General features: G+C 35.9%; 8 protein-coding genes, 2 long non-coding RNA genes, 1 other non-coding gene and 1 pseudogene across 15 annotated transcripts; 7 read left to right on the forward strand and 5 right to left on the reverse strand.

Annotated features, from left to right (window-relative positions):
* Nucleotides 1-3: 3 nt before the first annotated feature.
* LOC113731663 (chaperone protein dnaJ A6, chloroplastic-like) lies at nt 4-6,375 on the reverse strand (the record flags this gene model as incomplete). The annotated part of the gene is made up of 8 exons (XM_027257042.2): nt 6,029-6,375; nt 5,310-5,424; nt 3,971-4,112; nt 3,789-3,846; nt 3,042-3,084; nt 896-944; nt 706-783; nt 4-600 (listed from the first exon to the last, which is right to left on the reverse strand). Coding segments are annotated over exons 2-8 (1,074 nt in total), but the record flags the coding sequence as incomplete, so codon positions are not given.
* Nucleotides 6,376-7,867: 1,492 nt separating this feature from the next.
* On the forward strand, nt 7,868-7,951 carry TRNAY-GUA (transfer RNA tyrosine (anticodon GUA)). The gene is given in 2 exon segments: nt 7,868-7,904; nt 7,916-7,951. It is a non-coding gene; the product is annotated as a tRNA-Tyr (tRNA).
* A 4,262-nt stretch (nt 7,952-12,213) lies between these two features.
* On the forward strand, nt 12,214-19,739 carry LOC140032805 (uncharacterized). Its single transcript, XM_072073572.1, has 5 exons — nt 12,214-13,377; nt 16,271-16,409; nt 16,486-17,445; nt 18,405-18,844; nt 19,448-19,739. Exons 1-4 carry the CDS (start codon nt 12,509-12,511, stop codon nt 18,777-18,779), a joined length of 2,343 nt encoding a protein of 780 aa, XP_071929673.1. The 5' UTR covers nt 12,214-12,508; the 3' UTR covers nt 18,780-18,844; nt 19,448-19,739.
* A 1,301-nt stretch (nt 19,740-21,040) lies between these two features.
* On the forward strand, nt 21,041-23,706 carry LOC140004313 (metacaspase-1-like). The gene is made up of 4 exons (XM_072073573.1): nt 21,041-21,688; nt 22,019-22,343; nt 22,784-23,246; nt 23,431-23,706. The coding sequence occupies exons 1-3, from the start codon at nt 21,262-21,264 to the stop codon at nt 22,977-22,979; spliced, it is 948 nt and encodes a 315-aa protein (XP_071929674.1). The 5' UTR covers nt 21,041-21,261; the 3' UTR covers nt 22,980-23,246; nt 23,431-23,706.
* Nucleotides 23,707-24,470: 764 nt separating this feature from the next.
* LOC140004212 (metacaspase-3-like) lies at nt 24,471-27,259 on the forward strand. Of its 2 annotated transcripts, none has more exons than XM_072073569.1 (5): nt 24,471-24,964; nt 25,334-25,664; nt 25,738-25,861; nt 26,300-26,455; nt 26,910-27,259. In XM_072073569.1, exons 1-5 carry the CDS (start codon nt 24,511-24,513, stop codon nt 26,967-26,969), a joined length of 1,125 nt encoding a protein of 374 aa, XP_071929670.1. In that variant the 5' UTR covers nt 24,471-24,510; the 3' UTR covers nt 26,970-27,259. The 2 variants fall into 2 exon arrangements, with proteins under 2 accessions (XP_071929670.1, XP_071929671.1); XM_072073570.1 differs by having other exon boundaries at nt 24,472-24,964; nt 25,741-25,861.
* A 1,186-nt stretch (nt 27,260-28,445) lies between these two features.
* Nucleotides 28,446-30,930, forward strand: LOC140032802 (metacaspase-1-like). Of its 3 annotated transcripts, XM_072073566.1 has the most exons (5): nt 28,446-28,925; nt 29,025-29,355; nt 29,451-29,571; nt 29,846-30,040; nt 30,635-30,930. In XM_072073566.1, exons 1-5 carry the CDS (start codon nt 28,472-28,474, stop codon nt 30,692-30,694), a joined length of 1,161 nt encoding a protein of 386 aa, XP_071929667.1. In that variant the 5' UTR covers nt 28,446-28,471; the 3' UTR covers nt 30,695-30,930. The 3 variants fall into 3 exon arrangements, with proteins under 3 accessions (XP_071929667.1, XP_071929666.1, XP_071929668.1); XM_072073565.1 differs by lacking the exon at nt 30,635-30,930 and having other exon boundaries at nt 29,846-30,193; XM_072073567.1 differs by lacking the exon at nt 30,635-30,930 and having other exon boundaries at nt 29,856-30,016.
* Nucleotides 30,931-33,420: 2,490 nt separating this feature from the next.
* Nucleotides 33,421-35,996, forward strand: LOC140004214 (metacaspase-1-like). The gene is made up of 5 exons (XM_072073568.1): nt 33,421-33,911; nt 34,243-34,567; nt 35,003-35,114; nt 35,286-35,465; nt 35,657-35,996. The coding sequence occupies exons 1-5, from the start codon at nt 33,485-33,487 to the stop codon at nt 35,711-35,713; spliced, it is 1,101 nt and encodes a 366-aa protein (XP_071929669.1). The 5' UTR covers nt 33,421-33,484; the 3' UTR covers nt 35,714-35,996.
* A 1,601-nt stretch (nt 35,997-37,597) lies between these two features.
* On the forward strand, nt 37,598-39,178 carry LOC140032803 (uncharacterized). 2 transcript variants are annotated; one of them, XR_011836687.1, is made up of 2 exons: nt 37,598-38,002; nt 38,903-39,178. It is a non-coding gene; the product is annotated as an uncharacterized lncRNA (long non-coding RNA). The 2 variants fall into 2 exon arrangements; XR_011836686.1 differs by having other exon boundaries at nt 37,598-37,833.
* A 927-nt stretch (nt 39,179-40,105) lies between these two features.
* On the reverse strand, nt 40,106-43,393 carry LOC113726640 (uncharacterized). Its single transcript, XM_027250465.2, has 2 exons — nt 42,411-43,393; nt 40,106-40,722 (listed from the first exon to the last, which is right to left on the reverse strand). Exons 1-2 carry the CDS (start codon nt 43,246-43,248, stop codon nt 40,355-40,357), a joined length of 1,206 nt encoding a protein of 401 aa, XP_027106266.2. The 5' UTR covers nt 43,249-43,393; the 3' UTR covers nt 40,106-40,354.
* Nucleotides 43,394-51,860: 8,467 nt separating this feature from the next.
* On the reverse strand, nt 51,861-54,888 carry LOC140032804 (uncharacterized). Its single transcript, XM_072073571.1, has 4 exons — nt 54,181-54,888; nt 53,187-53,279; nt 52,976-53,043; nt 51,861-52,844 (listed from the first exon to the last, which is right to left on the reverse strand). The coding sequence occupies exons 1-4, from the start codon at nt 54,802-54,804 to the stop codon at nt 52,649-52,651; spliced, it is 981 nt and encodes a 326-aa protein (XP_071929672.1). The 5' UTR covers nt 54,805-54,888; the 3' UTR covers nt 51,861-52,648.
* A 6,736-nt stretch (nt 54,889-61,624) lies between these two features.
* Nucleotides 61,625-63,681, reverse strand: LOC140032807 (uncharacterized; annotated as a pseudogene).
* Nucleotides 63,682-66,921: 3,240 nt separating this feature from the next.
* LOC140032806 (uncharacterized) lies at nt 66,922-68,768 on the reverse strand. The gene is made up of 3 exons (XR_011836688.1): nt 68,709-68,768; nt 67,877-67,946; nt 66,922-67,248 (listed from the first exon to the last, which is right to left on the reverse strand). It is a non-coding gene; the product is annotated as an uncharacterized lncRNA (long non-coding RNA).
* Nucleotides 68,769-68,777: the final 9 nt, after the last annotated feature.

Here is a 68,777-nt window from a genome sequence, read left to right on the forward strand (position 1 = left end):
CGTCCCCAGAATAGCATCAATGTAGGTCACCTTGCAAGTGTAGAGAATATTTGTATCATCGCGCTTCAGTACAGGATCTGGACGAACTTCTATAATAACAAAAAGATCCCCAGGGGGTCCCCCTCTCCTTCCAGCGTTACCTTCTGATCGAACCCGTAACCGGCTACCAGAATCAACCCCAGCAGGGACTTTCAAGCTAATCCGCTTCGACTTCCTCACGCGACCATCACCGCCGCATGTGTTGCATGGCGTGGTGGTCTCTCCAGCACCACCACAAGCAGAGCATGGCATTATTTGCTGGAACACACCAAGTGGGGTCCTTGCAGATGAGATAACCTGTCCTTGGCCCCCGCATGCACTACATTTAGCAGTTCTGGTCCCTGGTTTTGCACCTGACCCATCGCAGGTGCCACAGTTCTCAAGCCGCATTATTTCAATCTCCTTTTCAACCCCAAAGATGGCTTCTTTGAAATCTAAAACTAGATTGTACACCTGGTCTTCGCCTTCAGTGGCCCGGTTCCTAGAGCCTCTGGCACCCATACCCATACCACCGAGGCCATCAAACAAGGACTCGAATAGATCAAAGGGGTTGCTGAAATCCTACCATAGTGAACCAACAAGATGTCAAGATATGAGTAGTCAATACACAGGAGCCTCTCAAAGAAAGAGGATGGTTACTGTTTCCTCAGAGTAAAAGAAACTCACCCCCATGCCCATGGAACCTTTAAGCCCTGCCTCCCCATACCTGTCGTAAATGGAACGTTTCTCATCATCTGACAAAACCTGTCGCACAGAGGTTACTTTTCAACTTGGCAATTGCAAACAAATTTTCCCTTGACTACATTATTGATGGGCTATCAACTCAACCTTAACAGTTACGATGATCATGACATACCTCATAAGCATTGCTGATCTCTTTGAATTTCTGTTCTGCTCCAGGTTCTCTGCAAGCAAGTAATTAGGCTTCATTGAACATTTAAAAAAACGTATAATATACATCCTTAAATAAGTGCACAACTTATATGGAACAGAGTTCAAGGCTCGAAAATTTGGTGGCATAAAGAAAAAGTTCTAAGAACAGAACCAATCTAACGACTCTGGGTCACGTGCTATCAAATACCCATTTCAACGACATTAAGGCTACCAAAGTAAATTCATTTTCTTAAAAAAAAAAAAAAAAACTATAGCAAAACAAAGTTTAGGCCACCTTAAAGAACATTGAGCTATATTTCATATCAAACTGGGTTCAAAGCGTGAAGAAGTTCTCCACCCAGTGAAACTATATCTATAACTTGCCAATGTGATCTAAAGGTTTGGCTGTAACTCACAGTTGAAACCATTTTGCTAGAACACCAAATATCCTGTCTAACTCTGACTTAAAGGAGAGATGTACTTACAAAGTTTATCTGAAAATTAGAAACTGTAGGTTTGTCTAGCTAATGGTAACCATCTTACACATGTGGCAAAGCAGAAAATGGCAATGCTACAAAAAGGAATATAAGAAAAAGAAAGGGCACATAGAATTAGGTATTTAGCTTCAATTGTGTGGAATCATCTACCTAATACGACAGCCAGCTTCAAGCTTTCTGATAGATTATTTTGATAGACCAAATGGAAAGAAATCAAACCCTCAACCCTGATATGAGAAATGCACTGTAGCAAATAGCTGGAACTAAGTACTGCCTCAGTCTTTCATATGTGGCTATGTATCCTCAAATCAGTGTTACATACTAATCGATTTCAAGTTTCAATAACACTCCCCTCCAGAAGACTAAAGAGAATCAGAATAAGGGAAAAAAGAACTAACAATTAAAGAAGAAAAATTTTAGCATGGTCACTTTGGTCACCAAGTCGGTGTAAGCAACTATCAGAACTTCTTATTGGACATCACTGTCAGTCCCTTCTTTCTAAATCTAGGACTTTTGACGTAAATGCCTTGCATTATATGCTGTCAATAGCTGCTCACCACTTATTCATCGACACAAATAAAAATTTGTCAGATCATATCCCTTTAAGAACAACTAACATATGGCTCATCTGCGGTAGGTCAGATGGAGAGAGAATATAACATGTGGTCACTTTGTCATTGAGTTTGCGTGAGCAACTAACCACACCATCTTATTGGACATCATTGCAAGACCATTCTTTCTGAAGTAGGACCTGTGATGCAAATGCCTTGCACTAGATGTTGTCAACAGCTGCTCCCATTTGCTCATTGACACGCATATATTTATCGGATCAAATCCCTCTTAAGAATGAGTAAAATATGGCTAGTTTGAGGTAGGTCTGATATGGAGAAAAAATATTATATTGTTGAGTTGGATGCCCACTAGAAGATTCAAATGTTTCAGGTCCTAGTGAATCTTATACCAAAGATGGCTTCCAAAAAGGCTCATTACCAATAAGATTTAAAATATAGCATATGGTTGAGCAAAAAACGGTGAGTCATAATTCATGACCATGAATAGAACGTTCAGAACTAGAAAGTAGCTTTAGAAATTAGTCAAACCAACCTTGACAACTCTTATTTCCCATGCAAACTTAAAACACTTCCCAAGAAATTGGTCAAGAAGGTGGTGTGTCCCATGAGAAAGCAATCTGGACTATATGCTTGAGAAACTTGAATAAAATTCAAGAAATATGCGAGGAAGGTCCAGCTTTCATGAGCAGAAACATTTTCAGCTGTAACTATGAGATACAGCCCAGCTATTCCTTAACAAAGTAACTCCTAGTTATGATTTAAGGACATAAAACTAGAGCAGCCAAAATTGGAGAAGCAGACAGTTCCTTGATAAGATTTAGTGCAAGCACATTCAATTGAATTACATCGTCTACTTATATGTTTTAAATGACCCCTCTCATTATACATGTTCACCTATTAACTTCTTCCAGTTCAAGGTTTATCATACGGTAATCAATTTGTACCATGGAAAGACCAAGCAGATCGTCAAACAAAAAGCATTGATTAATACAGAAGACTAGGGATGCATATTAACAAAAGGACATCAAGCAAATTATTGAAGTTTGAAGGTGAAACTTACTTGTTCACATCCGGATGGTAACTTCTGGCAAGCTTCCTATATGCTGAACATGAAAGTATTAACAATCAACATCATAACAACTCAAAAAGATCAGACTGAAGGTGCACTTTCATGCAGAATGATGATATAAAGTATGTTTATGCTTCAGGCAAAGAACAGATACACCAATACAAACAGAAGGAAGAGAAAACAATAGATAATACAAGTATAAAATTATGGAAAAGCTTTTATAAAATGTACCAACATTTTTCCCACAGCAAAATTCATCAGGTAATTAACAAGTAGCTGAAGATAAAAAAAATGAAATTCAAGGAGACAATGACAACAGTCAAGACTACATAATATCTGAGCTTTCAAATAATAGAAAAACAGTTGTCAATTATCTGCAGGGTATTGCAAAGAAACTATCCCAGAATTAAGCTACAAACATTCTCCCAAAGACTAAATCTTCAGAATACTTTTTGCAATGGTGTCCAAATGTGTAATTAGAAGCTCTTAAGTACGTTAAACAGATACCATAACCATTTTCCTCTACTCTCGATGCAGAAAATAGAAATGTAATTGCTGCACTCCGAATTATGAAATAGTAAGGTTTGCCAGACATGCAATGATATAAGTTCCTAAACCCAGAAAGTTCAGGCAAAAGCTAACAAAGTAAGGTGCTCAGTTCAAGTGACATAAAAAATGCCAACTACTAGAACATTTTAAAGCAGCATGATATGGTGAGAAGAGTGAAGTTATACTAACCACTTTTGATTTCTGATTTGCTGGCATTTTTTGACACACCGAGGACAGAATAATAATCCTGTCCACAAGAGATAATGGTATGTTCATCACATGCCACCCAAAATAAGATACTGAAATCAAGAAACTTAAAATTTGTTACAGGTGAATCAATTAGGACAAGGCAATCAATTTAATTGTCTTACTTGTTGAGCTCTAACTGCAAATCGAGCTCCCCTTTTCTGACGTGAATCCTTGCACGACCCTGAGTTGAAAAGTACATGCAATGGACGTTGAGAAAAAAAGGTTGAACTTGGTGATGCCAATACTTTACTCCGGCTTGCAACACTGCAGCACAGAATTGAAAACATAAAAAGTATGTATAAGATCTGCATGTGCAATATCTGTTTGGTGAGAAGACAGCCAATGTCATACTGTAATTGGCATCCCACAAGTCACCAGCAATATAATATAAGTGCAAAGTTTGCTCTAGCCAGTTAAAAGGACTCATATGCAGACTTTACAAAAAAGTACATTGGTGGTGTGAACATCTGTTCGATTACAGCACTTTCAAAGATACTTTTTGGTTGAGTAACATTCTGTTACTTGGTGACCAAGAATTGGTAGTCAGTACCCCTACGACAGATCCTTCTTAACCAATCTTCGAAGTGAACAAACTACAACTGTCACAATCCACTTGGGTACTAGTATTCCTGTAACCAATGTATGAGCCCTGATATTCATCTGACCCACATGTCCATTCTAGCTCTTTGTACACTGTACACTGACCTGACAATGTATATTCTCCGCAAGATGAGGATAATTCAAAAAGTGGAGTGAACTTAACCAGATTTTGTGCTAGCAAAGAATAGGGTTTGCATGGGGTCGAAACATGTATGATATTAACACTCCCTCTGAAAATTTCCCAGAGGCAGCCATGTTTTTCAGCTATTATCCTATCTTATTTTAAGCACTGTGTAAGTGAGTGAGACTCTAAACATGTTGGAAGATGGTTTTCTTTTGTTAATCAATCAGGGGTTGGAGAGGTAGACACGGACCAAGGCTTGTTATGCAGAGTTCCACCAAGTCAGGTCACAGTCTTTTCATCTTTCAAGATCCAAAACCTCACATAGATCCCAGCATAAACATTAGATGATTAAGCTAATTTTTCAGATGATAAACAGTTCTGTTGTCAAGAATTCAGACAAATCATTATCGTCAACTTGCAACTAGGAAGTAGAATCAGATTAGCAATGATATAGAGTTTTATATCTTCCTATTAAAGTTGTAAAGTTGTACAATTAAAAAACAAGGAACAACCATTATATGTTTCAAGATTGTGGCTAAAAGAATTATATCTTGATATTCGTACAAAAAGAAAGTAAATATATGATCAGAAGATTGATTGAAAGTGCATTATATAGTTCCAGGAATTCAAGTGTGGCGTAGGTTTCTGGAGTTATAGGTGCACTTAAAAGAAAAATGGACTAGCCCCTCCAACTTAGATTGCTAGCACATTGCACAAAACACAGAAAAATGGCTCACCAATCTGGAGGCAAAGATAATTTGTTTGTAACAGTGAATCGAGCAACTATTTGAGGCTGAACTCCACACCGAGCCATCCATGTACTTCCACAAGGTACGATAGCCATTTATTCTCCTGCTACCAAGGCCAAAAACAATCGTCAACATAAGCATTTACAATGCGGTGCAAGATTTTTAAAAAAAAAAAAAAAAAAAACCGCAAGACAGCACAAGAAATTACTGTCCATCAAAACCTTTTCGAAGCACAACACAACTGCAAGACAACATAAGAAACTACTCTTCAGTAAAGCCTTATTGAATACCCACTATGACAAAGGCAATTGGACACTCCGGCTACAAAAGGAGGTAGGTAATCTACATTAGCTCAAGAAAAATCCTAATTTGAAATCCAAAAATGGCATTTTCGAGTGGATAAAGGGTGGGGAGGGGGGAGTCTTTCAATATAACATTCATATCGTACTGTATTGTGTTTTTCTTTCCTCTTGCTCCTTTTTTTTTTTGGCATCCTGCTAACACAGAAACAGCAATAGAGACCATAAATGTATCAGTCAAACTCCTAAACCTAGGGTTTTGCACCCAGTAATGATAAAAAATAAGCACAAAGGCATAAATTCCATAGAAACTAAGCAAATATACACATACAATTGAACAAACGAAAGAGAAGAAGGGATTTATTGAGGAACCGAAATGAGTAAAAACAGTTAAGATTGCGTGCAAACCTGAACTCTATTAGCGACTATTGAGTAGGGAATGATTTGCAGGATAGAGGAAGGGAGTTTGTTTTGGAGGGCGAGTGTTTTTTGTGGGGGGAGGGGGGCGGGGGGTTGGAGCGGTGGAGCTCCGGAGCAGAGAAGAAGTTTTTGGGAGGGCGGGCGCTTGGTGTCCGGCTCCAAAAGATGATGAGGCTCTCTCCAATAAGGTTATTGGAGAAAGAAAGCGAACAAAAAGGAAAACACCCAAAAAAAAAAGGGAGGGCTTTCCAGAACGCTGATAAAAAAACTCCTTCTTGTGGCCTGCCCACCGCCCAGTGTGCCCCTTCTGTGTTTTCAAACCATACACCTCAAGAAGAGAAAAATGTGTTAGTTGTAGTGCTCCATGGTCAGCACCAATCTAGTTTTAATGCTTAAAGTTTGGGCAAAATTAATTGTGGTCATCAATATTTGACATATGTGCAGTTTTGTTCTCGAAATTTTGGCAAGAGCAGAACTGCACATAATTTGAAGAATTATATGCAATTACTCACGGAATTTAGTCACGTTAAGTCATGTGAACATTAAATTAAATTCTGAATTAAAAAAGCAAAATAGTAACTAATTTTGAACAACAAAATCCGTGATAACTACTTAACTAGTAAAAAGAAGAAAATTTGTTAAACTAAAAAAATTAAAACTAGTCAGAGTACTTGGTCCATTGGTCCAAAATCCATGTTCACTCTTCATCTCCACCGCCCCTAGCAAAAATAATACTAATAATTAATTTTTTTGGTATTGATTAACAAATTATTGGTTAATTAGCTACCGACATACCATTATGTAAGTTATTCATATTGTTTAAGATTACTTTGCATTTTTATTTCTTTTTAAAATGTTTAATTCAACAAACAAGTGATTGCATGTGACTAATTCCATAAATATTTGAAGAAAAAAAAAAATCTGTCAAGTCTTAAATCTGCTTCAAATTGGTAACACAGGGGATCAAATTTGTTTTCGTGGAAGATTTAAAGACTAAAATTGCATCAAATACCAACCATTAGGGATTAGATTTGTTTTTGCTAAAATTTTAGGGACCAAAATTGCATAACTACCAAACATTGAGGATCAAAACTGCATTTCCCGTATTAATAATGTGTCGAAAATAATGATGGATTATGCTAAAAGGCTTCCGCATGAACTTAATGTCCAATAACGTATTATCGTGAACATTATTCCTTGGCAAATAATTTTTTACTTACATCATAAATATATGAATTAATATTCTATATACTAACAGTGTATATACTTTCACCACCAAATGCAAGACACATAATCTGAATTTGAATTTCAAATCCAAATTTTATATATATATATATCATACATTCAACCGTGATAGTATATACACCATCAGTGCATATAAGATTTATTCTAAATATATTTTCAAACATCTTTTTTAAATATTTTTAATCAATTTTTATTTCACATACAACGAGTCGCAAAAAATGCTATAGTATTATTTCAAATAATTTCCTATCAAAACACACTATCACTATGATAGTATATAAATTCCGCATGTTAAATTAAACCGTAGTTATCTCATGCAAACCTTTTGTTTTTTTAACGTAAGTTATCTCATGCAAACTTATTTAGACATAGTGATTGTCTTCTCACATGATTAAGTGATAGACATAATAGTTAACTTGTAGTAATTAGGCAGCAGATAGGTTCAACTTGTACGCGTATCCCCGGGTTCAAGGACATTAAAATCCCAATGTTTCATTATTATATAGCTTCAATTAGTTTTTATTACTCAACCAAACTATAAATGTAGTTATTAATGGTTGTAACAGAGACTATCGCGTCAAGCCGACCTTAGCTCAGTTGGCAGAGCGGAGGACTGTAGTGTTGACTGTCATCCTTAGGTCGCTGGTTCGAATCCGGCAGGTCGGATACTTTTTTCATTATTTTCCCCTGCTCACTTTCCTTTCGATTCCTTTCATTGGTGGTATTTCGGGTGCATGACGAAAATAACCTTTACCTTCTGTATCCTTTTCACTTTCCTCCCAATGGACATATACTCCCAAATGCATAATTGCTAAATAGTTTATATTTACTTCCATTTTTATCTAGATTTTTTATATGAACACCAACCAATTGGTTGGGATGCTTGAGGAAAAATTGGAAATAAAAAGGAAGGTAGGAAGGATAAATTAAGATCAGTTACATGCTTTTCTTCAGGGTAAAAATAAACTATTTGATTAGGAAAAAAAAAAAAAAAAAACCTTACTGTTGTTGTAAAAAATTCCCCTGCACTTCTTTCCTAAGCTCCCAAAACAAATTGCATCTTTTCTCCTCTACCCCTTGTAGCTTTAAAGTCTCTTTCTCTTTTTTTTCTCACCTCAACTCGCAAGCAATATTGGGTAGCAAAGCAACCTATTCGTCAAAATCTATATACATATGTATTACAAGGGAGGTTTTAGTTGATGCCTTCTGAATGGCTTCCAAATCTCCCATACTTTTTTTTTCTAGATTTTTATTTATTTTAATGCATAAATTCAATTGAAAAGTTTGAAATAGTGATTTACAACTAATCTTATGACAATTCAAATTTAAAATTTTAAAAATTTCCACTTCAAATGAAGCCTCAATAAATAGTTTATTGTTTATTTTTAGACTTTAATCCCTTTTTCCTTCCATGATTAAAGAAAATAAATTTGGATAATTTGATTAGTCCTATAGTAAAATTATTCAACCCATTACAACTTTATCACTTTAGCCTGTTTTACTCCTTGATTAATAAAGATTGATTTGTCAAATCAGAGGAATAATATGATTAGTCCCATTTTTTAATCATTTATATAATAATATTTTTAGCACACTCCTTTCAAGTATACATATAAATTTGTCAAACATTCAGATGACATATACAATTAACTTATTGCAACTAAATCAATTTTTTTAGCCTTAAACTTATCCTATTAGACGTTTATTCCAACCAATGAAATAAACACTTTGACATACAATGTCATTTAGATAATTTTTGACATGTGCAAAACTCCATCTGAATAATTTTTCATATAACATGTATATCAAAAAGTCCACATAAAAAAAAATTTTATATGAATTTTAAATTAATAAAAGGGGCATTTAGATGGTTGTTTTTTGGAGTGTTTATCAAAAATTTTAAACAAATATTTGTTTTAGCCAATTATCTTGGCTAGTTGTCACAAAAAATAGTAGTATTTCACCAAAGTTATACCCAATTACTTTTTCTTGCTGATTATAATTATAAATTTTTATTTGGAAAAAAAATTTGAAAAGTGAAGTAACAAATCCTAAATAATAAAAGGAGTAGAAGAATAGGAGTACAAGGTTGGGAAGAGCAAAAGTGAGGTAACAAATCATAAATGGTAAAATGAGTATAAAGATAAGAGTATGGGGTTGGGGAGGTTAAAGTTAAGAGAATTGTAGTTGTGGGTTGAGATGAAAGTATCAAAATGGGTGATTTATGTGAGTTAAATGTATATAGTTTTATATGATTTTGGTTATGTTACACATTTACGAACCACTACAAAATTTTATTTATTTTTTCGCCCATATTATTTGAGCAACAAAATAAGATATCATTGTAATCAACAAAAATAAAAACACATTATAATAATAAATAAATTTTCACCTAAAAATAAAAAATTACATAGAAGAACCAATAGTGGTGAGTTTCAAATTTTACACTCTACAAAAATCTCAAAATAATTTAAGCGTGAATGCAAGAAATAAATTAAAAAGGAAAGAAGGGAGTAGGATAAAAATTAATAAAAATTAAATAATAGGAAAAGAAAGTTAAATATACCTTTGCAAAAAGTAGAGTTAAATACACCTTTGCAAAAAGTAGAATACAATTATTTTATTTGTAGTGATTTAAATTTACTTACTAATGAATTTGATTTTACATCTAATTTAATTAGCACTAAATAAGTTGTCCCAATCTATCCATTTAAAAGCTAATAATTAATGGGTTCAATTAGGTTACCCATTTGAAACTAATAAAATTGCATACCTGTACTCATTTGTTGAAGAATGAGTTGAAAAATTGGTCACTTTTTATAATTATAAATGGATGGAAAAAGTAGTAGAATGAGAGGTAAATAAGTTGCAAAATTAGGTAAGAGATTGTGCAATTTGATAGAATCAAGGTAGGGTAAAGGGAAGGTAGAGTTTTTTTTTTTTTTTTTTATGTGACGATACCAGCTAACGTAGCCTACTTCTACTTCTACTCATACTCTAACCTACACTACGGGGGAGAGGCTCAACGGGATTTAGAGAAATCAACAGATACTGAACTATCATCGGTCCAGACGAGTATGGATTTAGAAGAAGTCACAATAGTGGCATATTGATGGACCACTATCAGATCAGACAAGTGCATTACGCACTTGTATAGATTTAAAAGAAGCCACATATAGTGGTACATTGATAAGAGACAATGTTCGAACTCTTTACCTCCTACCCCCATCAAAATTTAAAATTTTTAGTGGTGGCCAACAGTCTAAAAAGTCGTTGGTTTGAAGATAAAGTATGTGAGAGGAAGAAAATTGAAGAGATGTGGAAAGTTGGATTAGGAAGGCAAGAAAGAAAGTAACGAGGAGTAGAAGAATGTTGAGGGGAAATAGCACAAGAGGAGAGAACATGGAAATAAGGAGTAACAATGTTATACTTGGTGTATTTTTAGTATTTTTTAGGTATTTTTATGATCTTTGCTCATATTTTTTAATTTAGTTTAAGGTTTTAGATAAGTTATATAAATACAATATAAATTAGATACTAAAATAGCACTCTTTTAAAATTTTTAACCACATTTTCATGTAATTAATGTAAATAATTCATTTACTATTATTATTATTCTATTAAACATAAATCCGTGCACGGGTTACAGTTAGGGGTGGCAATTCGAGTCCAATCAGGTTGGCGGGTCGGGTCTTGCAAAAAAATCTGTTGACCCGAACCCGACCCGTGACGGGCTAGTATATCTGACACGAACCCGAAAATTTTGGGTTGGCGGGTCGGTGGGTCGACCCGAAATGACCCGAAAATTAATTTTAATTTATTAATTCATCACTGTAAATTCTAATAAAATCAATTTCTCACAAAATTAATTACATCATCAAGTAATAAAAATTTAAATAAATAATTTCAAATCAAATCTAAAATAAATTAAACACAGTAAAAGTGTTTTATTCCAAACCAAATATAAAATAAATTAAAACTAATTATATTATTTGTCCAAATATAATAATTTTAACTTCATACAAGGTAAATAAATTCATTTAGGATTAAGTAATTAATGCCTTTGAAAAAAAAGAATGATTTAGTTTAGTTAGATAAAATAATTTTTATGTTTATTAAATTATTTTTAATTTGTAAACGGGTCATATCGGGTCATATCAGGTCACCACGGGTTGACCCGAAATTGACCTGTTTTCTTTTCGGGTTCATCGGGTTCGACCCGAACCCCAAAAACTTCAACCCAAATCCATTAATTTCGTGTCAGGTTCGTGTCGTGTTTTTGGATCGTGTCAGAAATTGCCACCCCTAGTTACAGTACTAGTTTTGAAGTAATAAAGGAGAATGTAAGCTCAAATGGCACAGCGCGGCTGGAAATTAAAGATTAATTGTTTTCACAAATTATGAAACAACTTGTTCTTTGCATGTAAGACGCCTTGTACTCCAAAATTTATCGAAAGACCCATTTTGAGAACTCATGATCCCTGTATCTTGCAGTTGTCATTAAACATTTACAACTTTCTTGAAACTCACAAAGAGTCACTCTTAGAATTTTTTTTTTTATTCCCGCTCACTTGACATGTCACAATTGATAAGGTATTGCTTGCTTATATAATTGCGGATGGTACAGAACCTGGTTGAGGGTTTTACTATTTTTAACATAAATTATATATTAAAAAAATTTATTTAATTATATCATTAACATATTTTTTAATTATTTTTTATTTTATATATATCACATTAAATAAATATTATAATATTTATTTTCAAATTTTATCTCAAATAATCTACCATCCAATCACAAAACTTCTGTGATATGGTCGTGCATGAAATAAAAAAAGATTTTTTTGATAATAAATAAAAAATAATTAAAAAATATGTTTATAATTGGAGAAAAAAAATTCAAATACTACTAATAACTAAGAAACTATATGCCCACTGCGGGGGCAGTAGCATTGCAGTAGAATCCACCTGTCAGTGCTGCAGACATCTTTAACGCCTCAGTCCTCGGTCCATTTGGTCACCACCACCACCATCACCACCACCACCGCCACCTTCCCCCACTTTCTTTCTCCTTATTTCTCACTCACTCTTTCCCCATCTCGCCGTCCTTCATTTCCCCTCTCTCTTTTTCATACAACCACAAGACCTTCCTGGCACGGCACAAAAACACGTACTACTACTACTCTTTTATTGGTTACCGCTGTTGAGAGTGTTGCTTTGAAAATGGCCACGGCGGTCACCACTCCTCCACCGCCCTCCTCCTCTTCTTCTTCATGTGGGCCCAAGTTAGAATCTTTGGCAAATATAGACATAACTAAGTTATCTCAGTCAGAGCTTTACACCCTCTCCAAATGCTCCAATTCCGCCTTCGACCTTCACCGCTCTGACGACGTCGTCGTCCCCAACATCGATCGTTCCCTCTTTAACGAGTCCTCTGGTAGCCGCCGTCAAACCTATTCCCGCCTCCGCCAAAGCCACCATCATCACCACCACCTCCACCCACGTACCCGCCTCCCGGGGTTACTTCCCGGGCCTAAACATTCCCCTTCTGCTGACCCCGAAAACCACGCCATTCTCCACTATTTAAAACACTATCTTAACCACAATTCAGCTACCAATTGCCCGCCTCCACCACCGCCACCGCCTCTGCCACCTCGACCACCTCCCCCGCCTCCACAGCCGGTGGGGTTGGGATTGCAAGAAAAAATGGCAATTGCGGTGAATGTTGTGGAGAAGAAGAGGAAGAGGGGCGGAAAGGTCAGGTGGAATCCGGGGTTGTTGGAAAATGGGGTGGGGATGGAGCTGGAGAGAGTGAACAAAAATGGGCTGGAGGTCGACTTTGCGGCGTTGGAGAGTAATGGGGATGAGTTTTATAGTGCTGAATTGGGGAGAAGGACAATGGGGTTGGAGACAGAGGAAGGGGTTTTAGAGTTTTTGAGGGGTTTAGAGGGACAATGGTGTAGTAGAAGGAAGAAGAGGAAGTATGTTGATGCTGGTGATTTTGGCGATGCATTGCCCATTGGCTGGAAGCTCTTGCTTGGCCTTAGAAGGCGAGATGGCCGTGTGTGGGTGTATTGTCGCAGGATCATAAGGTTGTTATCCCACATTTTCATTTCTTTGTGGATATCATTCATAGTTGTTGTACGCGATAAATGTTTGTGGATGCTTTTTTCAAACTATGCTTTTTTGTGGATATCAGTCCAACTAGCAATGTTTGTTAAATGATATCCACAACATTTGCATTTTAGTTAAATGTTTGTTTTCCTCTGTGATACCTTCATAATATATCACCGTTGTGCTGTGATATGATGATTTTTTATTTTTTTAGTGCTTGAACTCATGCTGTCTCAAGTACTCTGTAAGCAGTAATCCATATTCTTGAAAGCATGTGCTGCTTCGTAGAACCTTGTGGAAATATTTTTGTTGAGATTATGTGAGACATTGTTCAAGGTTTACTTTGTGGTTCATGATTATTACAACTCAAAACATGACAATCAGTATTCACGTTTGTTATATAAGAGTTTTTTTTGACAATTGTGTTGACCAAACATTCAGTTGTAAGAACTTGTGGTTTTGTTTGTACATGTATTTGGAGATGCTCCTTCAGAGATGACCCATCATGCGTCCCTTTCTATCTTATTGTGTGATTTTAATTTGAATCATCATATCACGACTTTTAAAGCATCAAAATATTGCGTTCTGAGTGGATAAGGTCTTCTCGCTTTACTTTTCTCCTATGAAACATTTCTTAGAAAGTCAGTTTGGTTAAAGTATACTAGATCTTCAAGCTGTGGTCTTTTTGGTTTTATTATGGATGAATTGTCTTTTGATGATTATTGTTGAGTAACTTTTAAAATATTGGCATTCTTACAGAGACAGTCCGTAGAGGATCCATAGGTTGTTTTGTCATTAAACCAGCAGGAATATCAACTCTTGTCGGATGCAAGAAACATGCATCTAAAGTGAGGATACATAGGGCACTCTTTGCCTATTAAGTTGATGTTCTACGAATCATGAGTTTAAAGCATTTCCTGCACTATCAGGTCTAGGTGTTTAACACATAATAATATGTTTCATTTCTATGGGTTTTATTGCACATGCAGCACAGATCTAAACCTGCTCCTGTGCCAAAAATTGTAGACCTATGGTGTGCATCTCAATGCCGTCTTTTGAAGCCAATTAATTTGACAATTCTGCAGCTGTATTGTTTGTTTTGCATTACCATTATGACCTGCCTGATGCTACTTTAATACTAGCAGCAGGAGGAGTGGATCATTAAGGTAAAACCATCTCATCATGGTCAGCATGGCAGAGTTGACGAGAATGGCATGTTGATGACAGTCTGAAATTAGGTTATCTAAAAACTGTCTTTTAAGTTTTTCAAGACTCAGAGAATCGTCAGGGTCGTTTTAGTCCATCTTATTTGGTTTGTCCGTTTTAATTAGTAGCCTTAAACTTATTGAGTTTTTGGTAACTTGTACTTGTTTGTCCTCTATGAATATTGGTTTTTAACTGATTCTTGGCGATAATATGATATGTAATTGAGACGGAAGATATGCAAAATCTCTGTTTCGCGTATGGAGGTACAAACTTTTCATTTCACTGTTGAAATGTTTGATCTAACTTTGCACAGTTTTGGAAGCTCTCGATATTTCTAACTAATTCATATTGTGTTAGGATAACTGTGTACATAATGCGCATATTCTGATGATTTAGTGATTTAATTACGATTGAAGCCAAACATCTTCTATGATCCGCTTGGATGTCTAGGCGTCCCCAAGGACAATTGTTGCTCTTAGGTGTTAATACTTTTTCCTTGCATTGTAATTACCGGGTTGCGATCCTTCAGATTCTGAAGCTCAAATTTCATATTTATCATTGATTTTCTTGCAAAGTGAGCTAAAAGGTAAGTAATTATAATGTCATACAACTTGTGTATATCAATTACTTTCTTCCTATAGCAAACCTAATCTATCATGTTTGGTATCATTACATATTAGAATTGGGTTTTGATTGGTCTTCTATGCTTCTAGAACCTTTTCACTTTTCCCCTTTTTTTAATTCTAGCTGGTAACCGCTTTTTTGCACGTAATATGATAAAGTACTTGTGTAGAGTGCACGTTGTGAAATTGTACAATCTGTGATTAAATGTAGCTTTTTTTCCTTAAAATGGACATTTTGGCACCAGCTTTCTTTAGATAATGAAGAAAATTCCTTGAGGAAACATGCCAATCTCTAGAGCAACAGAATATTAATGATATCTACCTTTCTGGAGTAGCTAATTTTGTAACTAGATGAAAATTGTCAATTTGGCCAGGGTTATGGTTGCTTAAGCCTTAATCCTATTTGAAAATTTTCTTGTTGGCTAACATCTAGGATGACCTACCTACCTCTCTCTCTCTCTCTCTCTCTCATGGAAGTTTGGGAAGGGAGTGCATTTTGCATATACTTGGCCATTACAAGATAATATTAATCTTTTGAGGCATGGCTACCTTAGCAGTAACTATCTGTTATGTTGCCAAAGTAGTTCATGTAGTAACTCGTTCAGGGGTTAAGGTTTCATTAAATTTCATATGCAGCACTTTTATGCAATAGTCATTGTTGCTGGAGGTTTAAGGTATATGCGTCGTGGAAGATATGTGCATGCACAGAGTCTAAGTTTACAATTTCTCTGGCCCCTTATAATAGACGTAAGTTCTGGGAGGATAGTTGCCTATTTTTTTTTCCCCCTTTTTGTCTCTTGTCTACTTTATTCTTTCCATTAAACTTGGCTTAAGGCAGTATCGCATACCAAGATGTTGCTTTTCAATGATTTGGAGCTGAATTAATTAATTAATATTTGATATGTTATGCAACATATTAACTATTGTGGAGGTGACAAATTGATGAGTAGTTCATTTACTTATCATGTGCGATTTGACTTTCTACTCCATATTTTTTGTCATTTGTGCTGCTAATGTATGTTACTCATTCTTCTGTTGCCAGCCCTATTGGGGAACAATTTCTCTCCTGCAAGGAGGCTTCATCATTTTTGCGCTCCTATTTTGAGGCCAAAAGCTCAAGTCAGCCAGTGGATCAGGGGAATTCCATAGTTGAGCAAGGTGGTGCTGTGGCTTCACGAAGGGTAAGTTACTAACCTGTTTGTCTTTGAGTTTTTCCTCAAAAATTTCTGCAAATATGATTTATAGGCTATGGAACAGAATGCAGGTTCTATCACCAATGCTTATCAAACAAGTCATGAGATTGTCCCCTACTTGACAGCATCTGGTGGTCATGATAATGATGTTGGCTTAATGGATATAGACAATCTCCCTGAGGTTCAGGTTCAGGACCTTTTTGAATGTTACAAATGCAACTTAACATTTGATGAAAAGAATTTGTACCTGCAGCATCTTATGTCATTTCACCAGCGGACTACAAGGAGGTATAAGTTTGGGGATGCTGTAGCAGATGGGGTGATAATCAAAGATGGAAAATTTGAGTGCCAATTCTGCCACAAGGTCTTCCTAGAAAGGCGTAGTTATAATGGTCATGTCGGGGTTCATGTCAGGAACCATGTCAAAGGTTCAGAACTGCCCACTCCAGATTCTGTCCAGAAGAGTGTTGATTCTCCTTCATGGGAGGGCCTGTGCCGGAGGACATCTAAAAATGCTCTAATTGAAATAGCTCATAATTTTACATCCGCTGCTTCTAGTGCTGGACCTAGTTCTGCTGCTGTTGAAATTTCCCACCCTAGTGTAATTAACTTGAATGAAACCTTGGCTGGCAACACTCATGTTGGAGCAACTTTGGTTTCTGAGCCTTCACAATTGGAAGGTCTAAATGCTGGGAGAACGCTGAATCTAGACTTAAATCAGCATAAAAGTGATTCTTTTATGGATGATGGGAGAATGAGCATGTGTAACAATAGGCAGGCTATCGAAATTAACCTGAAAGAAGTTCATACAAAGGATGCTGAGCAATCAGATGCTGAAGAGTTGAAAGAATATGGAAACAAAAATGTAGAAATAGGTTTTGGACCTAGGTCTTCTAAGCAAAGTGATGATGTTGCAAATTCTGAGGGACCGATGGGTGAGGAAACTGTGCATCATAGTGGAATTTCTTCCTCCTCAACACCATTGGTGCAAGCATATGACTACTTTTCTTCTGTCCCAGACAAGGTAATGAAATGCATACAGTAACTTTTAACATAGTGATAACATCTTGGAACGTATAGCAAGTTTTGGGTGGTTGTCATCTTTGAGTCAACACCTAGAAATGGTTGTGTTGTGTGAATTCTTCAGTTCCAATATGAATTGGACATTGTATTACCTGCAAAGAAGATCAAGTTTTGTTTCACTAAACTTTTGCACCACTTCATGTCTAGACTGCTTGACACCATGTCACGAGCATTTTCTGCTCTCCCCGGCCTGGGTTATAGAAAGCTTTTGTCAGCTTATTTTTCAAGAGTTAAGAATAGTAAAGCCAATTAATATTTTTTGTTTTTATTGAACTAGGACATTTTTGAAGTGCCGTGCAAGATAGAAGATATTACAACAACCACAAATGACATTTTTGTGGAAATTCAGCAATTTCTTCTAGTGAACAATATGATGCATTTTTCCTTTTAATTTGCCCTGCTAAATTAATATGGAATCTGCTCTTTTTCTAACTGCACATCCAGATTTGCATAAAGTGACAGGGCAGAATTTGTTCCTCTAGGTTTATGGTTTCTCAGATTAAATTTTTAAAATTTTCACCTTAGCTCATTATCGTCGCATATGCTTTAAACTTGTGGCAATCAAAAAATCAAGTTACTGACATTTCTGAAGTTTGTAAGTCTCACGTTCTTAACTGTCTGCAGTTTTGACTAATTTAACAGAGGGTGTAGATTCGGTAAACCTAGAAATGAGCTGCTAAATTTTGAGAATCTTAGAATTAACGGAACAGACATACAATTTATGCCTTGCATGATGCTTAGAGATTAATCATGGAATTGTTGGGTAGATCTGGGACCTATCAATGGGGATACTCCCTGTCCAGATTTAATCGGTTGCCCAGAACTATTGTACTCATATATATATATATATATATATTGATGTATGAGAATTTGTTCATTGATATCCATGTTTATTTGTAGGGAGATGATGAATTTTTCTTGGAAAGCCAGAAACTTGGGAATTTGCCAAGCTTTGAGGAGTTGGAGTTGGATGATATGGGACCCTTCAAATATGATTTTGCAGATGGGCAAGAATCATCTTTGCCAGAGGTCTCCAGGGATTTGGCAAGTGATACAGGGAAGGGAGAAGTATTGAATGCTTCAGTTGGATTGGATTCACAGGCAGATCAACTAAATATGACTGGCACTCATCAATTCACAACCGTGTGTGTGTGGTGCAGATCAGAGTTCAAAATTGAGGCTTTTGATTCAGAACTTCAGTCGGATTCTATTGGATATATGTGTACAACTTGCAAGGATAAAATATCTGGGCATTTTTCCAGGATCTGTCATTGAGTTCCCATCTCTTCTGAGGTTCATGGGCTTATTTAGTTTGGGGCTGACTCTGCAGATACACAGTGGTAATTATTGTGTGCTCTTTCTGATGGATAATGTAAAAGTTGTATCAAGATTCTTGGACAATCTCCTCTTTTGCTTTATGAATTCAAAATTTGCTGCTTCTGCTCTGATGACTTTTTGACATCAGTTTGATGTTGTGCATATTTGGGGAGTAGTGTATCGTATTTTGGGTGACTAGACAACTGAAATTCAATTTTAGTGGTCTTATTTCAAATTGGTGATTGATTTCAGGTTTTGAATCGAAATTGAGTTCTGCTAGTTTAAAAGCTATGAAATGAAGCCTTCAACACTGCTTACGGGGTTAGAATTTTCAACACTAGGCTGCGTATATGATCAAAAGGGGCATAACATGAAGACTTTGACTGCTTGCCTTTTTTTTTTTGAATATATATACCCCTTGTTTTGAGCCTACTGCCTTGATGTTTTATCAGCTGGCTGAATTTTGAAGCAGATGAACCCCAATAGAAAATAATTTGGTTGCAACTGAATCCTTCTGCTGATTTATTTGTTATTATTATTATTATCTTCTTCTTTTTGGGTTCATATTCTTATCAATTCCATGTCCTTGGTGGCTCTTTCTTTACGCATGTCTCCTCATCCTGCAGGGATTGTTCGCTACTGACTGCTTTCTTTTGCTTCTGTTGCTGGGTGGTTGCTCGGTGAAAGACTCCTTGCTGGTAGTAGGAAACGTGACTAGTATGTTCATACCTACATAGCATGGATTACCTAGCTAATCAATTTTGGTCGTAGGCTTACCAAAAGTTTGTCTATGTATGTATATGTTGTGCTTATATGATACAGTCCTAGATATAGTTTCTCCTAGTATCTTGGAGCTAAGGATTGAACTTCACAAGCATCAGTACTTAAATATTTATATATAGTCATCTGTTCCTGGCACCGTTTTTCATTTTCTTTCTTTGCTGTTTAAATGCTTCTGGAAGGTTGGATTTATTAGTTTGCAATATGTGCACAGGTAACAAAACTGAAATTCTTCTACATGCTTTTTTCGGGTTCTAGGTTTATCACACAGATAGGATGTGTTTCGAAAACCATGGGAATTGTAAGAGGGGGGGAAGGAGGGGAGGTAAAACATGCTTGCAATGTAATTACATGGATGTATCTTTGTTTAGGTGCCTGACGGATTATTGTTGCAAAATCTATGTTGCTCGTCTCTGCAAAACTCGTCAGAACATCGATTCTAGTTATCAAATTCTATAGAGGGTTGGAACTATGAACCCAAGTTTAGGCAGAGTGGTGAACGAACACAACCCTTTCCTAGTCTTTTTGGCCACTTTCCCTCCTATTCTGCCTTAGCGGTGAACAGAAACATCTGCATTGCCTTCCTTATTTACGAAGGGACTTTGGTCATTTCAAAGATGCTTTTTACATTATTTTGACGGTCTCTGTTGTTCGAAGTAGTTATTGGAACGTGCATGGGTTGGGACTATTGCAGGGCAAGCAACTATGGTTTTATATGCTTCCAGGGGTTGGGAATATTGCAGGGTAAGTAATTATGGTTTCTATAGTTCTATTCCAAGCCTCCAAGAGATGATGATGAACGTCCATGGCCGGGGTGGGAATTTTTAAAGTGGATGGATTCGGTATCGCCCCTTCAGTACGTAGTTGGCTGGGCATCTGATTCTTCGAATGTCATTTGAAGATAACGAGCATTTGTTTAAAGTTCTGAACACTTAAATCACGCATATAGAATAAAAGAAGTTGCCCCTCTTGACCGCTGTGTACTGGACTGACTGTAAAGAACTATTTATTATTACCCAGAAAAAAAAAATGTGGGGAACAGAACTTATGCTTCAGCTTAGTCTCCCCTTGCGACTTCTACAGCTTGAGGTCTTACGTACGACTTACAATTTGGTATCTCGCGGCTAAACAGTGTTTTCAAGTTCACATCTTGTAAACAGTCAAATTGCCCTGAACAATTAATTTACGCAAGGGCGGAACAGATTTGAGTTCTACAACATCTACTGTACAATAATTAAAAAAAAAATTTTTTTTTTGGGGTAAGAAAGAGTTTAGCTCCTTATATTTGCAATTAGACCAATAATTTGCATGCATGAAAATCTTATCATATCCACCCTTCACTTTCCCTTAAAAGGACCTTTGTCCCTCCCAAATCTTGAACCGGGTCTTTTAAGGAATATCTTATTCCTCTAGTCAAATGGCGGGTTATCGTTGTAATTCGTAGCAGTAGTGTTAGTTAAATCATAAATGTCACCGCAAGACGAAACCAAACTTTAACCTCCCGAGTTCCTGCAAACTGTGAAAGAGTTCCATTACATCTACTGCTTACATTCTCATTGGTTTGTCAGTTGTCTTCGGTTTTTGCAGGAAGTCTCCAAAGTCGAGAACTTAGCAGGGGGTTGTCAATCTTTGAATCATACAAAAGTTGACAGTTACTGGTATGGAGACTGTTACTTGTAAAACATGCCATCGAATATCATCAGTAACTAAACAAACGACCAAAATCCGATGCCATGGATGCCAGGGAACTATTTTGATTGGCAATAGTCAAGTATCGGTTCCGTTGGACATAAGCAAATGGGCGAGCCATGATCAAGATAACATCATCACTGAACGAAAACGGTTCCATGATTTCAGTAAGAAAATCTCAGGTATCAGCCCAAGAAGTTCTCCCAGCTTTAGCCAATTTCCTACTGCAAGAATATCAGATACACCACCAAGAGGGAAGCGAGCACTACTTTGTGGAGTATCTTACAATCAGAATAAGAAATTCAAGCTCAGAGGAACAACACCAGATGTAATGAACATGGCAAAACTGCTCGTTCGGCAATTTGGTTTCCCAACTAATGCTATCATTGTCCTAGGAGGTATTGCCGGTAACAATTACTGATAAATGTTGTTGAAAGCATACTAGGGGCATGAGATTGAACATCTGTTAGGAATTGAATTGTTTCTAATTTGAACATAGACATCAGGTTATTGTATCTTTACATTCATTTGAACCTTGTTCATCTTATCCTGTGGCAGTTGTTACAGATTTTTCACTTGGAAATACTTTCTCAGTCTTATATCTTGGTATAATTGTAACTGAGGCCTATTACACTTTCCTTAGTAGTTTTCTTCCATTCCTGATGTAGTACCATATATGTTACTATTTCCAATTGATGCACCTTACAAAGACACTAAACAACTTGTAGATTTTATGTCATATGAGCCTCCAACAAGGATGAATATTATACGGGCCTTTGACTGGCTGGTGAAAGACTCGCAATCAGGGGATTCTTTGGTGTTCTATTTCTCGGGGCATGGCACACAACAACTTGATCTTGACGGCGATGAGATCGATGGTTTTGATGAAGCAATCTGTCCTCTTGATTTTGAGACTGCAGGAATCATAATCGATAATGACATCAATAAAATGATTGTTGAACCGCTTAAACAAGGCGTCACACTTCACGCTATAATTGATGCTTGTCACAGTGGAACTGTTCTTGATCTGCAGCGAGTGTACGACCATAACAGGTAAGGGCCTTTTTTCGATGGTTTCATTTTACTGCTTGTGCATATTTTGGTTCAATACTAAATTACTAAGGGATATAGGCATTTAATTTGGAAGAGAAACGACTCTTTTTAGTGTTACATTATGGTCCCACAATATAGATTTCAATTGACAGACTGGATTTGATCATATTACTTCTTACGAGTCAGAAACCTTCAGGCTAACAAGATCCACTAAGGAAGAAAAAAGTCAAGTCATTGAACTAAAGGACCCTATATAGCGTAGCATCCGGTCCATATTACGCTGATATTTTCTCGTTCTGAAGTTTATTGGTTGAGATTAAGCTTCACTTTCTCCCTCTACTATATTGTGTGTAATTGATGATTATAAATCCATTTATGGGAGTTACATAGACCCCGTTGCAGATGTTTTTGGGTAAAATTTTATTTCTTTTTCACACTAGGGGGAGATGGAAAGATAATTATCCTGCATCAGGTGCTTATAAAGGTACAAGTGGAGGGAAGGCCATCTGTTTCAGTGCTTGTGAGGACGATCAACAAGCTGCAGATACCTCTGTAAGTTTCCCAAAGCTGCTGTGGTATTCTTCCACGCGACGATGGCGAATGGCGGGTGGTTCTGAGGGTGATTTTCAGCCATAACCAGTCGTATCATTGATAAGTAGTATATGACAATGACAATTTAACTGCTAATTAAAACTCTCCTCTTGTATCAACCTAATAATGTAGGCTTTCTCTCCGGAGATTGCTGGTGCCATGACATTCACATTTATAAAAGCAGTCGTGGAGAACAAAGAAATAACATATCATGGAATTCTCGATTCTATTCACAATGCCATCGAAGACGCCAATAATTCTAAAAGAGGATGCGGAATGCTCAACCGGATGTGTCACCAGAAGATGCTACAGGTACTGACTTTCCTACTTTAACGTCCCTTTGGCCACTTAGTATAAGATGACACAGAGATAGCTAGTTTGGAAGTCTAATCCCTTCTGATTGAAAACTTTTGCTGTTGGCGCATTATCTCCTCTCCATAACCTCTTTCAAGGTAATTTCACTGCTGATCCATTGTTTTGCACCGCCGCTGTGCAGGATCCAATGCTATCATCTTCCGAACCATTCAACGCTAACTCCTTATTCAAGCTCTAAGCATTGGTGAAGCATGAAAATTCATTTTTTGGCGCAATAATGCAAGTCATTGCAGATGTAATTCTCCCTGGTTTTGTTGTATTTGTACGAATAACTCAGGAAAAGTGCAAATGTTACGATACCCAGCAATATGTCAGAAGGGCAACCACTTGGAAAAGTTCAATTTATACTGTAATAGTTGGACTGTAAAACGAACAAATACTTTGCGTATACCGAAAATGTTGAATAATCTGCCAGAATGAAAAGCTTGTGCTATTAGAAAGAAGGCGGTGAATCCAATTCCCATTACGGATGCTGGAGGATGCCTCTCCAGGAGTCCATTCCCGTCATAATGATGGAATTTCTTGTCCAGCTAAAAGTTAATCGTAGAAGTAAATACCATTTCGCACCATAGTCTAAATTAGTACATAATGCTTAATTATGGTAGCAAACTCGCACCATGATCTAAAATTACAATAAGTAGGCAATGGACTAATATAATAACTTGCAAATACATGGAGTAAACTTGGCAAAGATTTTCTTTTATCTGGTGAATGCAGAATACTTCCTTCATTTCTGACACTTTTTTCCACTCGTATCGATCTGAATAACTCCAGCTTTTCAATCCTAAAACCTTGGTCGTTTCCTTCAAAGTTAAAAACTTGCAGCACAAGCTGATTCTTTTTAGTGCACTCCTGGAATCAAATACTCAGAAAAACCCAAATATGCTATTCAGATTTCAGTTCCACTCACTAAATCCAAGACAGGAACGAAAATTCTGCCACTCAAAAAACTGCAAAAAGCATAATTAAAGACTGAATATGGTTCTTTAGAACATTTATTTTAGTGGCTGACAGTTGTGATGCTCACTTCACTTTGACAAAAGAATATAGATTCGTTCGAGATCATCCCTGAGCAAAGGAGATAAATGAGACCTTTATATGTTGTGAATTTTGATGATGATCAAATACTTCTACCTTGACCTTCACTGTCCCACCAAGATTCACAATCCCAGGGCTTTTTTTTAAAAAAAAAAGAAAAGAAATGGCAACAAGAACAGATAAATGCCAATGGTGTGGGGTAAATCTGCTTCTGCCTCTCCAACTTCAAGCAAATTCAGTACGCTGTCCTAACTGCCAATACATCATACAGCTCCAGCACAGCCCCGATCTCTATTTCCATTCTGAAGGGAATGGATATCTCAATGGGGCATCCAACAACTGCAATGGCATGGGATTTCCAGCATATAGGAATTGCTGGAAGCAAGATTTCGAGCCTTCTTGGCTAAATGGCTATCTACGTTACATGCAATCGTATCAAATGCCAATGCAGGTGCTACCACCCACTTTTCATGGGCGAAAACGGGCTGTTCTTTGTGGGGTGAGCTACAAGGGGCACCCAAAGAGTCTCAAAGGAAGTGTTAATGATGTATTATGCATGAAATATTTTCTTGTTGAGAGGATGGGATTTCCTAATTCTTCTGTTATTGTTCTAACAGGTATGCACCACAATCCCATGCTATTCTTCAAAATTAAGTTTTTTAGTCACTATAAAGTACGAGATGCAAAGTTGTGATCGGTAATGGAGTACTTTTCCTCAGTCTGATATCTTGAAGAACATGAATCTATGCTAAGGAAACGAAAGTCTTCTATATCTAACCTAGGTGTGGTAAATGGCATTTCCCACAGGATTATAAACAAAAGGAATGAAAAGAATTGTCAATACCTGAATCTACTTTAAGGTCTGAGTAAAGTTCAACTTTTTTTATATATATAAATCAATGGACATTAAAGCATAGACAGCTAACGTCATATCTTTCAAAAATAGCTCAACTGTCCAGACTATAGCTCATTCTGAAATTTTGCAGAAGAAGAGAAAGATCCTTTTCGGGTCCCAACCAAGCATAACATCCAAAGAGCCTTGCACTGGCTTGTGCAAGGTTGTCAATCAGGGGACTCTTTGGTGTTTCATTACTCGGGCCATGGCTCTCGTGTCCGAGACCATGATGGGGACGAGATCGATGGATATGATGAATCATTGTGCCCTGTTGACTATGAGACTGAGGGGAAGATCCTGGACGATGAGATCAATGCTACCATAGTAAGGCCACTGCCCCGGGGTGCAACACTACATGCCATTATCGACACTTGCTTCAGTGGAACTTTCTTAGATCTGCCATTCATGTGCAGGATGAACAGGTAAATAATTTCCTTGTCCATTCTGAAGCCGTAAGCAGTACAGTATGATTACTTACAAAGTCCTGTTGTTAAGTAGGGAAGGATACTATCGGTGGGTAGATCATAGCATTCCATATGCTGCATATAAGGGTACAAGAGGTGGCTTAGCAATCTCTATCAGTGCCTGTGATGATGATCAAAATTCCGGAGACACTACTGTTAGTACTCAAAACATTTCTTTTGCTTCTGATTTTCAAATCAATTGGCTTGTTCTCGAGAATAGCATGGATAATTAATCATTCTCCTTTGCTCACTAAGCATTTTTCATATACAGAATGAGTCAGCAGATCAGTTTTTATTATCGACCGAGCAGAATTGATACTGAATGTGAAAGATGAAGTTCTCCCTGCTAGAAAAAATCTGATTGGCCCAAAACAGAAAAGAAACTGTGCATCCCTCAGACCTTCTTAATTAGCTTAAGTTCAATTCGATTTTTGTTTGGCACTCAAAACTTTCTAGAACTTTAGGACCTCAAAAATAAACTAAAAAGGTCTTGTACCATAATCTGCAGTATACAACCCAAAAGAGGCTTGTCAGACCATTGCTTAGTCCTCTGGAATACGATTATGGCGTAACATTTTATGTTGCCTGAGCAGGTTTTCACAGGCACAGCGACTGGCGCCCTGACTTACAGCTTCATCCAAACAGTAGAACGTGAACCAAGATTGACATATGGGCGCTTACTTTCTACCATGCGCAACAGTATCAGTAAAGCACAAAATGGATTTTTAAATTTCACTAACTCATTACAGGTATTGAATATTGACATGCTTTCCCAAGGTTTTTTCTGCTTTCTACATGTCAATTTTAGTGCTTTTCCAATGAATGGTAAAGCATTTACTTTTAGCGACTCAATTAAAAGTGAAATCATGTCATCAATAGCAGGGGATTAAAAGATGTATCCATTTCAAAAACCGTCTTATGCCTTCCTACACATGCATGGAAATTGTTGATTGGCTTAATTAAAAAGAAACCTCTTGGATGAAAAAATGAGGAAGAAAAAAGCATAACCCAATAATATAGCATCCTTTACAGTTTGTAAGGAAACTAAAACAGCTAAAAGTATTCAAGTTCAGGGGCAAATCAAGAGCTTAAGAAGGAGATGAGCAGTTGATTTCTGGTCAATTTCAGTCCCATATGCATCTGATGTACTCATATTCGAAAGACTGCAGATGTAACGGCGTGTTTTACTTTGGTATTGTGCAGGAACCTCAACTATCCTCTTCTGAACAGTTTGATATTTATTCAAAGGCGATAATCTTATAGACCCAGCTATGCTTTTAACAGATAATCAGGACCAAGTGTACTGGCTTTACTTCCTGAGTCGTATAACAGCTTCAAGTCTAATACCTCCTCCCTTTAACTTTAGCTGAAGCTATGCACAAAAAAAATCATACTACAGGCACTACATGGTGACTGTCAGTTTGATAATTAGTACTTTATTTGTATGATTGTATCAGTAAAAGTGCAACGTGTTTCATATGAATCCCTGGTGTACTTTACATGTCTAAGACACTTAGTTTCCAGCCATCTCCTATAGAATGCTCTTCTTTTCATCTCTTATGTTATCTGAGTCTCATATGGAAAACTGCACGATCAACAAGTGCCTAAATTTTTTTTCAGTTGCTACTTTGATTGGGTTAGAACTTAGAAGTGTTCGAGTAAAATTGATCCAGATGCAGATGATAACAAATTCATTACTGATACGAAGGATCAAAAGACTGGAGATGTCGTACATTACATCTGAGAGCCAAACCAGAACTAATATATCATAGTATAATCTGGTTGGGCTGTCCCTTGCTAGCTATGCTCTTTCTGAGAGTGAGCGATGCCCAGATGTACCAATATAGGACTGCAAGAGCTCATTCAGCAAGCTGTCAACAAGTTTGATACGTGATGAATTAATCATGAATTTAACTGAAGAATTAACAAATGCACCTAATCAAATTCTTCCTTTCAAAACTTCAGGTGAGACAAGTCAATTTCTCTGGATTTATCTAGTAAAAGGGATACAGAATAGCATCCTTATTAGTAGATTCTTCCAAATAATATGAGATTTTTTCAAAACAATTGATAGAAAATTGGAGGGTATGCATCGAGTTACTTATTTGTTTGCAGAGCCACTGTTTGGTTGAAACAAAACCATTAAACAAAAATTTCAACAAAGTTAGTGGCTTCATATTTGTTTGCTAAAAAAACCCACAAGATTGTTTAGAAAAGTTTCTATTCAGCACTAAGGAGAATAAAAGGACAAAAAAAGAAAAATCCCTGTAGTGTGATACTTTGTCCGTTCCCACAAAGCCAACCTTCATGAAATCAGAGAGCATTGCTTTCCTCACCAGTAATGCTTTCTTTCATGAAAGAACTTGCATATAAATTGCGTCATAACTTTCCTCACCAGTAAGGTTTCACAGGCATTCTGTCACTGTATTTACCCTTGGCTTGGATGTTACTTTTGCCTGTATGAGATTTTATTCTGATATGCAGTCTACTTATTTGTCTCTATCATATATCAACTAGGTGGCCTACTATTGAAGGGAATAGCCCAAAGACATGAACTATGCCACTAATGGAAACGACGGGTCAAACAGAATATGGGTCGGCCAAGGTAGGTTTAAAGGGGAAGTATCTAATTCCCCATCTCTACTTTGGCTTTTCTGCAATAAATTCAATGTGTCAACCCTTTACAAGCTTAAATACAACTCCTTACGGGCTTGTTTCGAACTCATCCATCAACATCTCATCCGCAAGAAGCTCACTGAATAGAAATGTCAGGTAGGAGAATAAGGTGCAGTTGGTGTGGGGTTCAACTGACAGTGCCACCCAGAGCCCAAAATATCCAGTGTGCAGTGTGTAAAGCTGTCACACAGGTTCAACAACATGATCGTCTTCTGGGTCAAGCTCAAAGTTCACTTCATGATGCAACAAATAAGTTGAAGGGATTCCTTAATACAGTTTCCAGCAATATTAATTCAATGGTAGCAGCAGTTAATAGCTACCCTATGCAGGCATCGAGTTATGGTAGTTATGCCCAACCTGCAAGACCTATTTCCTCACTGATGCCTTTTTCAGCAAAAGGGAAGAAACGAGCAGTGTTATGTGCAGTGAGCTACTATGGACAGAGACATAGGCTAAAAGGAACTGTCAACGATGTAAGGTGCATGAAATATTTTCTGGTTGAGAGGATGGGTTTTCCAAATGACTCCATACTTCTTCTTTCAGGTAAAAATTCTTTGCATCATATAATTTTGAAACTCCCTGGCCTTGTGAAAATTAAGCTCCACATTTGTCTGATATAAAACTTACATATTTAATCTGCAGAAGAAGAGCCCAATCCTTCCTTGATCCCGACGAAGTATAATATCAGAAAGGCCTTGCACTGGCTTGTCCAAGGTTGCCAATCAGGTGATTCGTTAGTATTTCACTATTCAGGCCATGGCTCACAACAGCGTGACTTGAATGGAGACGAGATAGATGGGTATGACGAAATGTTGTTGCCAGTTGATCACCAAATTGAAGGAACAATACTGGACGACGAGATCAATGCCACCATTGTGAAGCCTCTGCCCAGTGGCGCCAAGCTCCACGCCATCATTGATGCATGCCACAGCGGCACTGTCCTTGATCTGCCATTTTTGTGCAGAATGAACAGGTTAGCATAGGTATTGCTGTAATGCAGTTGCAACTAAGAAGCAGATTCCAGACTAGTCAAAAGAGAAGAAAAATGAGTATTTCTTTATCTTGTAGTGAAGGATACTATGTCTGGGAGGATCATGGTTTCTTGTCATCCACATACAAAGGTACAAGTGGCGGGCTGGCCATCTCCTTTAGCGCTTGTGATGATCATCAAGTATCAGTAGATACCATGGTGAGTAACCAGTTTTAGTATCTGCCTCTTAAATTTCTTGTATTCGTGCGACACCAGCAACAAATGGGGTACGTAGCAGATCACATAAAATTGAATATGCAATTCCTTCCAATCCTAATAAATTGAGGCACTTGACGAATAGAGACAGAGTTTCCACAAAGTTTCTTGCTTTCTGCAAGATGCTGTTATTTCACAACTCTAAATATCAGAGATCTTAAAGTAAGTACACTCCAGATCGAGCAACTTACATGCTCAAAAAACGTCACTGGTTCAGGCTCTCTCAGGAAACGCTGTCACCGGAGCCATGACGTACAGCTTCATCCAAGCTGCACAAAAGGAACCCGGATTGACGTATGGTCGCCTGCTGAATTCCATGAGCCAGATAATTCGGGATGCCAAAGCTGGAACACATCTAAATGGACCCATTTCAGCTCTTTTGAGAAAAGTATTGGGCACAGAATTGTCACAGGTTAGCACCGACACGCCGCAGTTCATTACTGGACAATGTCTGCCCATCGAATTTATTTTTTGATAGTACAAACTCCCCCTATTAATTCCTTTGCATAGCATATCTATCTATACTAGATAGTGGCTGATCTACCATTGAGTCACAAAGGCTGATGCCATGAAAAAGAGAGTAAAATTTCTGCAGTGATCTCGAGCATAAATTGTTGTCACGTAAGCTGATTCAACGCATTCCACTCATTGTAATTCTTGGACGTTATAAAGATTACGTAATGCAAAATGCCAAAAAAGCATTACTAGGGTAATGATGTTGATCTCAACACCAAAAAAGTTGAGAGGGCCACGGGTTTAATTACAAATTTATCCAGTTGATGCTCTGTGTTCCTAGTTGTAAGGTTGCCTTCATATGGCATTCTCATGATGTCTGACCTCTGAAGGGGGGAGAGCAAGTAATAATAAGGGGTCATCCTCGTCCTTCTATTTGCTAGCGTGATAAGTTTCAGTTTGATCCATCAGCAAATATAAATAGTATAGTACTGATTTGCTTGGATTTCAGTTTCCCGTTCACTGTTTCTTTACTGGTTATTGCATCCTGCAGGTGCCACAATTGTCGTCTTCTGCAAAATTTGATATTTACTCGAAGCCATTGAGTCTCTAGGATGAGAAGACGTAGCCACATTATGAGGATCTTCCGCTTGACTTGGATGTATATGACTGTATGTAGATTGGGAAATATTTCGACCTTAAAAACCCAATCAATCACTAGTGTAACGAAACAAAATTCGAATGTCTGAGACCAGATGTAGCACACATCCCGCAATCTCCCTTATGTTGGCCGAGGCCCACATTGTACTGATCCAAGTAAATAAACAAATACTTCCTCCGTGCGACTTACATAGTCTTATTATTATTATTATTATTTTTAAGTATATAGTTATCTTGATTGCAAGAATAAATGTTAAAGTATCTATACCTATATAAATTCGAGAAGGGGTTTTGAGGAACAAACCTTCTCACACCTCCAAACTCCCCATTCCTTTTCTCTAGCATTTTATATTTAATTTAATTCATAAAATATATTCCTCTCCACTTCCACATCTACTCTTCACATTTGAAATTGTTAGTTATTTTTTAAAATCATTTCATTTGTATATTTTTATGATAATAAAGCCTGTGTAGATAGTTAACTAGGTGTTAATTTTGTTTGTTTTTAAATTTACTCTTATTTCTATTATTCATTAACCTTTATCTGTGCAATATATAAGGAGAGAGTGTCATTGTGTAGTGTAAACACACAATGTTATTTTTTAAAATTTCTAATATACCCTTAATTATAAGGGCAAATTTGTCTCAATCACAGATAGTTATTTGAAGCAGATCTCCAACTAACTACAATTTTCTCATGCTAATTTCCAACTCTCACATATTCTTCTCTACTTCCATCATCTTTGTCTCGTGTATGATTATTTGAATTCTAATGGAATTTGACCCATAAAATCCATAAAAAAAATCTGTTTGCAGAGATAATTGTACTGTAATAAATATTTTTTTTTGTTAATCGCATACACCTTAAAGTGTGCCTTAAGCACTAGTCTATATAAATTTGAGTAGGAATTTTCAGGAACAAACCTCCTCACACCTCCAAACTCCCAATTCCTTTTTTTTTCATAGCATTTCACATTTAATTTAATTCATAAAATATCCATTCAACTCCCACATCTATTCTTCACATTTGAAATTGTTAGTTATTTTTAAAATTATTTCATTTCAAATTGTTAGTTGCTATGCGTATGCATGTTATCCTTTAAAGAAATGCATGCTTTAATGGTTTTTTTGGGAAGCCTTTTTTAAAAGTTTTTTTACTGCAAATATTTATTTAAAAACCATTTCAGAATGTTTGTTCATAGAAAAATTTCAAAGGTAGTAAAATTTCACAAAATTTACACTTCAAATCAAATTTTCTTCAAAATCATGATTCCATCTTTTGATTTGGTAAAAAAAAATGCTTGAAAAATGAGAAATTGAGTTATGAATAGTGAAAAAGTTGAAACATGGGACAAGATTGGGAAAGGGCAAACTATGGCCGAGATAGTTAAAGTTTTAGCTATAATATACATGGGAGGAAGAATGGTAAAATAAGAGATGAATAGGGTTACGAGAATGGATAGGAGAGAGGGCTATTAGCCTATTAAGAACAAAAAGCTTAGGACTTGCAAGAGAAGAGAAGGGGGTTGTTATAGAGAAGGTGGGGCTACAAGATGAAATAAGGGTGGTGTAGGAGGCGATTATAGGTAGGGTTACGAGGTGGGGAGAATGGTGTAATTACATGGATGTATCTTTGTTTAGGTGCTTGTTGCAAAATCTATGTTGCTCGTCTCTGCATAACTCGTCAGTACATCGATTCTAGTTATCAAAATCTATAGAGGGTTGGAACTAGGAACCCGAGTTTAGGCAGAGTGGTGAACGAACACCACCCTTTCCTAGTCTTTTTGGCCACTTTCCCTCCAATTCTGTCTTAGCAGTAAACAGAAACATCTGCATTGCCTTGCTTATTTACGAAGGGACTTTGGTCATTTCAAAGAAGGTTTTGACATTATTTTGACGGTCTCTGTTGCGTTGGCTTGTTGTTCAAAGTAGTTATTGGAACGCGCATGGGTTGGGACTATTGCAGGGCAAGCAACTATAGTTTTATATGCTTCCATGGGGTGGGAATATTGCAGGGTAAGTAATTATGGTTTCTATACTTCTATTCCAAGCCTCCAAGAGCTGATGATCAACGTCCATGGCTGGGGTGGGAATTTTTAAAGTGGATGGATTCGGTATCGCCCCTTCAGTGCGTAGTTGGCTGGGCATCTGATTCTTCGAATCTCATTTGAAGATAACGAGCATTTGTTAAAGTTCTGAACACTTATATCACGCTTGGAATAAAGGGTTAAAAAAAAAAAAAAGAAGTTGCCCTTCTTGACAGCTGTGTACTTGACAGAACTTTTGTTTCAGCTTAGTCTCCTCTTGCGACTTCTACAACATGAGTTCTTACGTACGACTTACAATTTGGTATCTCGCGGCTAAACAGTGTTTTCAAGTTCACATCTTGTAAACAGTCAAATTGCCTGAATAATTAATTTACGCAAGGGCGGAATAGCTTTGAGTTCTACAATATTTACGGTGAAACGTCTTTTAGAGTTTAGCTCCTTTTCTTTTTTTGGGTAAGAAAGAGTTTAGCTCCTTATATTTGCAATTAGATCAATAATTTGCATGCAAGAAAATCTTATCATATCCACCCATCACTGTCCCTCCTAAATCTTGAACCAGGTCTTTTAAGGAATATCTTATTCCTCTAATCAAATGGCGGGTTACCATTGTAATTGGTAGCAGGGTTAGTTAAATCATAAATGTCACTGCAAAAGTTGTCAATCTTTGAATCATACAAAAGTTGACAGTTACTGGTATGGATACTGTTACTTGTAAAACATGCCATCGAATATCATCAGCAACTAAACATACGACCAAAATCCGATGCCATGGATGCCAGGGAACTTTTTTGATTGGCAATAGTCAAGTATCGGTTCCGTTGGACATAAGCAAATGGCCGAGCCATGATCAAGATAACATCATGACTGAACGAAAAGGGTTCCGTTATTTCTGTAAGAAAATCTCAGGTATCAGTCCAAGAAGTTCTCCCAGCTTTAGCCAATTTCCTACTGCAAGAATATCAGATACACCACCAAGAGGGAAGCGAGCACTACTTTGTGGAGTATCTTACAATCAGAATAAGAAATTCAAGCTCAGAGGAACAACACCAGATGTAATGAACATGGCAAAACTGCTCGTTCAGCAATTTGGTTTCCCAACTAATGCTATCCTTGTCCTAGGAGGTATTGCCGGTAACAATTACTGATAAATGTTGTTGAAAGCATACTAGGGGCATGAGATTGAACATCTGTGAGGAATTGGATTGTTTCTAATTTGAACATAGACATTAGGTTATTGTATCTTTACATTCATTTGACCCTTGTTCATCTTATTCCTGTGGCAGTTGTTACTGATTTTTCAATTGGAAATACATTCTCAGTCTTTTCTCTTGGTATAATTGTAACTGAGGCCTATTACACTTTCCTTAATAATTTTCTTCCATTCCTGATGTAGTACCATAAATGTTACTATTTCCAATTGATGCACCTTACAAAGACACTACACAACTTGTAGATTTTACGTCATATGAGCCTCCAACAAGGATGAATATTATACGGGCCTTTGACTGGCTGGTGAAAGACTCTCAATCAGGGGATTCTTTGGTGTTCTATTTCTCGGGGCATGGCGTACGACAACTTGATCTTGACGGCGATGAGATCGATGGTTTTGATGAAGCAATCTGTCCTCTTGATTTTGAGACTGCAGGAATCATAATCGATAATGACATCAATAAAATGATTGTTGAACCGCTTAAACAAGGCGTCACACTTCACGCTATAATTGATGCTTGTCACAGTGGAACTGTTCTTGATCTGCCGCGAGTGTACGACCACAACAGGTAAGGGCTTTTTTCGATAGTTTCGTTTTACTGCTTGTGCATATTTTGGTTCAACACTAATGGATATAGGCATGTAATTCAGAAGAGAAACGACTCTTTTTAGTGTTACATTATGGTCCCACGATATAGATTTCAATTTCAATTAACAGACTGGATTTGATCATATTACTTCTTACAAGTAAGAAAGCCTTCAGGCTAATAAGATCCACTAATGAAGAAAAAGTTGTCATTGAACTAAAGGACCCTATATAGCGTAGCATCCGGTCCATGTTACACTGATATTTTCTCGTTCAGAAGTTTATTGGTTGAGATTAAGCTTCACTTTCTTCCTCTACTATATTGTGTGTAACTGATGATTATAAATCCATTTATGGGAGTTACATAGACCCCGTTGCAGATGTGTTTGGGTAAAATTTTATTTCTTTGTCACACTAGGGGGAGATGGAAAGATAATTATCCTGCATCAGGTGCTTTTAAAGGTACAAGTGGAGGGAAGGCCATCTGTTTCAGTGCTTGTGAGGACTATCAACAAGCTTCAGATACCTCTGTAAGTTTCCCAAAGCTGCTGTGGTATTCTTCCACGTGACGATGGCGAATGGCGGGTGGTTCTGAGGGTGAATTTCAGCCATAACCAGTCGTATCATTGATAAGTAGTATATGACAATGACAATTTAACTGCTAATTAAAACTCTCCTCTTGTATCAACCTAATAATGTAGGCTTTCTCTCCGGAGATGGCTGGTGCCATGACATTCACATTTATAAAAGCAGTCGTGGAGAACCAAGAAATAACATATCATGGAATTCTCGATTTTATGCACAATGCCATCGAAAACGCCAATAATTCTAAAAGAGGATGCGGAATGCTGAACCGGATGTTTTACCCGAAGATGCTACAGGTACTGACTTTCCTACTTTAACGTCCCTTTGGCCACTTAGTAGTTAGTATAAGATGACACAGAGATAGCTAGTTTGGAAGTCTAATCCCTTCCGATTGAAAATTTTTGCTGTTGGCGCATTATCTCCTCTCCATAACCTCTTTCAAGGTAATTTCACTGCTGATCCATTGTTTTGCACCGCCACCGTGCAGGATCCAATGCTATCATCTTCCGAATCATTCAACGTTAACTCCTCATTCAAGCTCTAAGCAATGGTGAAGCATGAAAATTCATTTTTTGGCGCAATAAGTTGTATTTGTACGAATAACTCAGGAAAAGTGCAAATGTTACGATACCCAGCAATATGTCAGAAGGGCAACCACTTGGAAAAGTTCAATTTATACTGTAATAGTTGGACTGTAAAACGAACAAATACTTTGCGTATACCGAAAATGTTGAATAATCTGCCAGAAAGAAAAGCTTATGCTATTAGAAAGAAGGCGGTGAATCCAATTCCCATTACGGATGCTGGAGGATGCCTCTTCAGGAGTCCATTCCCGTCATAATGATGGAATTTCTTGTCCAGCTAAAAGTTAATCGTAGAAGTAAATACCATTTAACACCATAGTCTAAATTAGTACATTATGCTTAATTAAGGTAGCAAACTCGCACCATGGTCTAAAAATTACAATAAGTAGGCAGTGGACTAATATAATAACTTGCAAAATACGTGGAGTAATCTTGGCAAAAATTTTCTTCATTTCTGACACTTTTTTCCACTTGTATCTATCTGAATAACTCGAGCTTTTCGATCCAGCCTTGTTTGGATTGCGGTTTTTCGTCGGAAAATTACATCGTTTTTCGTGATTACATTTCCCTATTACCTTTTTTCCTCACATACATTAAATCGCTACAGTAATTTTTCCATGAAAAATCATGGAAAATGCAATCCAAACACAAACTTTCAATCCTATCAGGTGAATGGATAGAAGAGGGGGCTATTAGCCTATTAAGGACAAAAAGCATAGGGTTTGCGAGACAAGCGAAGGGGATGTTATAGAGAAAGTGAGGCTATAGTAGGCCTGTCAACGGGTCGGGTCTAGACCCGGATCGGTGAAATTATTGCGGGTATGGGTTGGGATTTAATTCCGTTTCCCGGATTCGGATCCGGATCTGTTTTGTCAAACAAAAAAACGGGTCGGATACGGAATATAGTATTCTGACACGTATTAGACCCGGATCCGGATATAAATGAATTAATAATTTAAAAAATATATATTTATCAATATAATTTGATTAGGGTGATGTATTTGAATAAAGTCAATTTGATTTCTTTTCTTATTTGGTTTTTTCTTTGCATTAGTTAGAAATTAGTTTACAAATATTTTTTTTCTCATTTTTATTAGAAATTATAAATTTGGCTAAATTTGTTCGGGTAGACCCGACCTGTATCTGGGACCCGCCGGATCCGGATCCGGAACATAGAATAAAAGACCCGTCGGATAAACGGGTCGGATCCGGGTCCAGTATAGTAATTCGGGTCCGGGTTCGGAATAATGAATTTCGGCCCGGACCCGGCCCGTTGACAGCCCTAGGCTATAGGATGAAATAAGGGTGGTGTAAGAGGCGATTATAGGTAGGGTTACGAGGTGGAGAGAATGGTGAGAATAGGGAGAAGTTAGAGAGATGGTGATGATGTATTTGTTTATCGTGCTTTAATTTTGGGTATTCACTTTCTTTTTCACGTAGAAGAATATACCAGTAATTTGAAACCCGTTATAAATTTAAAACTATATAAACAAAAAATAATAACAAAAAAACAAATTGACATTGTTAGGAACAAATTAAAAATGTCGTGGTAATTGCGAACTATAGATGTGATTTTATAGGCGTGATCATTATCAATTAGTTAAAATTTTGAAGTTGTGATTTGAATTTCTATTGTTGAAGTTAATGGGGTTACGTAAATTCGGAAATGAGAAGGAATAAGGATTATTTAATATATCTGAATTAAAACAAATCTAAAATTGTAGGAACAAGGGATTGGGATTTTGGAGGCTTCTAATGAAAAACTCTCCCTCTAATACATATCTTACATATATAAAGAGCATATGGCTTGTTAACAGTGCCTCATGGTCCAGTTATCCTGTGATTTTTATGGGCTTGAGGAGTGTTTGGTCTTTTAACATTGGATGGCAGTGACCGGTTATCCAGTAATTATGGGCAACTTTGGTGGCTTTTGTATTTGTGCTTCAGGTGTGTGTTTAGTTTCTCCAACTAAGACCGTCCATCTTGTTCGTAATTATCGTTGCTTCAGCTCTACCGGTGAGTGGACGGTAGGCGGTATGCTAAGCGGTCTGTGGGAGTCACAAAAAGCTCCCTTGCCTAGGTAATCTTGTGAGCAAGCCATGTCAAAAGCAGCACATTCGATTTGTTTCTTTCTTCAATTGAAGGCTTGGGTTTGGCGGTTTTGCAATGTGAATTCTTCACTCTTTTGCCTCGCTAATAAAAGCAACTTCCTTTTTCAATTGAAAGTTTCAGTTCCCTAATTTTGCAAGGTTAACACCTCGCTTTATTTCTGCCTTTTGGTGGTTTTGCAGCCTGAGCCCTTTACTCCATTTCTGCCTTGATCATATTTTCTTTGCTGCACTGTTATTTTCTTGTCACAAGACACGATTTGCTTGTTCTGCTCTTCATGTTTCTCCATTTATAATTAAGGTTGTATTTAACATAAATAATTGAGATTACTCGTTTTTGCTCGGTTATGATTGTAAGAAATATTGATAAAAGCTTAGTTTTGGTACTTTTGCAAGGTGAACTCCTTGCTCTACTTTTGCCTTGATTTATTTTGTCTGCTGTACTGTTGTTTTCTTACTGCTTGTCAGTTGTCTCTAGCTGTTAAATTTGTTGGTTTGTAATTAGATTCTGTGTGCGAGGTTGATTATAAACTATTAGTGTTAAATTTCTTGACCTGCCTTTAGAAAAGCAGTTGGATTTGTTTGCCTGAATTGGAAGATAAGCTTTTGTTCATAGTTGGTGCGAAGGTAGTAGTAAATGTAGCTCTTTGTTTTGGTGCGAAGGTAGTAGTAAATGTGGCTGTTATGGTTAAACATCTGATTGCTCCTTTTTGCATGAAGTCTACTTCAATTATAGCATAAAAACTACTTTCCACAATCCTGGAGCAAAAAGAAACATGTGACAAGATGCTTGTATTCCATGGGCATTACAACTAATTTATCTGTCCAAAAGCAAGTAACAAGAAAAATATAGGTGGCTTTCTTGACAGTTATTCAAACAGTATCTTGCCTAACCAAAAATGAAGAAAGCTGAAAGAACACCAATAAGAGCAATCACTTAACATATATAGACAACAAATCAAGCATCTGGTGCTTTGTTCATCATCAACGTTATTATCTATAACTTCCTTCCTGGTCATTTTTCTCCTGACTATTTCACAGGTACATTGATAACCACAAATGGAGCATAGTACTTTCCCGGCAATTCTATGAATGCCAAGTACCACACACAGAAGTTTGAACCACTACAAAACAGTCAAGCCAAGCAATTCTGCATTGCTGCAGCACCAATGTCCACCAACCATTATTGGCACTAATAGGCAGCATTTCTATGTGGTTATCCTAGGATTGTATACTTGCTAATTATCTACTGATGTGTGGAGCATGATTGGTGGAATGATAATGAAGTATCACTTGAAATTTACTTTTTTACCCAAATTTTCATTGGAAGACTTCATTGCTATATTGTGTGTACTTAGTTTAGGAGATTTAAGATGATTCTTTGATTCATCTGAATGCCTTCGTTGCATGTCCTCGTGTAGGGTTAATTTGATACTTAATTACTTGACTGCAGTAATTGATTAGTATTCAAGTTTGAACTTTGACCAAATGGTTGATAAGATGACTACTCATGTACTTCCTAATAATAATTTTAGTTAGATTTGTTTAATAAATTTTGAATATAATCATTTTAATTACATGCTTTGTTTAACTTTTGATTTAAACTGATTTAAGAAGATCTAAAAAAAAACTAGCAGGCATAAATATGGATATAGATTATCATTCAATCGGGGAAAAAAAAAAAGGAAAAGAAAGAGGCTTCATTATTGGACTCATCGGGTCACTATGGTGCGCGGCCCTTTACGAAGCCCTATTACGGGTTTAAGTAGGCATTGGGCTAGTTACTTTTTGGTGATCGAGCAGAGCTCAGAATAGCTGGAAAGAGAGCCCATCACGGATAAGCAATTTCTATCCTGACCAATTTGACCAAATAATAATAATAATCCTGACGAACAAAACTTTTTGAGTCCCACATTACCTTTTCGTTTTTGTCCATCAACATGTTACCACTTAAGAAAGAAAGAAAGAAAGAAAATTAAACAAATTAAACACTAGAAACAGAAAAAGAAGAGAAGAAAATGGGAACAAAAATTGAGCAGTCACATTTTTGTTAAAACAACTGCATTTTTTCCTTTTCTGAAGGTAAAGATAGACTTTGTCAAGAAAAATCAGGTTTTTAAATTTTTTTTTTTATATCATCCACCGTACGGATTCTCTGATATATGTTGAACAACAATTCATGACATTCAAGGCAAGAACGCTAGCTGAAAGATTAAACATAGATAAATTTGGTCGAAAAGAAAGGAAACATAAACAAGTAGATCTTTCAATCGCGAAGCTAAAATATTCACATTGTTTACTACAAGTAATATTCAACAAGAAAATTTTACATCATGGGCCATCTTTTTTTCTACTATAAAAGTGCTTTATTTCTCGAGTCGGTTTTCGTCCTCCTTATTCTACGGAACAATGTAGACTGGTAGCTCCTCACCTGGAGCTGCCCTTCCTTATCCACAAGAAAATGGTGCTACGTACAAAAAAAAGTCTATTTCTTTATATGCAGCAGATGTATGAGTTGGAGCGGAGCAATTGTCTGCGAGAAGCAATGCACCAGCGAGTGTAGCAATCGCGGAGGTTAGGCCAGTCAGAGGATGGACAATAGGTGAAGTGATGGATCCAGAGAGACAATACTTTCTCTTGATCCTCTTGATTGCCTAATGCCTCTATGACATCCTCCAGCACTTTTTCTAGCTCACCTCTTTCTTTTATGCTCAGGACTGGTGCATCTGTGCCCATGCTGGCTTGGCAAAGCAGCGGTATCCACAGTAACAGCATCTTCAATTTGGTCTGCCTGTCTTGCTCTTTTTTGGTTTCATCATCTTTTTTGGTACCCATGTCTTTGGCTTGTGTGAACAGGAATGCTGTTTAATCGGATATGCGACAACATGTTAGAACTTCCTTTGGCAATGTGACCAATAAATGGGGAATCCATCAAATCTACTGGTAAAGATAAGATCATCATTCCACTTATTGCTGCATTTTTTTACTGTTACAGTTCCACTGCCTTTAAACATCTCTACATCACGTTCTATTAGCTGAGACAGTTAATATTGAATTTTTTCCCCACTCATACCTTACTCAGTGCTGCATTCTGCTAGTCTTTCATCTTGCTCCCCATTAATCTTTATTTTTCTCAGTCGAGAAGTAGGACATGGAGCATGATTTCATCTGCCCAAGTAACCCAAGTATAATCTATCGTAACTTTGCGGTATAGTATCCGAACTAAATCAAAGTGAAACTTTATGGAGATTGTTAGTTAAGGATTCTGAACTTTTCTAGGTTTATGATAAAACTAAAACCTATTAACTCTTTTAACTCTGATGATAACCTCAGACAGTTTACCATAGTTCTTATGGCTTACAGCTTTAATTCCCCTAAAGGTAAATCAACAAAGCATTATTTGTTTTTCCGAACACGACAAATTCAATTCTACACATACTCCTACTCTATACTAGGGGAAGGAGAGGACCTAAAGAAGTCAAAGGAAAATTCAGAGGAGACTGAACTACCGTCGGTTCAGACGGATGCTTACGCACTCATTTCATTGGCGAAATTTATCAAAAGTCTGAATTTTTAGAATATAGGTCAAGAGATTTGATCCCTTGACCAACACCCAAATCGAGCTTTAAAGCTCTCTTGGCACTCTTAAGAGTAGTTGGTTAAATCAACAAAGCATTAGCAGGGGGTGAATTTGCTACAGAATTTGTGTACTTTCGGTATTCTGGCAAAAACTACTGAACCTACAAAGAGAAGAAGTTAAACAAAGGATACGATAGAAGCATTGATCTCAAGTAGAATGGCTTCAGAAACTTTGGAACCTACTGTCGAAAAAGTTCAAAAAGAAACGACTCACTTCATATTATCAATAATTTTTTATTTTTCCCAAACTGAATCGACAATTCAGACGGTCATTTTAGGCGCTACCTTTGGCCTGATTCTATGATAGAAAAGTCCCAAATCCCCTACAAAGATTTGAGATTCATATATTCTACGTTTAAAAAGAAGTACGACGACGGAGGCGATCTATGCCAAAACCTTGGGCATTAACCAAGAAATTATATCCTATTTCATAATTCTCCTCGGTGTAATTTTTGAATCGTTGGCCAAATAATAAACGCAACTAAACCCTTCCAACATGACCTGTAAATATGTGCAGTTAATGACTCCACCCTCACAAGCCGGATATTATGCTTCTTGCTATCTGAGCTAATAAACGTCACAAAAATTTAACTTCCAACTGTTACTGACTTAAAAAGAAGACAAAACGTCATAAAGATATGGGCCCAAATAGTTTAAGCCTTTTTTTGACAAAAAAAAAAAAAAAAAAAAAGTTTAAGCCTTTACGCTCAATAATGTGCTGATAAACTTTTCTCCTCTTTTTTTTTTTTTCCCCCTTTGCTACTGTTTTTAGTACCTTACAATCATTGTACGACCAAAAAAAAAAGGAATAAATTTTTACCACAAGCATATTCCCCGAAACGCCTATTATGATTGAATAAATGTAAGCTTTTACTGTATCGAGATATAAAAGTATAAAAAAGGGGGTTACCTGAAATCTTGACTATGAAGCCCTGAAGCCGTGGCTCAGTCGTCAGAGAAAGCCAAGCCAAATTTGAAGCCGAAGCCCACCGACTAGCAGCTTCCTCAATAGACCCACAGGCCGCCATTTTCTGAGCCAGCCATAGTAATTCAGCAGCAAGTTTCTCGGCCGAGCTAGCCGAACGGTTCAGCTCATCGCTTGACCTGCCACGAAGCCACACCCTGTCACTACAGTATTTAACTGCCCTCCTCAAACGGCTCAACAAAAAATAATACTGGACTTCAGCCGTCCCATTCATAGGCTCACCATTCCTAACACTGGTAAAGCTACCAAAACCACGTCCTTGGTCCAACATGGCGGCTTCAAGCTGGCTCAAGGTGCGCGCAAAAGCCGCGGATAGAACGGTGCGATTAACATCTCTCAATGCATCATCATTCTCTGATAAATTCTCATCAATAATTCTCTCGGCTAATGATCTGACAACCTCGTACTTTCTCGAGCTGACCGGAATATCATTAACAATCGACAACAGTTGGGAAAGAGCTCTAGCAATACCCGAGTCACCGGTGCATCCTGTCGCACCACCTCCACCGCCTACGGTGGCCGGAACATATCTATCACCGTTCTCGTACTTATCCTCAGGTGGATCCAAACTGGGAAAGAAAGAAGGTAGGATGCGAAGAAAGAAGAGAAAAGATGAGAGGATAACATAGCGCAAACCTTCAAAAACCTTAGAATTCTGGGAAAAAAAAGCAAGGCATTTGTCTGCAAAGATGAAGAGTGAGGTAATAAGGTTTCTCAAAAGAAGAGGAGCCATGGAGATTAGGGAGGCTTCCATAATGGACATGGAGATGAGGGAGTACTCCTTTGTTTCCCTTCCCAGCCTATTTCTCTCTCTCTCTCTCTCTCTCTTAATTGTTGTCGTCTACTTTGTTTCCCTTCTCAGTCTCTCTCTCTCTCTCTCTCTTAATTGTTGTCGTCTTTAAATATTTGCGGTTTTGTTTCGGATGATGGAGATAATGTATTGGTGGCTACCGTACAAAATTCTGAAATTTTGATCACCTAAGATTAGTGTTTGACAGCAACTTCTACACACAGAATTCAAGCCCACAGGATTTTAAGTCTACCTAAAAGAAAATTTTACAACGCAAGTATCACGGATTCAAGTTATCTTTTCTGGATTTATTAGAAAAAGCCAAAAGACGGTGCTAATAGCAAAGGATATCCATTTGCCTTGAGACTATAATCATTTCGAAACAATCACCAAAAAAAAAAAAAAATTCATTTCAAGCCAATTTTGCAGGTGTGAAAGAGTTTATATTCGTCGTTATTTTTTCTTTTAGTTTTATCAAAGCCAACTTGCAACGTTGCATCAGGCGATTTTTTAAGGATTAACATAAAAATTTGGGGTACGTACAATAAAATTGAAAATTGAAATTTTAATCTGTTAATTATTAAAATTAGAATTATTAAATATTAAAATCTTAACATTTGAGCGTATTCTGTATCGAGTAAAAACTGATAAATGAACAAATTAGTACTTATTGTTTTGATTAAATTTTATCTAAATATTTTATAATCATTTAATTAATTAAAATGTTTTATTTTTTTATTATTAAATATGTCTGGACACATTATAATCTGAAACCAATAAAAAAAATGTAAGCGGTAAAAGTTCTGGATGCTCCAAGTTCTCATCTAAAACATGTCTTCTTTCCTTGTGCTCACGGTCACTTCCTGACCTCATTGAGCGGCGATTGAGATCCAATTAGAATCAAGTTTTCGCGACACGTGTCATCTCTCCCGTGAAGAGGAAACAAATAATGCAAGTCTGTGAAGAGGGAAATAATGTGCAAGTCATAAGGTCGCGACAGGTCACATGCACATTGGTTTTCTTTTCTCTCGGCAGATCCAGTTGCCAAAACATTTATTAGTAACTAAAAACTGTCATTAAATCATTAATTTGGATTGTGCTCGCACCTTTCGTGTGTTCCTCATGTTTTTTTGGTTCTTTTTTTGTTTTTTCCTTTAATGCCCTCCTGCTTTTGGTGGTGAAGCAGAGGACACCTGATGGCTATCACGGACTTTACACGAATTTCACAACCAAGCATAATGATAACGATCTGTACAGTTGTGGGAGACTTCACGGGCATGCAACCCAATTAGTGGTCACCAATCACGATTAAGTAAAAGAAAAAGGACGATCGATCAAAAAGCTTGAAGAGTGATTGATGAAAGAGACGGAAGAGTTAAAAGAAAGGAAAGGAATGTTAATCTTAAACCCAACATTGATTATAATTTGGTTATTACAAATCGAGTCATAGTAATATGCTTAGGTAAATGGTTTAGGTAATAGACAGCAAAGAAAATGGCAATTGTTTTATAGTGCATTACAAAGGTTTCATGTAATTTAATTTCATATGTTAATACACGGTTAAATTAGTCATTGGGCCCCAATTGACGTGGAAAAGATGCTCATGCTGAGTTGTCTTGTTAATACTTCTGCCGAGTGCCGACGTCTCGTCCTGTGTCCGGTCCGGTGGAGGGTCCATCCCACCTTCCCCAGCCACGTTCTGACGTTTGATGCACATATTATTGGACGGTGACTTGAACGACGTGAATGAGTTCCTAATCCTCTGCTGTCACAGCACGCCATCATATATTAATTTGATTTTGACCCAAGAAACCTCCCTTGCCGGCTCTTACTCAAATTGCTCTGCTTCATGAAAAGTCTTGCTTTCAACGTGCCCTGTTTGAACTGTGCTGGGAAAGAGTTTCAAATAATTTCTTCTTTGTTAGTGCAGCGTACACCGTGCAGCCGTACCGCAGTTTTGGAGCATGCATCAAATCGCGGAGAATTTTTCGTTTTCAATTTGTGTTGGATACGCTAAAAATCTCGACGGCTCTTAATGCCCCGTACCAAACAAACGGGAAAAAGGAGTGCCAAGTTGTTGTACCAGCAAAAGTTTGTACTCCAATTATTGAAGAAACAACATGCACGCGCAAGAAAAAGGTCATAAGTTTCTGTTCTGTACTGCGCGGATCACATGCTTCGACGTTGTCCGCTTCAAACCAATTGATATACTACTAATTCTTATACTTCCTTTTAGTAGTTTAAACTCCTATAAACTAATTGTTCGTAAATTTGAATTTCTCATCTTATGTAATTAATTAAGTTGATATAAAATTCACCAATACAATGAAACTGTGTGATTGAATTGGACAAAACTCAACTTACTTTTGAGACCGCGATCTTTATAGTCATTGATTTGGACTTTATGTTTGGATTTATGATATTTCATCCCACATCTTTTGGAAAAGTAAAATATTATTATAAATCAATGCTCAAGTAGAGTCTGATCACTCAAGTTTAACTTGAGAGATTCATTTTGGATTAGTGACAGAGGTCAAATAATTGACCTTGTTTTTTTTTTTTTTTTTCCAAACGATAACATGACCTTGTTTGTTGAGATGACAGAATTTTTCAGACTTGCCATAATTTATGTCGTCAAAGTGCGGTCGGGTAAACAGAGCAAGACTTGCTAGTTTACCAATACAACATGATATTTTTTTCAATGTCACATTTAAGTTCTGAAGACTTAGCATCCACAACAGTTAAAGTTCCGAAGATTTCCTATATATATATGAATTAATCTTTCTACACTATCAGCGTTGGATAAATGATAACTATACAAATTTTGAAATTAAAATTCAATTTTTGTACACATGTCATGAATCTAACGATGATAGTTTATACACCATCAGTGTAGGAAAGATTTATTCTATATATATATATATATATATATATATATAAAGGAGTTGGTGTTTGATTGTTAGTTATTTTTCACCTAACCTTTTTAAGGGCAATTTAGGTAACATTTAGGCATAATACAACTGATGATCCAGCTTCGAGTGCTAGCATTCTATGCTCATTGCTGTGAATTGACAAGCGTACCCTTGGTGGAATGATGATTACATCCTCAAATTCTGCTTATCCGGCTGAAGTGATTGTTTTACCCTTTTAACCATCCATTAGGTCTCTAGTTAAGACAGAGAGGTAGTTAGTTGGGTGAACTTGGAACTATTGCAAACGCTGAGTCAAGCAATCAATTGAGCTGGTGCAAAGAGCAGGACTAATTAAATTCAATAACTGATGCATCATTAAGACAATATGAATTCGTTAAGATGATGATTAATTGACTACTCCACGGCGCCATGGTGTAACAGTAGATGTTTTCCTCTCCTGAACTTCCGCACGTGCAATTGAACTCATACAAAGAGTTGATGATTAGAACGAGCAATTATGGCATCTTTAAGATAGGAGTAATGCATGAGAGATGAGGAATCTCATGGAAAGCATCTTTGAAGCGTAACTACAAAACTTTTCCCCTTCTGCTGCGTTTGTTGAGCAGATTTTTGAAAATCTTTTCCCCTTCTGTTGCATTTGTTGAGCAGATTTTTGAGGTATCTGCAATAATGGGGATTGTTAATACAAAACATGATTGGTTCAGTTGATTATGGTTCATACCATGATTGGTTCATCTTTTTTTTTTTTTTTTTTTTTTTATATATAAAGGATTTGAGGGTATTGTAAGCCAGAATTTTTGGAGAGACGGATCTCATCTTGTTGTTAAGGTAATGAATTAGTTATTTTAAATTATACTTTGCTTCAAATCAAATCTATTTACTCTTTTATTCAAACTTTTTTTGTGGAAATTTTTTTCTATCTATTTTCGAAATTCATGTTGTTTTTGTTGGCTTAATTTGTGAAATTTTGTTTAATTGGTCATGCTAACAATTAATTGAGGTCTTCATACGACCGAATCTCTTAGTTTTTTTTTTCTTGAATTGGTAAACTAATTTCCAATAATATTTGGCCAGTAGATTACTTTCAAATAATATTTCAAATAATACCCTATCCAAACAAACCCTAAGATTACTTTTTCTACATGTTGTTAACTAAGATTTTGTCAAAGTGTTGCTTTGATTTATTTGATTACCATTCTTTTTAGGTATATACCCTTGCAATTGTGATTTTAGTGATTAAATTTACTTGCTACAACTTCCTTTTTATATGTGGCTTTGTATTCCTGATTAAATTTCTCAATTTTTTAGATTTCCCATTTTTAAAATTACTTGGATTATATGACATGTTAATTGTATATGTCAATTAATGGTCTAAATGAATGATCTACAATGTCCTACAATTGTATATATTGTTAGATTAATGATTTTTCATGCTTCTTTTTGTGTTATACCTTCTTGCTTATGTATGGATTGGTGATTGTATTTTAATTAGCTATTGAACCCAACTATACGAAGAGAAAGAAAATCCAAATGAATCTAAACACCATTCCACTGCTTTCTTCATTTTCATATACTTCACTTTTATTTATTTTATGCATTATTAAGAGAGTTTAGATGGACATATATGGTATGCATAAGGAGGGTTTTAGAAACCCGTTCATCGAGGCAAATTCTCTTCATAAATGTCTATGGACGGTCTGAACACCCCTAATTACTTATTATTATGTTTTAAGCTTGAAAAGCACATTTTTTATTTGGGTTTTTGTGGCAAGAATACTTGATGATCCAATTAGTCAAGGTAGGAGTGTGCAAAATCGAAAAATTTCGATTTACAGATCAAATTCGAAGTGAATTCGGAATTTCGAATTCGGTAATTCGGAATGAAAATCGGATTATCCAATTTTGAATTGGTCAAATTCAGTAATGAAATTTTTCAAATCGGAAATTTCGATTTCAAATTCACAATTCGAAATCGAAATTCCTATTTCGATTTCAAATCTGTTTTTCATATATATATAAGGATTGGTATAGTGGTTTGTACCAATGCATTGGTAAAGTGGTTTGATGTGGTACGGATGTGGTAGGAGCAAGACACGTTAGGAAAAGCAAAATTGAAGGTTGTTTTTGGTGTGGCCTATGGCTGCCGGAACTTAAAATGAGTGTTGTAATGGTGGGTTCCACATTGAAATGACCCAAGACAATGTGTCAGTCACATCCCTTGGGTTCACCTCCACTGTGGGTTCACCCACGTTAACCCATGTGAAAAGACCCAAGACATTATTATTGTTTTCTAATTTATGAACAATAGACATAATGAAGAAAATGCAAAGTTAGATACATAACTAAAAAGAAATTTAAAAAATGAATAATATATGTATGTGCAAAATTAGATAAACTTTGATTCATTTAATTACATAAATTGACAAAAGAGTAGATAATTTAAATATTTTAGAAGAAATTTTGGAATAATATGTACAATTAATTAAACCAATCATAGGAATTAATAATTGTAAAGGAGTAAACGAATGGTTAATTAATTAGTTGAGATAGAATATTTGTAGGAGAAGTAATATGTTGTTTTATTATATGAGAAGTAATTAATATGATTCTTTTATTATATTTGAGGGTAGAACATAAATAAATGTTTAAAAAATGCATTTGTAATGATATTAGTCCAAATTAATGAGAATAAAGTGATGACATAATAACCGGAGTGCAAATAGGTGAAATTTAATTAGACCACACTTGTCACTTTTAAATTTTCAACATTATCATCATAATCACTTAATTATACTTTTATAATTTGATTAACATATTGTCTATGTATTGTCATTCAATAGCACAACTAACTTTCATCGATAAACAACCATAAACATTATAATTACCTAATTCATAAAATAATATTAAAAAAGCTTTTAAAAGATCAAAGTTTATTTGTTTATTAAGATTTTATACCCATTTCTTCCATATATAAAGTGATTGTTTTAAATTACACATAGATTGAGTGTGCCCTTTATCACTAGTAATACTAATGGTATTTGCACTAATGTATACATGCTTGAAATCAAATATCCGTATTGATTAGACTATGTAGTGATACAGTTAAGAATATTTTTAATAGGTGTAAATACAAAAATATAATTCCTCATTATCTATTCTAAAAGTATGACAACAAACAATCTTCACATTAAAAGTATTCCATATACTTTCATGGATAATATAATACAAGATGACATGCCCGAATTTACTAATGAATGAATAATTTTCTTTCAAACAACATAAAAAAACTTTTACAGTTGGTACTCCCGAACTTGAACATATTTTTAGGCAAAAGGAGATAAAAATTTATGATTAAGTGACAAAATCAACTCCACTTTATTAGAAAATGATATCACAATAATATTAAAACTAAATCATTACTAACCAACCATTATGAAGAAAATAAGTTTAAAAGTTGTAATTTAAATCAAGAGTAAATCTTATATATACTAACAGTGTATATACTATCACCGTTTTATTCATGACATGTGTGCAAAGATTGAATTTCAAATTCAAATTCTGCATAGTTGTCGTTCATCCAACGCTGATAATATATACACTGTCATTGTAGGAAAGATTATTTCTTAAATCAATACATGACATATATCCAAAATTTTGGAAGAAATACAATTTTTGTTTATAATACTTTGCATGTGTGTAGGACTGATCATTAATGTTTGGATAAAAACAAATTTGGTTCCCAACGTTTCAAATCTTAAGCATATTTAGGATAATTGACGAAAAAATGATGATTAAGGATCAAAGTCAATTTGCCACTACTCAATAGTTTTGACTTTGCATTTTTTATAGCAATGTTTCGAATTTGGATCATCATGGTATTTTAGATTTTAAATAGTGATATTAATGGTTTCAAAGGAAAAGAAATGCAAATTAGATTAAAATTATGTTGAAAATGTGCGAAAGTTCAAGAAACTTCTTTCTTTTATTTTTTTTTATTTTGTGTATTCATCCCATTTGTTCTCATAGACTTTTACTCTTGCATAACTGGTCTCAAATGTAGCATAATATATGTATGTATGGTTTTGCATTATGGAGAATCAATTGATAATGAATTCTATTATTTTTTTGTTACTTGTATTGATATTTAAATGCTCAATTAGATATCCATTCAAACTATAAAGAATATGAACTATAAGTAAATCAGATTCGTTTTCTTTTTTCAATTTTAATAGATTATTAGTTGAATTTAAGATGAAATTAATATTTTGTATAATTGTTTGAATCATTCAATAAAATTATTAAGGTAACGGGGGGAAGGTGTAGGGTAAAATATTAAGGTAAACAAAATAGCCAAGTAACTATTTTAAAACTTTCCATTGAAACTTTGGATTTAATAGATAGAAAAATAAATTAATTGGATTTAATAGATTGAAAAGTAAATAAATTGTGTCCCCACTAAGAGAGCAATTTAGCACGAGTTCAAAGTATTTTAAATGTCTGTTGGTTATATGTAGTTGACCTACTATAGTCTTTTTTTTATGAAATATATTTTGATTGTTTTACTTCTTTGGTTCTATAGATAAATAATTCAAATAAGATAACACAATGTTGTTAACCACTATGTACTTTATATAGAATAATATAGGCACAACATATCATCTGAGCTAGAAAGTATATCTTCATTAAATAAGTTAAAATTGGATAATAATACACATTTGATATATGAGGTTGTAGTAGGAGGTTGTAGTATAGGAAAAATTGAAATAGGATTTTATTGCTAAATCGATTTTGAGTAAATGTTAAGTTCCATCAATTGTTTTAAATGTGCTTAAAATTATAAATTTTAGAGACCAAATTTATTTTTATTGAAATATTATCATTTTAATATATAACTAAACATTCACATTCATAACCTGCCTATCTTGTGCGCCATTCTCAGCACACTTCTTTATCAGGTTACCGGTAATCTTTTATTTCTGTTCTTTTATTTTGTGCTTCATTTTCAAGGTGAAGTCACCCTTGTCAGTTGTTGTCCTTTGGCTCCTATTGACTTGATGTGCGGCAGATACCATGTACAATTGTGTGTCAGTCTAATACCAATGAAATGGTAGAAACCGCTGTACCATTTTGAGGAAGCTTCGTATATATATGTATAACATAAAATATTAACATTTATATTATAATAATAATTTTTGTATTCATGAATTTGATGAAATCGGAATTCCTATTTCGATTTCAATTTCGTTTTCACATATATATATATAATATTTTTTTAATATATGTAATATAATAATAATAATAATTTTTATATTCATGAATTCGGTGAAATCGGAATTTACCGAATTCCAAATTGAATTCGCAACGAATTCGAATTTGGAGTTGGTGAATTCAAAATCAAAATCGGTCGAAAATTTTGATACTAAAATTTCCAAAAATTTCAATTTCAAAATTTCGAAATACTGATTTCGATTCAGATTCACAGCCCTAAGTCAAGGCGCCAAAGAGGGCGACGAGAAATGAAAGTCTAAATGTCTAATGGATGCCCGTTTCATTTCATGTGTCATATTTTTAGAAAGGTAAGATTAATTAAAAAAAATAAATAAATATAAGAGAAGATAAATATAATTAAATAAAAAATATATATAAATGCAAAGAGGATCATGATTGTTACTATGTGCATATGGATGATTGTTACTGTCCGTTACGGACAAGTGCTGACCATTCATCCATGTTGAAGGGAAAATAGCTACCGGTCAAACCAGCCAAATTACACTTATACCATTCTTGTTCTCTCTCCCTGCAACCCATCACATCATCATCCTCTTCCTCCTCATCATTCTTCAACCACCAATTGCCCACCAATAAACCCCTCTGACACATGAAAAAATTGAACACTTAAAAAGAAAAATTGTTAGTTCAGATTGGTTTAATTCCATCAGTGGCTAATAGGGACTAGAGGATGAAGGGAATATGTGAAGAAAGAGATTGCAAGATTAATGACAAAGCCTCGAAGTGGAGGAAAAATGAAGGCAAAGACGGGGGCTGAATTAAAAATGGGAAGACAGTGGATTTGTGGGTGGGAGGCAGCGGAAGGGAGGAAAGGAATTAGGTGGGTGAGATGATGGAGTGAAATTGGGAAGTATCAGTATCAGCAGGGCCACCAGCATAGGGGCTGAATTGGGTTCGTAACGTGGTTTGTTATGTTGGTGCATTCTGTGATTAATCAATATTGTAATGGCTCTACCGAAATATTGAGGAAACCTAGAGAACAGGCATTGTAACTTCAAAAGTTACAGTGTCTCTAATCCAACCATCGTCCAATAATTATTAGGTGATTAAGTTCCACATACTCTGTATAGTTCACAACAATCTTCACTCTCCACTGCATTCGATTTGAGAACTCCAGCAGTCTTTGTGAAAGACGAGCCAGTTTGTTGATTTTAGCTGCTCCAAAAGCGTCGATGCTTGTAGTAATTAATCAAGGAATGGGAGGAGGAGGAAGAAGAGGAGGGGGCGGAATCAGAAGAATCAACAAGAAATGTTTTGAGATGTTTGTTAAATTCCTTAGGCTTCTCCAAGTTGACGCCATGTCCTGCATGTTTAATCACCTCAATTCGAGCATTTTCCCCAATATGCCTGCATGCTCATGGACATGATATTTTTTCCTCAATTCCCAAGTCACATAACACAGAATTAATTTGTAATTGTACATAAAGGTTACTCCTCGATCTCATTAGACGGAAACAAACAGCTAGTTGAAAGGTTACCTTTTCATTCTGTGACCCAATTCCACGGGGAAGATTTGATCCTGCTCCCCCCATATGATCAATGTGGGCTGTTTCAAATATGATACCATTTTGAATCAAGAAAGAAATTAGTCCATCCATCTAGAAAGCGCGGGTGTCAGATGGATTCAGTCATGATAGCAAAAAATTCCAACCTATAGCACCATTATATGTTAGGAAGACTCAAGCAAACCTGTGTGATTCTGGGAATCTTTGAGAGCCGTCGATCTTTGAGTATATTTTTCATGAATTCCCTCTTCTCTTTTACGTGGTCTGTGCACATTACCTGCCCATGCAACAAACAATAATATCATCACCCAATTGAAAATTGAAGTGTTTAAATGCTGCAATGAAATAATTAAGCGGCATGCATCTAAACGAGCATGACAAATTTCAACCAGTTATCGTATTTTTGGAAGGGTATATATATATATTCATTTTAACCTTTCAATGTGCATCTGGGCTTCAGCTAGCTATTTGTTTCCATCTAAGATCGAGGAATAACCTTTATGTACTAGCTACTGCAAATTAATTCTGTGTATATGACTTGGCCAGAAGGTCGTGTAGTAATTAAGGTCGTGTAAAGATGTTCCCCTCTTCTTCTTGGTTTGTTAAACATATATATATATATATAGTGCTTGGCTAGTTGTCCGGTCACGGTGGGAATGCAACACTGGTTTCTTGTCACAAGGGTTCATTTCTTCTTAGTTAGGACTGATATGTGTGTGTGGTGGGCTAATTACACTCTTCTCCAGGGTGTAAATGAATAATAGCAAAGTAGTAAGGGGTGTAATTGTAATTGTAAAAAAAATTAGAAGTAGCAGCAGCAGGTAGTTAAGAGTCGTTGAAAGAAGAATTCTCAATGCCTGCACTAATCTTCTCTTTCCCTGCACTAATTCTTCTATTTATGTTCATCAAATTTCTATTAAGAATTGAGGGTCCTGACAGATTGCCGGCAGTCGCAGAGCTAGGAATTAGATAGTCTCAATGCCGTGCGCATGAATTGCCAAATATTGAACCCAAGCACCAACCCAAATCCTACCAGATCGAGAAACTGAGAGGCATTTTGGACAAAATTGTGATGGAACGATTTCCACAGTTTTTCTTTTCTTCTCTTTTTTTATTGGAGCAAGGGAAATGCATAAACCTTTGACATGCACAGAGAGAGAGAACGAAGCTAGGCTTACATCAATAAAATCTGTAAGGAAGCACGAGGGGACTCTTTTGACAGGCTTGACGAATGTAAGATTGAACAGTTCCTGAAGTTTATCCGGGGTCTGGGGCACCAAAACTTCAGCAGCCTCGTCTAAATCCGGAATCGGGAACAGACCCTTCTCCATATCCTTCTCCTCCGAGCAAACACCGGTGGAACATAGAACCAATTTCTCTATTGCCTCGGGAAACTGTACCGCCATGCTGTACCCTACAAACCCACCATAACTTATGCCCACCAAGTTCATCTTTTGTACCCCGTGCAGCTCCATCAATTTCATGACACATTGTGCCTGGAATTCCTCCGTTCTCTCGGGACTCTTGGTCGAGGATTCGCCAAAAAAGAGGAGATCAGGGACGTAGGTGTTGAACCTTGGCACGAGGTGGCGGAGATGCTCCCGGTATTGCCACATTGCATTGGCTCCAAAGCCATGCAGCAGCAGAAGATTAGGTTTCGATGGTTCGGCCGTTTTTGGCACCCAACAATGCATGACGGTACCATCCCCAAAATCTGTTGTGACAGATTTGAGGCCAGCGTAGGCGAAAAAGTACCTATGAAGCCAATCTGCTGATGCTGTGAAGCTAATGCCTCCTGCCATTTATGTCAAACCTCAGAGGTTTTAAGCTCTTCCAAGAGTGGTCGAAACTTAAAAAAGTTTATTTTTCTTTTGGGTATTCTTCTCCTAGAAATTTTGTAGATTTCCTCTGTCAAGACAAACAAAGAAATTGTAGCTAAGAGAACGAGAGAATGGCTATAATTTAGCTCGTGGAACACCTCCGATCCTCGGCCCCACGACGGATTATTAGTCTGTCGACGCCGTTAAAATCACGTGCGTTTTCAACTTCTATATTTCCCAAATCCCCTAAAACTCCAATCCAACTTTATATTTTCCAATTCTCCTAAAAATCCAATCGGGCTTTGGCTTGTATTCCTCGTTAAGAAAAGCAAAAACAGATATTTGATGTAATTAATTATTAGAAATAACTAAATTAGCATACTGTGTCTTTTCCAATTCCATAGAGCGAATAGAAGGAGAAAACCCCCTCTTTTTTTTTTTAATCTTCAATATTTGTTTATGAAGACTAGGTTTAAATCTTGTTTACGGCTTGGATGGCAGTTGTAGTTGTGTCCAAATTTTGGAGTTTATTGCTAAAATAACTCTTCTTCTAAAATATATATCCAAAGTAACCTAATTTTAAAAATTATTACCTTTATAATTCTCTTTTTGCCACAAAGGTTGCATATGTGGCAGGATGGAAATAGAGACATATTCTATCTTTCTTTTTTATCTGATATCCCCCCGGATTCTCTCTCTGAACTTTTTCCTTTAGTTATTTTTTTCTTGTCAAAAGTAATTTTGAGAAGCCAATATTTATATTAACAGAATCTAAAACTTCACTATCATTCCTGATATTGTATTCGTGGATGAAAATATTCTTCTTGAATTGATGATCTTAAGGTAAATGAAGATTATTCTCTTGTCTTTTCTATTGTGTAGTTTTTGGAACATTCCTATAGCCTTCAAAAAAATTTTGAATACTAATTGTGTAACAAATGATTTCCCATACCATGTGTTTGTTAAAATGTCCAAGAGGAAAACTACATAACAACATAGATTCATACTCAATATGTTTGATTTCCACCATATACACGAGCATGTTCATTTGTAGTGCTTCTCTATCACATGATCAAATAATCTCATATACTTAATGTATTTTTGCACATTTATTCAACATCAATCAATGGTTTGTGCTACTTCTGAGCAACTTGAGCATTATCTTAATTGCATTAGTAGATTTCTTTTGCATTACATGAAATTTATTAGTCTCAATTTCGATTTAATCTACTAGTGGTTCTTGTATCTAATGGTATTCTAAATAACATGTAAATGATAACCTTGCTAATTATTGACAAACACTGGTAGTTCTTGTCTTAGATAGCATGACAATATTTGCTTAATTAATGATTTTTTTAATTTTGTGTAGGTGGTGCTGCTGAATTTTGTAGCAATGGCTGGTAAAAATGTTACTATATTTTTTTATTGTAATGGTAGGATGACAACAGGCATACATGGTCTTAGTTACGAGGGTGTTACTCCAAAAGCCATTCGAGTAAGTTATCAGATAAAATACCATGAAATCATGGACAAGATATATGTTATCAATGGCTATGAAAAACATCAAGTTGCGATAAAAAACTTCTAACTTGTGATACCTCTTTGTTTTCCTCATTCCCTATATGTGATTTGCAATGATCAAATAGAACTTACCCATTTTGGAGATAGGATTAGTGAAGTGCTCGAATTTAGCATTATTGAAGTGCCTGAACATAGAATGAGTGGATTGCGTAATGACATTTTTGTATTCATTTCCCCTTTGCTAACACTTAAGGAAGTTTCAAGAGTGTGGGTTCAAATATTTCAAAATTGCTTGCAATTGGCAATGATTATGAGACACATTTATTGATTGCAAATTTATTGTAATTATATTATGAAAGTTTATTTACTTCAGAATATCTTGTTTTTTTAGTTCGTTGCATAAGATATGGATGTGGAGAACTTTATTACATTATTAAAATTTAATTAAAAAATCTTATTTTTGTCTTTTTTTCCCTTATAACATGACTTTTTCCAGTAGTAGGATGCCATTTGCCTTTTATAATACTTGATTACTTATATAATAATCAAATTGAAAACTTGAAAATTTCAATTTGATAACTTTTTGTAAAAGTTCTTTTCAAGAAGTAGGAAGCATAACATAAACAAATATGATAACCTTGAAGTTTTTGTAACTTTTTCTTGTTATTACTTACGATTTTCATTGCAATTTTTGTATTTTGCAAATTTATTTTTGAAAAATATATGAAATAAGTTGATACATTTTTTTAAAAGTGTAGAGACCACTAATAGTAAGGTCAAATAACGGTAGAATTTATTTTAAATAATTATAAGGAAATTATCAAAGTTACGCAATTTTCTTGTGCCTTTATAATAAAAAAGTTTAAATTTTTAGTTCATGTTGGAAACTATAGACTAGATTAAAGTTTTCCTTTCTTGTTATGCTACATGGAAATCAGGGTAATTAGGTGACAACAATAACATCATTATGGGAATAAAATTTGAAAGTGAATCACATTGAGAATATTTTTTAGAAAGAGTGTTATTTTGGCAAAAACTCCCAAATTTTGCAGGAAAGATAGAATTTGTATTGAATCACAATTGCAATTCATGATTTAACACGTTGACCAAACTAATTATTTTTATTTGAAGTTTGGAGAATTGTTAATTTTATTTAGAGTATGGTCCAAAATTTCCTTTTCTACCTTGTATATAAAAAAGAAAGAGAAGTTACTGTAGGCTGTAGCAACCTCTTTTTTTTGCCAAGTGTATAGTCTCTTATTTTGACAAGTGTCAATTTCTATTTGTAGTTGAATTTTTACTCCACTATTTTTTTTGGTTAATCAAAAGTCATAAATATCTCTCCTCCCAATTCTTTTTTTTCCTCTTTCTGCCTCTGCTTTTAACTTTCATTTCCCTCTTTTTTCGTCATTTTTCTTTTTTCCCCCTTCAAATTTTTTCTTTATAATTAATTATACTAAGATTATTTTCTTACTATTTTTTTAGATGATTATTGTTGACCATGGAGAGGTGTCGCAACAATCAACTAATTTATACTATCAGTTCCTATTCCATCAATTTTAACTCTTTAATCCAGTATTTTGGCTTTTCTTTTCTTTTTTTTTCTTCATCCTAATTTTTCTCTGCCATTTCTCGTTCCGCTCAATCAATGCATTTTTTTCCTTTTTGCTCTATAATTAATTGAATGTATATTTTTCTTGTAGGGGAATGGATATTTCTTTTATTGCATTGTTCAAAAATCATGATTCATGAATCATAATCATCTTTTTTTTAGGAGAAACCTAGACAATAGACCTTTTACCTCCACTACTCCTACTGTTTGGTATATTCCATTTTCTTTTTATTCCTATTCTTCCCTCATTTCATGCTGCCAAATATGGACTTAACCTTTTTTTTATTAACTGTATTATTAACTTTTTTTATTAACTGTATTTTATTTAGCCTTTATCATTTTTCTTTTTTTTTTTTGCCTCTTTATTCTGTGACCTTGGTGTATTTATTTATTTTGGCTTGATCTACTTGATATTCATTAAGCCTTCCATTATTTTGGTTCTGCAAATCGATTTTCCTTTTGTACGGGTTGTCTTAAATCTAAATGCAAAATTTATTTTTTGCAATTTTGATGTTTTAGTTCCTTTTTAATGCATAATTGAATCTTACACTTCCTTTACTAATTCTTTGGTACTGAATTTTTGTACCCTTTTTATGCATTGAAAAGCCTTCCATTTAACTTTCTTGCAAGTTTTATTGTGAATTTATAGGACACAAGTTTTTACATGATTGTGTCTTGTTTGAAAAAGAAATAGTGGTGAAATTTTATACATTTGTAATTATAATAGCATGACACTTGAGTTTTATGAAGCATATATCATTTATGTTAATATTGAATTGGTTTTGCATTTCTCCTGTGTTTGGTTTTTGAATTCTTTGTTGTTGTTTGTCCATACAATACCCTATTGCATCACAATAAGCAAGTTGGAGCAAACTTTTGGAACATTCCACTAAAGCTAAGCTTTTTTAGGCTCATTTTTTGACAATTATAATTTCTATTTATTTGAAAGCAAATTATAGTGTAATGAATTTTAGCCATAATTTTATAGATGGGCCTACACTGTGCTTGCACAGTCTGGTTCCTTGAGTGTCAGAATATGTGTTGCTACGTGCAAGCAACGTGCAAGCATTAGAGTGATGGGGCCTAGCAGAGGCTTAGTGATTGGAGCAGGAGATGACCATTAAAATCGGACCCTCAAATATGTGTTGTACATTAAAAGTGGTACAAAATGCGGACCCTCAAATGTGTGTTGCACAATAATAGTAGCACAAAATGACGGAGATTGGAGAGGACATTGAGAATTGTTAAGAGTAAGTTGATTCTTGAAGAGAGCTAAATATATGCATGGAATATTTGAAGTCACAAACAGAATATTATCATCGTCATATTATGCAAGGTGTATTATTACTACAACATATTAGGAACCCAGATTTTTTCCCCAACGTATTGCAAAGAAAAGGACATTGAGAATTGTTAAGAGTAAGTTGATTCTTGAAGAGAGCTAAATATATGCATGGAATATTTGAAGTCACAAACAGAATATTATCATCGTCATATTATGCAAGGTGTATTATTACTACAACATATTGGGAACCCAGATTTTTTCCCCAACGATATTGCAAAGAAAAGGACCCTCAAATATGTGTGCACAATAACAGTAGTACAAAATGGTGGGATTGGAGCAGGCTCGCCGTGTTTGATTATTTGGCAAGGGCATTTCTTGAGAACCACATCCCGTGGCATGCTAGGGATTCAGGGAAGGAGAGAAAAGAAAACAAAAAATTTTTAACCCAAAAAGAAAAAAGAAAGAAAACGAAAGAAGCGAAAAAAGCATCTCCGGTACCTAAATAAATTGCCCAGGTAAGAGAGAAGGTGAAAATCTTTTCAGATGATCTTCTCCTTTTTAGATTAGGACTCAACCCCTCCAAACTTTTATATATATTATATATATATATATATATTCAGAGTAAGAAATTGATATGTGCCCAAGAAAATAGAAGTAAACGAGTATCTATGATTCAGGCCTTGTTCTCGTTGGTTTTAGATTTTATAAATTTTGATTATGAAAAGTGATTAATAATCAGAATCTGCAATAACGATGGATTATAAATTTTAGCCTTTTAAGTTTTGAAAAATCTATAATTTGAATACAAAAGTAAGTGAAAACATCATAAAAATTGATTCTCAAAAATCAAAATCTATAATCAGTTTAAATAATGAATTGAGAACAAACCTTTAAGCTCGAGACTGCAGTAATTTATGGAGACAGTGGCCACATTAAAGCTCAAGGTTCCTTTAATATCTCGTGTTTTCGGATGGTTAGAACTACAAACAGTTGGATTTCTTTAACTTTGTTATAGTAATCGTTTTACTGGATCGAGATTTTAATATATACTAGTTGTTTTTCGACATTAACACCATCCATCAAATAACTGAGATTCATTATATATTTTGCTACCGTGTCTATGTGTTTTTTTCTTTCTGGTTAGATATGCTAGTCATGTGTGTGCGTGGTGTTTTTCCGTCAGTACACACAGCCAAACATGACCTTTGAAATCAGGTTATAATCTAACATTCTTAATGTAGTATTAATTAGTAAGTAATGCCTAAATTAGGTGAAACTAACAGGCATATGGCTATGCATGTGAATGTGTAGCCTTGCTTATTAGTCACATTGCTCCTCTAAGATAAGCGATTTGACAATCTCTGTTCTTTTTTTGGCAATTTCTGTTTGCTGGTGTGTACTTCAGATTAATGTTCTAATGAAAGAAAGAAAGACAACCATAAATTGGGTTTATCATTTTCTTCTATTTGCTAGTCTTGAACGAGCATTCAAGCATATTTCAAAAGATTTTCAAACCAACGTAAAATTGAATTAATCTTTTTTTATATATTCAGTGAGTTTTTTTTTTCACATTAGTAGGTTTGGATGCATGACACATAATTTTTATTCAAATTACAGATTTTTCTTTTTATATGTAGCATGCACCCAATCTTACTTGTGTAAAAGAGTTTCTATGAAATAAAAAAGACTAAATTTATAAAATTTGCAAAAAAAAAAATCAGGAAAATTGAGATGTTTGATGCTGGCGAGGCACTAAAACCAACTTTTATACCCGGAAAAGCCAACCCCAAATGGAAAGCAAACGGGGGCATTAGAATCCAGTCATTAAGATCTGCAATTGGGGGGACATACAAGACCTTTGAGCATTTCCATACTTGTGGTTGGGAAAAACTCTCATGTTGTTTGTATTAAATTCAAAACTTGAGATTGAAATCCTAAAGATGTAAGAGCGGATCTTTTTGCTTTTCATATTCTGAACGAGTTGCAAATATGAAGCAACTTGTGAGGCCGTGATCCGTACATGCGCGTCTCTACAATTCTAGTACTCATTGATTTAGACTTTTTGTTTGGATTCATGATATTCCATTCCACGTTCAAAAAGTAAAGTGTTATAAACCAATACTTAAGAAGAACACTCCTCTTTACTTATTATTATGTTTTTAAACTTGAAGAGCACATTTTTTTATTTGGTTTTTTGTGCATGAATAATTGATGATCCAATTAGTCAAGTTGCAAAGAGGGGTGGTGAGAAATGAAAGTCTAAACGTCTAACGGGTGCTCATTTCATGTGTCATATTTTTAGAAAGGTAAGATTAATTAGAGAAAATAAATAAATACATTAGAGGGTAGGTATGATTAAATAGGAAAAATATGTAAATACAAAGGAGGACAATAATTGTTACTCTGAGCATATCCACGATAAGGAAGGGTAATAATTATTAGGTGATTAAGTTCCACATACTCCGTATAGTTCACAACAATCTTCACTCTCCACTGCATTCGATTTGAGAACTCCAGCAGTCTTTGTGAAAGACGAGCCAGTTTGTTGATTTTAGCTGCTCCAAAAGCGTCGATGCTTGTAGTAATTAATCAAGGAATGGGAGGAGGAGGAAGAAGAGGAGGGGGCGGAATCAGAAGAATCAACAAGAAATGTTTTGAGATGTTTGTTAAATTCCTTAGGCTTCTCCAAGTTGACGCCATGTCCTGCATGTTTAATCACCTCAATTCGAGCATTTTCCCCAATATGCCTGCATGCTCATGGACATGATATTTTTTCCTCAATTCCCAAGTCACATAACACAGAATTAATTTGTAATTGTACATAAAGGTTACTCCTCGATCTCATTAGACGGAAACAAACAGCTAGTTGAAAGGTTACCTTTTCATTCTGTGACCCAATTCCACGGGGAAGATTTGATCCTGCTCCCCCCATATGATCAATGTGGGCTGTTTCAAATATGATACCATTTTGAATCAAGAAAGAAATTAGTCCATCATCTAGAAAGCGCGGGTGTCAGATGGATTCAGTCATGATAGCAAAAAATTCCAACCTATAGCACCATTATATTTTAGGAAGACTCAATCAAACCTGTGTGATTCTGGGAATCTTTGAGAGCCGTCGATCCTTTGAGTATATTTTTCATGAATCCCTCTTCTCTTTTACGTGGTCTGTGCACATTACCTGCCCATGCAACAAACAATAATATCATCACCCAATTGAAAATTGAAGTGTTTAAATGCTGCAATGAAATAATTAGCGGCATGCATCTAAACGAGCATGACAAATTTCAACAGTTATCGTATTTTTGGAAGGGTATATATATATATTCATTTTAACCTTTCAATGTGCATCTGGGCTTCAGCTAGCTATTTGTTTCCATCTAAGATCGAGGAATAACCTTTATGTACTACTACAAATTAATTCTGTGAATATGACATGGGCAGAATGTTGTGTACGTAGTAATTAAGGTCATGTAAAGATGTTCCCCTTTTCTTCTTGGTTTGTTAAACAAGTATAGTGCTTGGCTAGTTGTCCGGTCCCGGTGGGAATGCAACACTGGTTTCTTGTCACAAGGGCTCATTTATTCTTTAGTTGCCGGTGGTAGTCGCAGAGTTAGGATTAGAGTCTCAATGCCGTGCGCATAAATTTCCAAATCCTTCGGCCCACTGGCCACCAGATCGAGAACCTGATAGGCATTTGGACAAAATATGATGGAACGATTTCCAGAGTTTTTCTTTTCTTCTCTTTTTTATTGGAGCAAGGGAAATGCATAAACCTTTGACATGCACAGAGAGAAAGAACGAGGCTACGCTTACGTCAATAAAATCTGTAAGGGAAGCACGAGGGGGACTCTTTTGACAGGCTTGGCGAATGAAAGATTCATCAGTTCCCTAAGTTTATCCGGGTCTGGGGCACCAAAACGTTAGCAGCCTCGTCTAAATCCGGAACCGGAACAGACCCTCCTCCATATCCTTCTCCTCCGAGCAAACACCAGTGCAACATAGCACCAATTTCTCTATTGCCTCGGGAAACTGCACCGCCATGCTGTACCCTACAAACCCACCATAACTTATGCCCACCAAGTTCATCTTTTGTACCCCGTGCACCTCCATCAGTTTCATGACGCATTGTGCCTGGAATGCCTCCGTTCTCTCGGGACTCTTGGTCGAGGATTCGCCAAAAAAGAGGAGATCAGGGACGTAGATGTTGAACCTTGGCACGAGGTGGCGGAGATGCTCCCGGTATTGCCACATTGCATTGGCTCCAAAGCCATGCAGCAGCAGAAGATTAGGTTTCGATGGTTTGACCGTTTTTGGCACCCAACAATGCATGATGGTCCCATCCCCAAAATCTGTCGTGACAGATTTTGAGGCCAGTGTAGGCGAAAAAGGACCTATAAAACCAATCTGTCGATGCTGTGAAGCTAATGCCTCCTGCCATCTATGTCAAAACACAAAGGTTTCAGGCTCTTCCAAAAATGTTTTTGGGTGTCTCCTAGAATTTTTGTGGAATTCCTCTATCAAGACAAACAAAGAAATTGTAGCTTAAGTGGATGAGAATGGCTATAATTTAGGCAAGTGAAACACTTCGGATCCTCGGCCTCACAACCAAGTCTCACGACTGGTTACTACTCTGCCACGCCGTTATAATCACGTGCGTTTTCAACTTCTATATTTCCCAATCCCCCTAAACGTCCCAATCCAGCTTTATATTCCCGATTCCTCCTAAAAGTCCAATCCGGCATTGGCTCGTATTCCTCAATTCAGAAAAGTCAAAACCGATACTATGGTAAATTAACGTAATGTGCCTTTTCCAATTCCACAGAACCAATAGAAGGAGAAAATCCTCTCTCTCTCTCTCTCTCTCTCTCTCTCTCTCTCTCTCTCTCTCTCTCTCCTCTCTCTCTCTCTCTTTTAAATCTCCAATATTTGTTTATGAAACAGTTGTAATTGTGTCCAAATTTGCAGAAAAGATAGATTTTGTATTGAATCACAATTGCAATTCTTGATTTAACACATTGACCAAACTAATTATTTTTAGGAAAAATGGTTCAAAAGGTTCTTACATTTTGCAGAATGATTTTTTTTCATCCATCACTTTTATAAGTGTAATTTTACGTCACTTACAAATTCATATTGATCAAATTTAGTCCCTACCTAGAGTTTCGACAAACTTTTGATCGGAATCCTCTATGCGTTTTGCATCGATTAATGTTACCATTCTGACGTCCCTTGTTTTCCTTGATATCATTGATTAATTGTTCATTATTGTTTACTAGTTGAATGGATGCCCCACGTTTGCCATTCTAAATGTCCCTTGTTTTCCTTGATATCATGGATTAACTGTTCATTATTGTTTACTAGTTGAATGGAGGCCTCGCGTTGTGACGTGAGGGTGGGCAGGTTTTAGAAACAATGAATATATTAATAAGGGCATTGGCTAATGTTATATTCAGCATTAGGGGAAGTGTTGGTGCATCGCGCAGGTGTTTGATGCCTGTGGTTAGAAAGAATTTTTCATTGGATAAATAATAGTACATTCTGAAAAAAAAAAAATAGTCATCAAATATGACAAAACTAATAATAGTACATTCTAATTGCAATACGCACTTGTACACTTTGGTTTGTCAATACTTTTACAATTTACCATTTCCAAAAAAATCCCTATAGATGTCAGTTGAAAATCACCCAAGAACAAACATAAGTTGTTTCAAACAAAGAAATATACTCCAACTGTTAATGGCTATGTATGAATTGCACAACAGTTTAATATGCCTTTGTGTTAATTCCACAATAAATGCCACATTTCAATTAAATGTGTCTATAACACCATTTCAATAATTATACCAACACATAAACTTATATGAGTTGTACTCGATGCAAAAGCGGTTGCAAAATATTCCATATTTCATAAATATCCAAATGTCTCCATGAATCAAAGTTTTAAATGTACCAAAATGAGAACATTTTGATAAATACACCTAAACACATGCTTCTCTCAATTGTATCAAAAGTTTTTTAAAAAAAACTACACAACATTTCACATTTTCAAAAAACTCCTATTCATGCAGATGAAACTCAAACTCCCTTTGATCACAACTGATTCTTATATGGTATAAGGATATTAATGCTAAAATTAGGGTAGGTGAAGTATTTTGTTATGTATTATTATACGTATTGTAACAAATGCAATATATTATTATGTGAAGAAACCAATAGAGCACAATGAATTGAATAATGCCAAATTTGATTTTAACTTTGAAAAATTAGGCCTTTCATAAAATATATATCTTCCTACACACGAGAAAGCGATTAATGAAGCATTAAAGTCAAATAAGGTATTCTTTAGACTAAGGAGTTAATCCAATCATGTCTAGACTGACGAGTTAATCATGGCGCTTAATCCATTTCCAATGATAGAATAGATCTTCCTACACCTAAGAAAGGTTTAACGATGGATTGAAGTCAAATAAGGCATACTTGAGATCCAGGAATCCAATCATGTCTATTATTCTGATCATAGCATCTATGACATGAATGCAGCAACTACTACTACATTGAAGGGGAAAATGAACCTCCCTTTCTTCCCATAAAAACTCCAGTAATTACGATGTCCGTAAGTGTAATTTTCATTTTTCCATTCAGTTAAAAAAAAAAAAGACAACAAAAATCAATTTCGTTTTCAAGCCTATGAAATGCTCAATTTGATAACGGGCAAAGAGAGAAGCACCATTATTCAAGATACAGTCCTAGGCGGAGAACGTATTGACAATATTTTACAAACATAGAAAAATTCTTATCCATTTATATAGAAAAAAAAAAGTCCCCAGAATCAAACCCAATTAAGAATGCAAAACTAATTCTACTTCAAACAGAACATTAACCCAAAAAAGAAAAATCAAATCACATCCCATAACCAAGTGAAATACCTCCAAATAATTAAGTTTTCAAGGAGGATGTATCAAGAGACTGTAGAAGAGATAAAGGAACAATAATGCCCACCAAATCAAATGAACTGAGTACCCATCAATTGATCCAAGGGGAAAAGCCCTAAATATTAAATCAAAACTTAGGAAATCAAGTTGCTGGACAAGAGAAGGGGCGCATAGAAAGAGGGGCTGTGGCTGGGAGAAAATTAATTTGTATCTTTGATTTCAAAATTGCGATGTTTCTGGGTGAAAGAGAGGACTTGACTAGTAGAAAAGGAATACTAGAGTCTTGACAACTGAGGAGGAGGAAGAGGCGGAAGGGTGGAATTTACAGGAAGCATTAATTAAGGAGTTTGGAGAATTTGATGAATTTACAGGAAGCCCGTCTTAGACTCCTCCGTTAGTTCACAAGTCAGGGGTAAATAGGCACGAGGGTCAAACGACAAAATCAAACAGCCATAAGTGCCACCTCCTGCACATATCCACGCAATCAGCACGTTACCATTTCGAATTGAAATTCCAAGTTAACCCACCTACTGAACGTGTTAATAGGAGACCAAAACCCTGTTCATAAAACTTCGTTCACACTTTGATTAATTACCGTACGCGTTGACTTCTGGGGCAAGAGGTGTCTCCAAGGGTTGTCAGATAAATAAAAATCTCAAAGTAGTGCAGCAGCTTCTACTTGAGACTAACAGAGACCTCCTAAAAAAGGAGAAAGACAGATCAGAGGTTTCTTGTGCACCGATATGGAGAAATGACTTTGCATTTGCACCACGAAGATCCACTATACAAAGTAATCATATTCCATCAACAAAGACAAAAAATCTCTGTACAACATTCCTCCATGCCATCATCTGGCAACTGCTTAACTTCTATCGATTTTGCTGAGAAACAATTTGCCTACGAAGTGTCGGAGCCTCACCAGCTAACTCGTCATCCAACCATTCCGCTGCGACTCCATGATGTAAAACAATAGTTGCAAAGAGAGGCCTCAACTAATAAGTTTCCTTAGCCTCTTTTTCAGCCGGGATTAGCTGCCTTATTTTGCGGTTCCAGGACGAGAGCATGCTTGAAATCTTCAGCCCCAAACAGAAGAGAGAAGAAATAAGATTGTTAAGTAATCTGGTCCATGGTTCCTTACAACACAGTATTTTTTTTTTCTTTTTTCAAAGGCAACTTAGAACATATAGTTATGGAACCTAAATCCCACCAACACATTCCAGTCTGTGCCAGCATGCATGTTGGATTAACTGTACGCTAAATTACTTAAAAACTCAGTGGTACATCAAATCTGCTAGTTACCTTATCCATTTATGGTTTCCAAACTAACATTTTGGCCCCCTTGTATTTTGGCCTCACGTTAACTGAAAAGTTTTTCTGTAATAGTTTAAGAATCAAATATTAAAAACCAGAAAAATCATATGATTGTTCTATAGTCAAAACTCTTTTCAGTAACAGCAATTCCTTAGTTTCATTTTTCTTTTCTACCCATTTTCTCTTTTATCCCGTCTGCAGATATACAGCCGTCATACATGTCAGAAATGTCATTGCAGCCTATCCATTGAGTACACTTTTATTAGTGATCAATGCATTGATCAGTTTTATTATAAATATTTCGATTGCTCAAGAAACAAACTTCTTGACAGTACAGCTATTAGGCAAACAATTTTAGACAGGCAACTCCAAAAGAAAGTATAGTCTCACCTAGAAGAGCTTCTTTATAGCAAAGAAGTGATTCCCTAGCTGTTCCTCGTCTTAAATACGCCTTCACATTCTGCGTAATGAGACAGAAAGCATTAATACTAGAATTTAGATATTCTTATGGTCTTGGTGACATTAACCTCCATGTGCGAACAAATAAAAAATTGAAAACCTGGCACAGCCAATTCAGCAGACTTTGGCCACTCCAAGGTCTAAGATAGCTACAATTCATAAAAGTCTATTTACATCTGCAACTAGTCTACACGTTAGAATAACCAGACCAATAAACCCTACACTAGTACAACATGAGCTAGCAGCTAAACTTCAAAATCATGTCAACACATGGAGACAAAAAAAAATCTGTTTATTTAGTGCATTCTTGAAACCCTAGAGAATCAGTCTAGTTCACAAGATATGGCCAAGCAAATCAACATGATACTACAATTTCTTACTTTATACTGCTCAAACAAAAATAATTTTTGTCAGCCTAAATTACTAAGAACAGAGCCGATAATTGAGAAAATATATTGAAAGAATTTACCAAAAACAGACATAGACACTAGAGAGTATATTTTGCGAGCTCAGCCACTTTCAGCAATGGCCTACACTAGTAGGACAATAGCAAGGAAGACTATACAAAGCAAAAGCAACTCTCAAAGCTCATCACGTGAGACTGCATCTTGTGCAACTCTCTTTCTCTCTTTAGTTTCATATTAACTGGTAATTACTTATGAGTCCTCACCCTATGCTGTCCTCCTTGAGATATGAAGGGCAAACACTAACAGTAGCACCCTTTACAATGACATGGTACAACAAACTAATAAGGTCTTTTCACCTTCTTATCAAGAGATATTGCGCTAGTGCAGTCCTCCTCAGCTTGTTGAAAGCTGCAAGAGATCAATCA

The sequence above is a fragment of the Coffea arabica genome, unplaced genomic scaffold (assembly GCF_036785885.1).
Source record: "Coffea arabica cultivar ET-39 unplaced genomic scaffold, Coffea Arabica ET-39 HiFi ptg000083l, whole genome shotgun sequence".
NCBI classification, from domain to species: domain Eukaryota; kingdom Viridiplantae; phylum Streptophyta; class Magnoliopsida; order Gentianales; family Rubiaceae; genus Coffea; species Coffea arabica.

Coding starts and splice junctions, on each gene's coding strand:
- LOC140004212 (XM_072073569.1), top strand. CDS start 24,511: ATGGCAACAAGAACAGATAAATGCCAATGGTGTGGGGTAAATCTGCTT. Junction 25,665..25,737: donor TTCATGTGCAGGATGAACAG/GTAAATAATTTC, acceptor CCTGTTGTTAAG/TAGGGAAGGATACTATCGGT. Junction 25,862..26,299: donor AAAATTCCGGAGACACTACT/GTTAGTACTCAA, acceptor TTGCCTGAGCAG/GTTTTCACAGGCACAGCGAC.
- LOC140032804 (XM_072073571.1), bottom strand. CDS start 54,804: ATGGCAGGAGGCATTAGCTTCACAGCATCAGCAGATTGGCTTCATAGG. Junction 53,044..53,186: donor AGATTCCCAGAATCACACAG/GTTTGCTTGAGT, acceptor TATTTGAAACAG/CCCACATTGATCATATGGGG. Junction 52,845..52,975: donor TTGGGTCACAGAATGAAAAG/GTAACCTTTCAA, acceptor ATGAGCATGCAG/GCATATTGGGGAAAATGCTC.
- LOC140032805 (XM_072073572.1), top strand. CDS start 12,509: ATGGCCACGGCGGTCACCACTCCTCCACCGCCCTCCTCCTCTTCTTCT. Junction 13,378..16,270: donor TATTGTCGCAGGATCATAAG/GTTGTTATCCCA, acceptor TTCTGTTGCCAG/CCCTATTGGGGAACAATTTC. Junction 17,446..18,404: donor TTTCTTCTGTCCCAGACAAG/GTAATGAAATGC, acceptor GTTTATTTGTAG/GGAGATGATGAATTTTTCTT.
- LOC140004214 (XM_072073568.1), top strand. CDS start 33,485: ATGGATACTGTTACTTGTAAAACATGCCATCGAATATCATCAGCAACT. Junction 35,115..35,285: donor AACAAGCTTCAGATACCTCT/GTAAGTTTCCCA, acceptor CTAATAATGTAG/GCTTTCTCTCCGGAGATGGC. Junction 35,466..35,656: donor TTTACCCGAAGATGCTACAG/GTACTGACTTTC, acceptor GCCACCGTGCAG/GATCCAATGCTATCATCTTC.
- LOC113726640 (XM_027250465.2), bottom strand. CDS start 43,248: ATGTCCATTATGGAAGCCTCCCTAATCTCCATGGCTCCTCTTCTTTTG. Junction 40,723..42,410: donor CTTCATAGTCAAGATTTCAG/GTAACCCCCTTT, acceptor CCGATTAAACAG/CATTCCTGTTCACACAAGCC.
- LOC140032802 (XM_072073565.1), top strand. CDS start 28,472: ATGTCAGGTAGGAGAATAAGGTGCAGTTGGTGTGGGGTTCAACTGACA. Junction 28,926..29,024: donor CTCCATACTTCTTCTTTCAG/GTAAAAATTCTT, acceptor TTTAATCTGCAG/AAGAAGAGCCCAATCCTTCC. Junction 29,572..29,845: donor AAGTATCAGTAGATACCATG/GTGAGTAACCAG, acceptor TCACTGGTTCAG/GCTCTCTCAGGAAACGCTGT.
- LOC140004313 (XM_072073573.1), top strand. CDS start 21,262: ATGGAGACTGTTACTTGTAAAACATGCCATCGAATATCATCAGTAACT. Junction 21,689..22,018: donor TGCTATCATTGTCCTAGGAG/GTATTGCCGGTA, acceptor AACAACTTGTAG/ATTTTATGTCATATGAGCCT. Junction 22,344..22,783: donor CGAGTGTACGACCATAACAG/GTAAGGGCCTTT, acceptor TTTTCACACTAG/GGGGAGATGGAAAGATAATT.